A 72,089-nucleotide genomic window follows, 5' to 3' on the forward strand; every position below is an offset into this window, starting at 1 on the left:
TTTTCATGCATTTACTGATTATTTTCAGCTATAAGACCATGAAACTGAAAAGCATTTGAAATGAACTCTGAAAAGGTTCCAAGTTGGCATGGTATCATCATTTCACCCACATAGCATGTGCGAGAAAGTAGAGAGGGTTACGGCAAAAACTGGATGCACTTCATGTACAAAACGGACAATCTCTTTCGAAGTATCAGGGTTTCATACGAAAACTCGTGTGTTACATCTAGCTCTCCAGAGCATCTAATTAAACCATACATTGGAATTATGTAAAATATTTCAATTCAACAACAACTGATCCAACTGCATAATGATACCAAGCATCGGTATGAATGGCATATTTTCTATTTTTTTTAATCTTCGACCGCATTGCATCCATCTTGATCTTGAGATCATCGACGACATCCGCAACATGCAACTCCAATATCATCTTCTCCTCCTCAATTTTTCTTATTTTTTCCTTGAAGTAATTGTTTTCTTCTTCAACTAAATTTAACCTCTCGACAATAGGGTCGGTTGGAATTTCCGGTTCAACAACCTCCTAGATAAAGAAAATATATGTCACATTGGTCGGCATAATGAACCAAATAGTTATGAAAAGATAATATATACCACATCTGAATCATAGACAGGACGAGGGCCGACGGGGGTGGATACCAAAACCATCGCACTATATAATAACAAGGAATAATAAAAGTAAGAAAATTAGACAAGTATCTATCTGAAGTAAGAATTTTTTTTCTTTCAGAAAGAAGATAAGAACAAGAGGCTCACCACGGTGGTGCCGGCGACGAGATCGGCGCGGGTGATCGACAGCGGTGAAGACGGGGACGGGACGTGACGGACCGCTAAACCTAGACAAATCTCGGGGAAAATGGAGCTCGGAGGTCGAGTTTCGAGAGGAGAAAGATTAACCAGTGTGGCTCGGGTATTTCATCGAACACATCGTGTGCATAGGAGGTGAACTAGAGCACCCAAATGCCCTCCCCTCGTCGGCTTGAAAAAACAGAGCACTGTGGAGTGCTCTGCCGCCGCGATGGGTATATATAGGGAAATTATTTGTCCTGGTTCGTGGCATGAACCGGGACTAAAGCCCCCCCCCCCCATCTAAACCGGTTCAAGGCATGAACCGGTACTAATGGATGTGGGCCAGGAGCAAGGTCCATTGGTCACGGTTCGTGCTTAGAACCGGGACAAATGGGTCCAGACGAACCGGGACCAATGCCCACGAGGCCCCGGCCAGCCCCCTGGGCTCATGAACCGGGTCTAATACTCCCCATGGGTCCCGGTTCTTGATGAACCGGGACTAATGGGCTGGTCAGGCCCGAACGATAGCCCTATTTTCTACTAGTGAGTGGATCTCGTAGTGCGAAACCAAACTCTTCCTCTAGGTTAGATTGTCCAGAGTTTTTATCACCCGCAAAAAAGAATATTGTCCAGAGTTTGATGGGGATAATCCCATGGGATGGTGGATCCGTTGTAAGGCCTATTTTCGTGTTTGTGACATGATTCCGACTGTGGTGTTGTGGTTTTAATGTCAGTTTGTCTAATTCACATCTAGATGTTTTCTAAGGATGTCACATCTAAGCTCCCACAAGTACGCAGCAATACGAAAAAAAACTGGGACAAAAAAGATAAACCACAAATATAATGGACATCAGGTTAGAAGTGTGTCCTATACATCGTAACAGGCCAAGAAGCTCCTCCTCCTCCAAGAAACAAAGCTAGGGTTTCTGCCTCTCGCCGGCGCCGCCGCAGGTCCGCCTCGTCTCCGGTGGCCCTAGGGCCATGGGGGCCCGGTGGATCCTGCCATGGGCCGGCGGGAGGGCTCCGTTTTCAGTCGTTCTTTCCTGTCTTGTTAGGGTTTGTGTCATGCTCAGGAAGGCGAGACGGCGGCGGCTCCCTGAAGATGGAATAAAGGTCTCCCCGCCTAGCCCCCGTTTCGGCGGTGCATCTAGCATCGTTGGTGGGCGTGTGGAGGTGTGTCTTCGGCGGATCTATCTTTGATGGATTTGCTCGGATCTCGTCGTTGTTCGTCTACGTTCGTGTGTCTTCGGGTTGAATCCTTCGAACCTACGTTATTCTTCATCCGCGACGGTTGCTGTCCTGGTGCGCTGGTCCTATGGGGCCTTAGCACGACGACTTCCCGACTGTCTACTACAACAAGTTGTGCCCGACTCCGGCGATGGAGGGGTGATGACGGCGGCGCGCCTTCGGCTCGTTTCAGTGCTTGTAGTCGCCGCTAGGTGGTCTACGGATCTGGATGTAATTTTTATTTCTAGTGTCCGTTGTACTGCCATGATTGAAGATGAATAGATTGAAAGTTTTTTCGCAAAAAAAATAGATGTGTCTCATACAGACCCTTTTATTTTACTAGAGCCACGGGGTTGTGGCTAGAGTGGTCTCAGGCACATGTTAAATTTCCTAAGTGGGAGTATTATGCATCGTCAATTTTAGAAAATTTAGGTAGATCTCCATGTCAGCAATGCATTCGCAAATTCTCTCGGCTCAAACGAAATGGCACCATGGTAGAGTATATAGAGATTTCAATATTGATGAGTCCAAATTATGTGAAGTTTTTACTTTTTATTTTGTGCCTTTTTTTCTGCGAAGAGCTTTTTATTTTTATAAAAAAAATAAAAAATAAAACCTTTTTATTTTGTGCCTACATAGTAGGATTTGTGGAATTCTATAGCGCCTGCGCACCTCCTTTTGTCGGTTTTCCCCAGGATAAATCTTTTGGAGCAAATAAAGCATCACGGAAGAAATCCAAGGAAATTATGGTGGAATCGCGGCAATCAATATGATTATCACCTGCCATAAAAATAACAAATAGATTGGATTCATTAGGAGCCTGCACGGTGCCACCAGAGCACAAGACAGCCACCCATACAAGCGCGTGCGTCGTATGACCTGCGAGCATGGCCTCCAAGTCAACTACTCACCCTCATGGAGGTGGATCGGAGATCAGACACCCATAACCTCCAGAAACCCATCCAGAACAGAGAACCCTAGCCTCCAGAAGGCATCCGGAGGGGGAATCGAACCAAGGACTCCACCGCCGCAACGCTGCATCAAGAGGGCTTTACCACCATCACCATCTCATCCTAGCCATTTGTAATACAATAGTTGGAGTGGGTTCAATTGTACACTACTCTGGTGAACTCATCATGATCACCATAATCTCTCTTGTATTGTTCATGCCCTTGATGCGCAAGTTGTTTTTCTAGTTCTTGGGGATACGAAGAAACCCTTTTAGGATTTAAGACCTCTTCATATGTTTATGTTAATAGTATTCTTGATGTTGGGTAGCGGCTGGTTGCAGAGGTAGGTTAGTGATAGGGTCTATCTCCCTTCGTCCCTGATCGTTGCAGCAGGGGTAAACGGAGACCGCTTTTAAGCTCCGTCCGCAGGGGAAGATCCCTTAATTATCACTCAGTAACCAAAGTAGGGATGAATGGTAATGGTGTATGTGACATGGGGCTGCCGCGCGTATGCACATCTTTGTTCTTGGCTCCGCCCACAAATAAAAATACATGAAGAGGGTTAGGAATCAGAGGTAGCATTATACTTATGCATCAGTCATATGTAGACACATACTAGTGGGGAATCCGGACTTCCTGAGAAAGCTTTAGTCCTATCGATTTCAACAAGCTCACTTACGTCCTATGTTATTTTATTCTACTTTTGCGAGGTTATTTCTTCATTCACCATAATCACCGAATATTTTTATTCCCTTCCACTTTGCTTTGGACTACCGCTAACTTGCAGGCACTGTTATTTTAATCCTTCAAGAGACAAAGACTGATCACTATGCTCCCTGTGGGATGGATACTCTTACTTCGAAAAATATACAACTAAACCCTGTGCACTTGCAAGCCATCAAGTTTTTTCGGCGATGTCGCCGAGGAGCTGAGCGCTATTGGTCTTCGTTTTAAGTTTGGTTTATTTGATTGTACTGAGTTGTTTGCAGGTCTAGGGCAACCATGACCGAGTTTGGGCACTTCTACCAACTTACCGCAATGCAACTGACCGGACCACGTATAAAAGAAATATTCAAATCACTGGGACCAAATCCTAGTGGTGTACCTTATGAGGTGAATCTGAGTGTACTAGAATTATTGCACGGTAAGCAATTTAAAGGTGAAGAAAATTAAGATCCTTACCAACACTTGTAACTTTTCAATAAAATATGTTGGGTTTTAAAATTGAATGCTTTCAGCCCTGATGATATTAAACTTAAGTTATTCTCACATATTGTGACCGCTTTGGAGAAAGCATGGCTACTCTCTCACCCCGCAGGTACCTTTGACACTTGGGAGAAATTATCCAAGGTGTTGTTAGCACAATATCACTGTGAGATGAAGGCCTATAACGCTAGGTGCTAGATTACAAATTTTTACCCAGAGACCGGAGAGGGCTTGACAAAAGCATATATACCAGAGGTACCGTATCCTACTTACTTATTGTCCACATCATAGACTCCCTGATTGTCTTGTGTTAAATTTCTTTTTTGGAGGACATAGAAAAGATAGCAAAAATGAATTAGATCTAGCTTCGGGTGGTGCTTTCACTTCTAATTTGGTGACTGAGACTTAGGAATTATTAAATAATAAACATGTCAATCATGAAGCTTGGGGGAGTGATGAGGAAGAAGGGGAGTTGAGATAGGTTTTGATTGCATAAAAACTTATCTTAAGTCAGGGAGAGTTAATAAAATTAGTGAAGAACTTTATCTTGACCCTAGTATTGTGCTTCGACTTGTTAAATGGTATGCTGATCATATGGAATTTCCTAAGAAAAAATGGGAGTGTTACACTGATGAGGGCCTTGAGAAAGAGGTTGCTAATACCTTGGAGGTGAAATCATTAGAAACTCCTATTGAGGATGATTATGAGCAAGTCCAGGAATTGCCCTTCCCAAGGAGAAAACACAACTAGAGTATGAGAATAAAAAGCTACAACAGTAAAGAAGACAAGGACTATGCAACGTTCAGGTAAAACCACGAATTGGGAAACAGAATGAGGTTAAGCAGCCGGTAAACAATATTGCCATAATGGAGAAAGATGTAACATCTTTTTTATGGGTTGTGTAAAAGCAGCCGACACAGGTAAACTGGTTGTTCCTTGTTCTTTTGGTAGCATTTCTTACTATGGGCTTTGCAATATAGGTTCTTCTATCAGCACCTCAGAGAGACTGAGCGACACATCATCTTGAGATTGACGAAGTCATCATAGGCGCCTTCATAGTCGATGAAAACGTCTTCTTCCACTGAACGAACACCACCAAAAGCCTGAAATAAATCCGGAAAATGGGAACACAGCTGTAAAGTCAAGGACTTGAACCCTGATGAGCTAGTTCCATCACAAAGAACCTAACCATCCAAGTAGGCTCAGTTCCAGCCAACGCATGCGGCTGCTAGGTCATGGGTACGATGCACCCTATATATGCGAAATAATTTAGTAATTTAAAAAACTGTCAAAAATATTGAATATTTTTGGAATCAAATATGATCAAGTATTGTACTCGTTTAAGAAGTTTGGACAAGAAATGATTCCCAGTGACTTTATGGCAAAAACACAAAATTTTGATGACAATAAGCATGAATAGTACTTATATATTGCGTTTTTTGCCGAATATTTGACCCAGGATGCAATGAAAGCCATTCTCTGATGAATCTTTGTTTACAAGTACAATACTTGATCATGTTTGATTCCGACAAAGATTTGGAATTTTGTAGACATTTTCATGAATTATTAAATTATTTTTGCATATAAGGTGCGCCGATATCCGAGAGCACCGGTGTATTTTCCTAGGTCATGGTCCCTATACTAGATTGGAATGGAAGAAAATTGGATTCTCCACCGTTGAAGCATGCGGAAACCATATCCCAAACCAAGCAACAAAAACCGCGGGCGGCAGCAGCAGCACATTCCAAGTGGGTGGTGGCGGCAGCGCAACTTGGTTGGCGCCGTCCACTTGTGTGTACCTTTTACCCTCCAGGGATCACACTGGAAGCAACCGTCCGGCCGGGCGGATTGTGGACGGCGATGTACCTTGTCCGGTATAAATAGGAGCTTCCATTGCAATGCTTCTCCACATGAGCGCATTGATAGTAGTACAGAGTGAGTGATCAGTAGGAGATGGACATGGAGATCCCGGTGATCGACCTCCAGGGGCTCACCGGCGACGCCCCCCAGCGGTCGCAAGCCATGGCGCGGCTCCACGAAGCCTGCAAGGACTGGGGCTTCTTCTGGGTACGTAAGCGGCCACACGTACGTGTTCATTGCGACCACAAGTTAATTAATTATTAACAGTGGCGTACCACGGCGCAGGTGGACAGCCATGGCGTCGACGCCGCGCTCATGGAGGAGGTGAAGCGCTTCGTGTATGCCCACTACGACGAGCATCTCAAGCATAGGTTCTACGCCTCCGACCTCGCCAAGGACTTGCAGCTGCCGGCGGAGGAATCCAAAATTGTCTCCGGTGAGGTGGACTGGGAGACCGCCTACTTCATCCGGCACCGTCCCGCCAACAACGTCGCCGACTTCCCGGAGATCCCGCCGGCCACACGGTCAGTCTTCTTCCCGTCCGGCCAATCTCCTTGGTTTCGTCTGAATCCATCCATCTTCTGCATGCTTTCTTGCTCACGTTCCTGTCATGGTGCTCAGGGAGATGCTCGACGTGTACATCAGCCAGATGGTGTCGCTCGCGGAGCGGCTGGCCGAGTGCATGAGCCTCAACCTGGGCCTGGACGGCGGCCTCGTCAGGGACACCTTCGCGCCGCCGTTCGTCGGCACCAAGGTCGCCATGTACCCGGCCTGCCCGCGGCCGGACCTAGTGTGGGGCCTCCGCGCCCACACCGACGCCGGTGGCATCATCCTGCTCCTGCAGGACGACGTCGTCGGCGGGCTGGAGTTCTTCCGGGGCGACCGGGAGTGGGTTCCCGTGGGCCCCACCAAGGGCAGCAGGATCTTCGTCAACATCGGGGACCAGCTGGAGGTGATGAGCGGCGGCGCCTACAGGAGCGTGCTGCACCGCGTCGCCGCCGTCGCCGAGGGGCGGCGGCTGTCGGTGGCGACGTTCTACAACCCCGGGGCCGACGCCGTTGTGGCGCCGGCGACCGCGGCGAGGGAGCCGGCGGCGCAGCTGTACCCCGGGCCGTACAGGTTCGGCGACTACCTGGACTACTACCAGGGCACCAAGTTTGCTGACAAGGCGGCGAGGTTTCAGGCTGTCAAGGAACTGTTCGGTTCACGGATTGTGCACGATTGACTAGCTGTGCTCGTTGGGGTTTCATTGTAGTAGTACTCCTTGGACTATTTCCTGGTGTTCGTTAACTGCTCCCTACTTTTCTAAATATAAGTCTTTCTAGATATTTTAATATGGACAACATACGGATATATATAGATATGACTTAGAGTATAGATTACGCATTTTGCTCCGTATGTAGTTCATATTGAAAACTACAAAAAAAGTTTATATTTAGAAATGGAGGGAGTAGTTGGGTGTGGCTAGGTCTCAAGTCTCAGTCAAGTAACATGGTATAAAAGAGCATCTACAGCCGGGTGCCCCAAACCCGCCTCATATGTCTAAGCGGGCGGCCCGGTCACTGACCAGTCACGATTTTTCGACCAATACGACCCCCTCAAACGGGTCTCAAATGCCCGGGCTGACCGGCACCCCTCATATCTAGCCCAAATATGGGGCGGATATGGGGGCGCCGGGCGCGCTGGGGCACGCTCTTCACGTAGGACTGACGAAGGGGTCCCACGTGGACTTGTCCGAAAACCCGGCGGTCCGACGGACACCTCCTTCATCGCCGTTGTGTGAACGCCGCGTCGCGCCGCTACAGATTGCCATCCGAGACCAAATCCGCCTATTTAACCCGTCCAGCGTCCCACAACCCTGGCCCACCCACCTTCCCCTCTCCGCGCCGACAGTCCAAGCCCATCCACCTCCTCCCTCTCCCGCTCCGGCACTCTATCCACGCTTCGGCGCTCCGCCATGGTCCGAAGCAAGATCACTTACTACGCAATGCTCACGCCGGAGTGACGGTACGAGATCCAGTAGGAGATCCGGGCGAGACAAGCCGCGCGTGCCGCTTGCATTGCTGTCGGGCTGCCTCCGGACTCGCCGGAGCTGGAGGAGGAGGAGGAGGAGCCGGGGGAAGAGGAGGAAGAGAAGATGGATCCGATGGAGGTGGAGCAGGCGGAACAACCGAAGTAGGAGCTGTCGGGTTTCAACATCTAACAGGCGGAGGCAGAGTTCACCGTCGCGCAATCGGAGGAGATGGCGGAGCAGCAGACCATCCTGGTGTCCATCCAGAATGAGGCCTATGTGGAGGCCAATCGGGCGTTCCTCCGGCAGATGCAGGCGACGTTCGACACGCTCTTCACCGAACTCGATGCAAAGATAGAGGCGGAGAAGACCAGAGCCGAGCAGTCGTAAGCGCCAGAGGAGCTGGAGCTGCAGCTGCCGCCCATGCCGCCCGAGCCGAGCACGGAGATCGTCGACATCTCCGACGATGAGTAGCTAGGTGATTCATGTGCTACATAGGTTATTTCGTTTGCATGTCCTTGTATGAATTTTAGAATCTAGTACGAGATGTCCGGATGCAACTATTAAAATTTGAGGCGTGTGCGGTCACTGCCCGCGGACGCCTCCGGACACGTCTGCGGGCGTTTGAGGGATCGGATTTGCCAATTCTAGTTGTAGATGCTATAAGAATAAAAAAAATAAAAAAATTTGTATGAATCTTTACATAAAATCAAAGAGATATAGCATCGACTGAGACATAATGTCTTAGTCGAATGAGATTTAACAAAATTGTACTTTTATTGGTGCTGTGATGCATCCTGTTTGTTCAAACCCAACGGTATGCCAGGAAAGCGCGCGGTGCACGTGCACCACCACCGGAAACAAGGGGACCGGCTACTGATCAGGTGACTGAATCCTCATTTTGGGTCAGTCACCTTTTTTTTATTGCGTCTTGCGGGCTCGTCCAGGTGAACATGCATGCATGCGGGTAACTTCTCTTGTTTATTTTTGTAATGGCGTGCATACAGTTGATGATCATGTTCACTAACGTGAGCTTTGCTGGATGACTTTTATAGTTGCTTTGTTAGATCAATAGATATTAGATAGGACTATGCATGCATGTCACGTACACATGCCAGAATACAGAGTTTAAGCCTACGGTAGTTCTAGGTCGTTATAAAATGAATTATATTTTAGTTGCTAATACAACCTTCGTCCCAAATTACTTGTCTTACATTTGCCTAGATATGGACGTACCTAACACTAAAACATGTTTAAGATACATCCGTATCTAAACAAATTTAAGACAAGTAATTTTAAGACGAAGGGAGTACAACATTAACTAGTGTTACACCAATGCAACATAAACTAAAAGAAATGAATAAGCAAAAGAGTAAATACAAATACAAAATATGGAGTGCATGCATGTTGTTTGTTGCTTCTCTTCACCATGTACCCATTCATAGATTTAGGAGGATGAAAGGACCCACATTTTGACATAGCGTGCATGCTATTTTCTGGGCATGTCATACATATGTGGGTTACACGTACATGCCATTCACAGCTAAACTTTGCTCGATAAATGGATAGGAAACATGCATGCGACACTCACTAAATAAAAACTAAAACCTAAGCTAAGACAAAACTAAAAACAAAACATATTTTTGTTCTAAGAAAGAATGAAGTAAGGGCATTAGTACTACCTTAAATAAGAAAGAAAATATAAAAACACATAAAACAAACAATGATACAAAATCACAAACAATTGGCATAGAAATTGTATTGTTTCATAATATGCAAAAATAAGCACATAGTAGTGGATTTTTAGACAACGGTATGAATTACACACACATTGCATAAAGCTAGTGAATATATATCCAAGTTATGAGGGCTATTATTTGATAGGCACCCAATTTTTCTGGGTGTTCAGTCAAATCTTCTCCACCACTCTGCGTCACCCGATCAAAGATCCAAAGGCCGAGCCACCTTGTTCTTTCTCTACCCTTCTTCTTCCCCCCACCCGATCAAAGAATGAATTAGTGGCATTGATATTGCCCTTTAATACAAAATAAATACAAATAAACAATAAACAATAACCAACAAAATGAAGATTTTAGAAGAAGAATGGATTAATGGTGAAATAAAATTTAAAAAATCAAATGGTGAACTTTTTTTGCACATAATATACAAAAAATTGCTCGTTTATAATATGCAAAAATAATAATATAGGCAATTTTCACATGAAGAAGTTTCCTAAGTAGGAATGAATTAGTGGCACTGATATTACCCTTCAAGAAGAAAGAAAATGAAATAAAAGCAAAATAATCAAAATAATGAAGTTTTCCAAGGAAGAATTAATTAGTGGCATTGGTATAACATTAATTGAGAGCAAAACAGGGTCATGTTCATATGAAACTTATATAACACTTTAACGGTAAGCAACATTATTTGAGGCATAACGGTAAGTCCTATAACCCGTCGGTTACCAAAAATTCCAAATGATAAAACCCTTGGTGGATGTGCAATCAGGCCTTTGTGTCATTCAAGGGGCGTGCAAGCCTGGTAGACATGCTCTGGTTCTTGTGTAGTAGGTACTAGATGAACACGCGTGCTCCGCTCAGGGCCGGCCCTGAGGGGGACAAGGGGGCGGCCGCCCCGGTCCTTCCAAATCCAGGGGCCTCCAAAATCCTGTTGCATAGGCAGGTAGCCCATAGGCCAGTAGCTTTAACCTCTTCAGGAGCACGTCGTATATAGCCCACAATTACATGACATCTTCCTGTTCTCCTTTCCAATCCCCGATTCAGGTTAACCCTGGCCAACTGGCCGCGATCGCGATGCGCCGACGCCGAGTCGCCGATGAAGTCTGCAGCTCCGTTCTCCGGCGATCGGGACTCCAAGTCCTTGTAGCACACGCACAAACGCACGTTCGCCGACTGCCTGCCAATGGACATTGCTTCAACGTCGAGCGCCTGATCAATTTGATATCAGTGGATCCATAGAGGGTGAAAAGGGCAGCCATCCAGAACTGCACAGGGGCACCACACATGCCGGCCGGCTGGTCTCACCCGCACGAATAAGCATGATAGTGATGGTGTCAGGAAGAAAGGTTAGTTTACTTTTTATATGTAATTTTGATTGCTCCTTAGCTCTATTTTTACATTAGATTAATTTGTGACTATAAAACTACGGTGAGATGAATGGTAGAAGTTACACACATCAATAATTAATTAGGAAATTTCCAATTATCCATTTGTACTTGGAAGGCATGAATAGTAAAAGAGCTAATTCATAAAAATAATCAAGCCAATTGGTTAGATGCAATGTGAAAATCATGCTTATAGTCTAGCCCCCTCCATGTTGATTTTCTAACTCTGTCTTTGGACGTAATGTTGTCCACCATCACTTGTGGCATGTGTTACGTTGCCACGCCTGCTTGCTCTAGCCACCTCCTTCGTTGTTGGTCCGCCGCCGTTCCGACCATCACTCTACTATCCCTCTTTTCCGGCCGGGTGCCTTCCCCCGACTCCCTGCTACCTGCGATGACATGGGCCTCGCCCATGTGCTGCGGTCGGCCACATCACTCCCGTCAACGCCTCGCATTCTTCCTTAGGAAAATCGACCGATGTTGCTGCCATTTTCAGGAAATCGCCATTTGTCAGACCCGCAATTTTATTGTCATCATGTCTATATTAAAGGGCCCCGAGTTTGAGTTCCTCCCTGGGCCCCCGAAATCTCAGGACCGGCCCTGGCTCCGCTGTGTGAGGGACATGTACGTTTGATACCCTCTCTATTCTTTCCGTGCGATCTGGTCATATAATATGGAGTTTTATTTGAGGTTGGTTATTCCCGTGTGATATGTGGTTATAGTTATTCCATCTATGTAGTGCTTGTGGAGTAACGGTAAGTCCTATAACCAGCCGGTTACCAAAAAAATTCCAAATGATAAACCCTTGGTGGACGTGCAATCAGGCCTTTCTGTCACTCAAGGGGTGCGCAAGCCTGGTAGACATGCTTTGGTTCTTGTGTGGTACGTACGATGGAGGCATGCATAAAAATAAAGCATATTATTAGTAAGACTAGGCACAATGGTGAGTAAAACATACACTAGGAACATACACATATCCCTAGACTATATTACTACTTTCACAGTGGGTACTAGTAACATAAGTGTGGTAACATGCAAAGCTTCATTTTTTAGGTTATAGGCTCATACTATTGCATTGAGACATGTGATATTACAGTAATTAGATAAGTTACTATAACTACCTCTCTCCTCATTAACTCACTGCCACATAAGCAAATTTGCTGAGTTGGACTCGATGTTACTGCTGAAATTACTCCCACTGTGGCTAGTCTAACTAGCTATGTTATCACATGCCTTTCTTTCCTCATTTATTGCTTGTCACATCATCTATTTTATCTAGATATGTGTGATGTCATTACTTATGTTACTCCCACTGTGGGTAGTCTTAGATGGTTAGGAGCATATTGGTATCCATAGCTTGTCGGAAATTGAACCTTAGGTTTGACACCTTGGTGAAGAGAAATATTCATTTAGTGGGAGAAAATGTTTTTGTTGATAGTGAGACGTCTATAATGACGTCTGTCAATCTCAAGACTTGTGGATTTACTCTTTCGACTGTTAGATGTTTATAGGAATACCATGGAAAAAGCTACCGCAGCTTTGTATGCGCATCTCTAAAAAAATGCTTTGTATAAAGCAAGCAGGTTCTAGTCGTTGGTAATTTCAAGGATGTCAACATAGGCATTGCTTCTGAGATCGCGGGAAGTGAGTGTTATCCTAAATTCTGCAGCAAATAGAAGGGTACAATGGACGTGTTGCGTTTATATAGAGGCAAGAGATACTCCCTTCATTCCACAATTAGTGCATCCGCGCTTCTCGAGATTCAATTTTGATCATAAAATTAACCAACGAGACCGATTACGGCAGGAGCAAAAATCATATCACTGAATTCATATCGAAAATACAAATTCAGTTCAGTGGTATAATTTTTGTTCCCGCTACAGTCGATCTCATTGGTTAAATCTACAATCAAACTTGAATCTTGAAAAGCACAGACGCACGTCATAGAATGGAGGGAGCATATCGCGATGGACCGTTCCGCAGGTACGTCCGGTCGGGTCGGTGAGTGCGTAGGCGTGGGGGCTCGGTTCGGTGCGTGGCCGAGCGGACCGCCGCTCGAGAATGAAGTGTTAAATTTCCCTTTTTCATTTTATATGTCGTACGGATCACTCACGTCTCTTCTCCTGCCAAGATTGACTGACTGATTGTTTTATTATTTTTCTTGAGACAAGACTACTGAGTGTCGTATTCCTTACTTTTCATCTTCTCCTGCCGCCCAGACACCTGCCTGCCTGGTTTCCCTTGCCGGCGCCGCGCCTCATTCGTCAGGCCGGCGAGCGGAGCGGCGGCTGTTTTCCCACGCCGGCACGGCGGGCGCGGGCCACCCCTTCCAGCGAGCTGAGAGGGCTCCAACTGTGGCTCCAACCGTTCCCTTTGACCCGAAGTAATACGGCCGGCCCCGCGCTCTCGTTTGCCGCTGGTCCGGTGCATGCGGTAATCAAGTCTGGTTCAGCACACACCGTCGGAGGAAAGAGACGTGTGCACACGCCACGCCAGCTCCTGAGTCCTGACGACCGAGGAAAGGAAGGGACAACTCGATGTCTCGCTCACACATCACAAGGAGCACCAAGTACTAGAACGACCAAGGAAAGCTGGATGAGATCCATACATGATGCCCAAGGGTCAACAAATGCATTTGTAAACAATGCACAACTTTCGCCTCACGGAGGAGCACAATGTTCAACCACAACACAAATGCACGCAATATTTAACATAGCACCAAGCACCTCTTTGGCCGCTCTTCTGCAGAACTTGTCGTGCATCACCATTTTATCCTTACATCTTTCATCATCTCAATCTATTGCCCCTTAACTCTCCATGGTGACTTCCATGTCGTTGTTTTGTTGTCTCGCTTTACTACGTACGACGTGCAATGTGGAACACCATCACAAATGGTGAGACATAAGGCAACTCACCTGAGTATAAAAAGAGGGGGGCATATGGACATAAAAACATTCTTTCCACCACATATTCATTCACGAACTGACTATGAATAATGCTCTCTTCGTCTCAGGCCTCCACACAGGCTCTACTTCCATCTCCACCAAAGATGTCCCCAATTTACATCACTAGGACTTATTTTTCGATGGGCCTAAAATATACATACAACAATCATGACAAGATTGCAGCATTGTCATCCCATCTCCTCTTCCACGAGCTCTTCCACTTCACTTGTTTGGGCATTGCGTCACCGGTCTGCTACGTCATCGCCCTGCTCCAAAACCAATTTGATTATATAGTAAACACCTAAATGAGCACGAAGAAAGAATTAGGTATAGAAAAAATATGTAAGTTATTACTCGGTAACTAACAAAATGGCTTCAAAATATGTTGAGTCGTAATTCAAGTCACAATCTGTTTTAACATTGTCAAAGGGATTTGATGACCTTGAAGAAAATTTCACAAGCACCCTCAATTTCCTTGACCATAAACCATGCTTACTCAATAGCTCCAGAACTTATGGAATATAAGGACTATAAATGCTCTACCCTTGAAACGTGTAATTAGCTATGCATCTTATTTTTTCAAAGCATAAAACAATAACCTTTTTGGTTGCTTCCAGGGAAGAGGCATACAACATGATATAAGCATTCAATGGCAAGTGACTGAACAGAAGGATATACAAATGGTTTGATTAGAATGATTTCAGATGAACCAACAAATCAAGAAAAATATGAAGGTGTTGCCAAAAATGACCTAGACAAAGATAACGAGATTTCCGAAGACTTGTAAGTATCTCGACAAATATTAACTAGCTAGTAATATATAAAAAATGAAGAAACCAGGATTTCAAAAACTTCAAGCAAAATGATGCACACCAATAAATAACTACAGCTAGATCGTAAAATGTTGGCTGCAAATGTAGATTTCTTTATGGGACTTCATATGACAATAAGAAAATAAGCTGGGATGAATCAACTCAAATAATTTGATACAATCATCTGCATTATCGTTCAAAGTAGAGAAAGAAAATACAAAGCTTTAAGCAAAAATTGTTAGCCAACATTCATTGCACATATTTCAGTTTTATAAAGCAGAAAGTTCAGTTTGCATACAGCAAGAGGCTAACATTCGAGAAACGACTGTGCGCATGTTCATTTATTGCCCAATTTAGCTAAACATTTAAGCTTGCTGCTATACATTATGTTGATACTTTGCTTAGCAAGTTTTTACAATTGTAAGTCAAATCCCAGTAGAAATTAAGACTATCTTTTCATCAAGATGTACGTCTAAGTACTTGCAAACATGGTCAATTTCATTCCTACTGATCTGTCATCTCTTTTTCCAAGTGGCATTATACTTCTCCTCCCCTCCCTGCAGTGTATATATTGCTTAGAAGAGAATAAGAAGACCACGATCTTCTGTAGCTCTACAAATAAGATCAATTTACTTGTAACCGAACTACAACTTGTTGAGCCCTATATTTTAACTATGCATCATCATCAAATCTTTGTTTGGATGCTTTATAGAAAACCTGCTAGAAATAACCAAATTAATCATTAGTTTACTAAATCAGAAACTTCCATACGTGCAAAATAAGCACTTCTTTGACCATGGTAAGATAAGGACACAAATCGGTCGAGTGCATATATGTGAGCCTGATGGTGTTGGTTGTACGACATACATCAGGTGGAGCTTCGACAACCGACTTCCCGGCGATGTTGGCCGAAATCAATATTATCCGATAGCGAGGACTTCATCTCTGCTCCCTTCATCACAATTCCTTCCTTCAGTGTCACCATTTTGAAATCATTTTTTCAACAATATGAAAGATGCTTTTCGTGCCATTTTTTGGCAATCAATCTGTTGACGAGGTGCATGCACGAGAAGAGAAGGTTTTGAGACGGTCAACGAGGTGGGAGAAAAGGGCGTCGTGGTCGGGTTGTGCGCGCTTCATTGGTAGATTTTGTGTGTTGTTTTTTGTATTTTGTGTAAACTCGTACGGTCTAGCCTTTTCTATGAAGGTAAATTAAGTGGATATTGGTTGATGAGGGCATCCCAATATCTCAGGTTGTTCCCATGAAGGAGGAGGTGAAGCCCAACTTCAGGACTCCTCCAAGTTAGAGGTGTGCCAAAGGGGGTGACCGAACCATGTACTTGGTCGGTTCTAGTTTTATCTATTTTTATTTCCAGGTCATGTTATGGGCCACTTAGGATTTTTATTTTGTGTGTTTCGGTGTGGGCATGTCCAACCGACTAGTTTTCTAGATGCCTATATAAGGAGGCCGGTGGCTAGGTTTAGAGGGGGGAAAGTTTTTAGATTGAGTTTTGAACATTGTGTCCACGTGGTGAATCATCCCTCCCGAAACGGCGCTGTTGTTTATCAAATAAAGTGATGATTGCATGAAGGTTCTTATGTGATCAAGGATTATCGTGCCAAGGTTAGAGGCGTGTTGTTCATCTTCACCTTGTTTGCTGGATTCGTTTCCTCATCTTCAGGTTGCGTGCATTGAACACGTGATTAGAAGGTTTGCTATCTAATTGTCTTGCGGTGAAAGATCAGGCAAAAACTATAGGATCATCATGTTGATCCTTATCATTGGTTCCCATGGCCAAACAGTGAGATGTGTGTTGAGGATGAAGCCGTGCTGCTAGGAGAGTTTGGGAGACATCGCCGTGTCAAGGGCTGTGAAGTCAGGACGCACCTTGCCTCGTCCTCCTACGTTCCTACTGCATCCCATGGTCCCTGCAGCTTGTCTCTCCCGTCAACCCTTTTTCTTGCAGGGAATTCTGAGCTTTATTCAAATAAACACATTCACTGGGCAATCAGCCAGAAAGCTACTGACGAGGAAGCTGGGAGTTTCGGTAAACCAACTTTCAGTCACAGTCATCGTACAAGCGCGTTTTGCACACAGGTGAGCTGAGACATTAGCTGTTACATGCTGAAATACAAAAGAAGTAAAACTAGCAGATTGCTCATCGATTTCTTCAAGAATAGGAGCCACAACTGAGCGACTGTTGTGACGAGTGTTCCAGAGGTTAACCACCTCGATACTATCAGTCTCCAGCACCACGTGCGTAAACCCTCTGAGTTTCCCGACAACCCTTTTCACCACCAAGAAAATCACAAATAACCAGTATTCCATACATGTATACGTATATCATCCCGTTCCTTTTAGTCATCGGAATAGAAAGACCGAAGAGAGACCAAAAGCAATTTACTTCTACTAGAGATCATCATTTTCTATTTGAAGAATTTGTTCTTAGCAACATTTGAAGTGAGTGTAATCGAATCGTCTGCAATCTACTTCTGTGTGCAACTTACAAATGTTACTATCAACTTATTTTTCTGATTATAGTATACTCCCTCTATCTCATAATATAAGACGTTATTACATTCAGTATGCGTACATAAGATATGCGATCCCTTCAGAAAGAAACAGTTTTTCTTTTTTTTTAAAAAAATGGAGAAAAAAAAACCCTGATAAGTGTCACACGTGTGGCACGAACACACGCAACTACGAAAGGTTTTTACGATAAATTTAGTGACTCGACGATGACAATATTTTCTACATCAATTTCCATTTTTTCTGCGTTAATTTTTTCTTTCGAAGGGCTTCGCGCCACGCATGTGGCACTTATCATTTTAGGAAGAAAAGAACAGTTTGGTACCGCTAGAGATTGCTCGGCGCATGGCCGGCTCGGTAGACGCGACATACTCCGGTGCACGTACGTACGAATCACCTGGAAATGCTCGACGGTAGGTACGAGTTGTTGTATATTGTATAGTATGTACTCTCTGCTGATGCGTCGGATCGAGGCAGGAGCATGTGATGGGCGCAAAGCACGACGGGCGTCTCACCGATGAAGCAGCAGCGCAGAGCACGTCGTAGCGCTCTGCTCTGCTCGGGTCGGTGCGTGCGCGTGGGGGCTCGGGTCGCCGTCTGGAGGCGAGCCAAGGAGGGAGGAGCGGGACGCCGCTTCCACTTGAGAATATAGCACGTACTGATCGCTGACGACCGTGCTCCTACCAGGACTGGCCCGTGAGGTGAGCGGATACCGAGCATTGCTTCCACACCGGCGGTCCGGTGGGAGGGTGACCACCGCCGCACCGCCTACTCCCTTGACCCCAATCAATACGGCCGGCACCACGCACGCACGCCGTGCGCTCGTCTGTGCGACAAAGGTGTCGCAGCTGCCGTCCATAACGCACACATCGACGGACGACGCAAAGGAAGAAATCGGTGGTATCACGCTCACACATATCCGAAGGAGCACCAAGAGAGACACCAATACGAGATACATTTATCATGTCATCACAGTCCGTCCATCTATACAACAAAACGAAACGAAAATCAAGCAAGTTCTTGCAAAAAATTCGACCAAACAAGCAGCCGAATTGGTCAAAAGTTCACCAAAACCTCTCTCTTCTTAGAGAGACTCTGTTTGTTTGTCAATCCAAACCCAGTTTCTTTCTACACCAAACCCAGTTTCTTCACTGTTTCTTCTTCACATCCAGTCAGCAGAGCCACCTACACACTCCTACCGGTCAATCAATCAACCCAATCAGTAAGTCAAAATGGACGGTGGCCGGACTAATTAGACGTCGGCGCACCGGCGCGGCGCGAAGCCGAGCCGGTTGCGCTCGAGGTCGTAGAGCACGTGGAAGTTCTGCTGCTGGTAGTTGCCGATGATGGACATGCCGGAGCGCGGCGTGCCCAGGACGGCCAGGCACATCACGCCCTCCGGCTCCAGCCGGATGAAGTAGTTCTCCGCCGGGAACTCCCACGCCGCGCCGTCCGCGAACACCAGCGACAGCTCCGGCACCTCCACCCTCTCCGCCCCGGACACATTGTAGCACGGGCTCAGCACCGGGAACCCGGCGATGAGCGGGTAGGACGGGCTCATGCGGTCCACGAACGCCTGCCGGATCGCCCGGTACGCCGGCTCCGGGAAGTAGCTCAGCGTCGTGCCGGAGTCGATGATGGTGCCGCCGGCGGCCAGCGCGTCGGACGGGATGTCCACCGCCTCCCCGCCCACGAGGACGGACCTGAGCTGGAGGTAGTAGAAGGTGTCCGCCGCGTCGGCCGCGGCCGGCGCGAAGGCCGTGTAGTTGAGCCGCGGGTGCGCGAGCAGCGCGTCGTCGTGGCCGAAGATGATCTTGCTCCCGGCCGCGCTGCCGTGGTCGACGAGGCAGTACGAGAAGGCGTGCCCCCCGTAGACGCCGCGCAGCTGCGACGCGAACGACAGCGGGCCGCGGCCCAGCCCCAGCAGCCCCGCGGCGCCGTGGAAGAGGCCGCGGTTGCGGTGGCCGCACCCGAACGCCACGCCGTCCACGCGCCGGGTGGTCCCGGCGGCGCCCGTGAGGTTGACGGTGAAGGCCTCGAGCGCCAGGTCCCCCGTGGTGTTGGACTGGTCGCCGTACCAGTAGTAGTACGGGCAGGGGTCGCTTCGCGGCTTGCGGCACGTCCTCCCTGGCGGCGCCGCCGGAGACTCTGGCGGCGGGGAGACAAGGCCGCAGCGCGCGTCGCCGCAGGTGACGTTGCGGTAGGAGGCGGAGGCGGCGGGGTCGAAGACGGGGCCGGTCTGGTGGAAGCAGTCGAGGCAGGGAGCGCACTGCAGCCAGTTGAGGTCGCTGCCGGTGTCCATGATCATGCGGAACCGGCGCGGCGGCGTGCCCACGTACACGTCCACCAGGTACTCCCCGGAGCCGACCGCCACGCCCGACCCCACCGTGGCCACCACCCTCTCCGACAGCGCCCGCCGCGGCCGCGAGCCCTTCCTGGCCAGCGCGGCCCTCCTGCCGTGCATCGTGCCGATGCGGGCCGCGTCCTTCTCGGCCGAGTCGAGGAAGAAGGAGGCTTTCCCCGCGGTGTCCTCGGCGGCGGAGCGGTGGGTCATGTGGAGCTTGAGGGAGGGTGGCTGGCGCGCGAGCTCCGCCTCCTCGGCCACCAGCCTGCCGTCGCAGCCGGCGTCGGCGACGGCCGTGTTGTACGGCGGGAACTCGATGCCATACAGTGGTCCGGCCGAGGCCGTCGAGTTGCTGCCAGCGTGAACGGACGAGAGCGCGAGGAGCAAGACCACCAGCAGGAGAGCGTGCACGGCAAGCTGCTTCGCCATGGCTGAGAAAGATAGAGAGAGAGAGAGAGAGAGAGGGAGGGAGGGAGGACGCGTCGGCGATTTGGGGGGAGGTGACGGTGAGCTGAGCAGAGGTCCTCCTACTACGGCAGCCGAGGCGGACGGGACAGGTGAGGGGGTGGGGGTTGGAATGGTTGTCGGGTGCCGACGTGCCGTGGAGAAAGAAACAACGCGGAGAGCTTCTGCTGCTTTGACCAGCGAGAGCGCGGGCGATCGACGACCTTTTCGCCACTACAGCAACAAAGTGAGGAAAATTATACGTACTACTACAGTACACAGTTTATTTTTACTCAACAAAGGGAGCACAGTAGTATATTTCAGAATATTTTGAAAGCATTTGACCTGGGTGTTGACGACCCATTTGCGTCACCGGGACGTGGTGTAACGCGATGACGTGCGGCTTCACTAGCCGGACAGCACCAACCCCGTGGCGACGTGTGTCCGTCATGGTAGGAAAGACTTGCACGCATGACTTGTGACCTGGCAAGTATTCCTCAAGTACTGTATAATTTCCTGGAAGCACCAAGCATGGATGGATCGAGTCAAACTGTAGTTTTTAAAGGAAAAGACAGCTCGAAACGAACCTAGGAGTCGTCGCGGTCGCACGTCTTTGTCTATCACCGTCGACCGGCCGGAGGAATATATTCCTGTTGGGACCGACACGGCATGCGGTCTACGCACGCAATTTCCCTCTCAAAATTCAGATTCAGCGGCATGCATGCGCGCCGTTTTACACGGAATTTGCTGCGTGCGCCCCCGTCAGGTTCAAGGATTTCGGATGCCGGAGACCCGACCGGGAGGAGGAGGAGCAGGGCACGTCCCTCTCGGCTCGGGGCGCCTGCGCGGCTCACACGCCAAGTCAGGACGGCTGCACCGGACCAACGAGCAGTCGCTTGAGACATTTTTTTTTTCATTCCTTCCTAAATTGAATCCCCTTCCGTCGTCCGATCCGCATCCAACGGGCCGCGGCTCTTCTTCCTTTGGCTGCGGCGTCGTCCCCGTCGACTTCGAGCGGCGGTCAGCAGCACAATGCCTTCCTTCCGCCCGCTAGCCGCCACGCGCTCCGTCGGCGACGTCCAGGTGAGCCCTCGTCGACGACGCCGCGGCCTCGCGCCGTCCCCGTCGGCGCCTTTGCCCTCGCCGTCCATGCGGGAACAAACTGAGACACGCCCAAAGGACTCCGACGGCTGTGCATAAGCAAACGCAACGAAAACAATGCAACACATGCATTGCCCGGTTTGCTTCGTCTGGCATTTCAATCTGTTATAGTAGCTCTCTTTTGCGTTGAATAACTATATTTTTATTACTCAATCTTCCCTTTTTCTACTAAAAAAGCTGACTGACTTCGTGGTTAGTGTAGCTTGCAGGCTAAGAAAGCTTTCCACGTGCGAGCAAGCAAGCGTTGACGAGGATGCAACCGCACCACTATACTGGACTGCTATTTCGTAGACCGACATTTTGCAAGTCAGGATAAAGTATGTTTGGCCACAAGTCAAGTACTACCATCAATTGGAAACCCTAGGGGTTTGTCCTTTAAGCCGGTGGGCGAGAACACCTTTGTGGCTGAATTTGAGAATCGCCGTGATCGTGATCGCGTGTAGTGCTGGCGGATTTTGATGCATGCATGAGGCCGTCAGAGCTTAAGTTTGATAAGTTACAGTTATGGGCTAGAGTCCCAAATTTACCCTTCAACATGCAGAATGATAGGTGGGGGAAAGAAGTTGCTAAACAAATTGATCCTAATGCAACATCTGTCCACTTTGATCCAGTGGGAGGGTTCCTGAGAGCTAGTGTGACGATCAATGTCAATAAACCCTTGAGGCGATGGATTCTAATTGACTCAGCAAAGAGGGAATCCAGGGACTGGTATGATATTCAGTATGAACACGTCCCGAATTTCTGTTTCTCGTGTGGTCGTCTGGGCCATGCAGATTTATTTTGCCCCACTCCGGGCACTCGTGATGAAAAGGGTAACCTGTCGTTTAATACAAACTTACGAGCGCCGGAGGACAGGAAGGGTGCTAGTTCGGGGGATTGCTCGTCCAAGGGAACGCAAAACTCTGCAGCTGGTAAAAAAGATGCATCATCGTCGAACAGCAAGCCTAGGGGAGAGGATGAGGTCAACTCCCCAAAGAAGAGGCCTATATATAAGAGGAAGGGAGGACCGCAGGATGCAAAAGTTTATCGTAGGGTTGATCCTCTGGCCCTACCAAGTTCTGGCAATGTGACTATTCCAGACGGAATTGCAACTGATATGGTGGTGTTTTCAGCTCAGAAAGTGGATGGCAATGGTAACACAGCTAGGGATGGAGGTACTGAAGTAAGAGAGCCAAAAAAGAAAAAACCTACCCCCCCCCATCGTCTGAAAATTCGGCAGCGGCTGCTAGTCAGCCCTGCCAGGAGCCATGAAATGCCTGAGCTGGAACTGTCGGGGGCTTGGGAACCCCGAGGCAGTTCGAGAGCTTCGTAAACTAACGAAGCAAGAAGGGCCCGCTTTGCTCTTTGTTTCGGAGACGAAGATCAGGGCTAGTCGAGTTGAGATTCTGCAGCAAAGCCTTGGCTTTGCGGGATGCTTTGCAGTGGATAGTGCGGGACTTAGTGGTGGAATTGGTTTGCTTTGGTCAAGTGAGGTGAAGGTTGAGCTAAAGAATTACAGTTCTGGACACATTGACGTTATGGTTCAGAAAGCTGATATGTCTACTCCTGGATGGAGGTTCACGGGCTTCTATGGTGCACCAAGGAGAGAAGACATGCACCATAGTTGGCGCTGCTTGAGGATGCTGAATGATATACCGCACCAGGCATGGTTATGTCTTGGTGACTTCAATGAGACACTCTTTGGTACAGAACATTTCAGTAGGGCCGCGCGACCGGAAGTGCAAATGATAGCCTTTCGGGAAGCATTGGAAGATTGTTCCTGTTGGAAATATGCCCTAGAGGCAATAATAAAAGCATTATTATTATATTTCCTTGTTCATGATAATTGTCTTTATTCATGCTATAATTGTGTTATCCGGAAATCGTAATACATGTGTGAATAACAGACACCAACGTGTCCCTAGTGAGCCTCTAGTTGACTAGCTCGTTGATCAACAGATAGTCATGATTTCCTGACTATGGACACTGGATGTCATTGATAACGAGATCACATCATTAGGAGAATGATGTGATGGACAAGACCCAATCCTAAACATAGCACAAGATCGTATAGTTCGTTTGCTAGAGTTTTCTAATGTCAAGTATCTTTTCCTTAGACCATGAGATCGTGTAACTCCCGGATACTGTAGGAGTGCTTTGGGTATGCCAAACGTCACAACGTAACTGGGTGACTATAAAGGTAGACTACGGGTATCTCCGAAAGTGTCTGTTGGGTGACATGGATCAAGACTGGGATTTGTCACTCCGTATGACGGAGAGGTATCACTGGGCCCACTCGGTAATGCATCATCATAATGAGCTCAGAGTGACCAAGTGTCTGGTCACGGGATCATGCATTACGGTACGAGTAAAGTGACTTGCCGGTAACGAGATTGAACGAGGTATTGGGATACCGACGATCGAATCTCGGGCAAGTAACATATCGATAGACAAAGGGAATAGCGTACGGGGTTGATAGAATCCTCGACATCGTGGTTCATCCGATGAGATCATCGTGGAGCATGTGGGAGCCAACATGGGTATCCAGATCCCGCTGTTGGTTATTGACCGGAGAGTCGTCTCGGTCATGTCTGCTTGTCTCCCGAACCCGTAGGGTCTACACACTTAAGGTTCGGTTACGCTAGGGTTGTAGGGATATGTACATGCAGTAACCCGAATGTTGTTCGGAGTCCCGGATGAGATCCCGGACGTCACGAGGAGTTCCGGAATGGTCCGGAGGTAAAGATTTATATATGGGAAGTCCTGTTTCGGGCATCGGGACAAGTTTCGGGGTTATCGGTATTGTACCGGGACCACCGGAAGGGTCCCGGGGGTCCACCGGGTGGGTCCACCTGTCCCGGGGGGCCACATGGGCTGTAAGGGGGTGCGCCTTGGCCTAATGGGCCAAGGGCACCAGCCCCACATAGGCCCATGCGCCTAGGGTTCAAGGGGGCAAGAGTCCTAGGAGGGTAAGGCACCTCCTAGGTGCCTTGGGGGGGAGGGAAACCCCCCTTGGCCGCCGCACCCCCTAGGAGATTGGATCTCCTAGGGCCGGCCACCCCCCTTGGCACCCCTATATATAGTGGGGGAGAGGAGGGACTTCATACCTGAACGCCTTGGCCTTTGGTTGCCTCCTTCTCCCTCCCCAACACCTCCTCCACCTCCATAGTGCTTAGCGAAGCTCTGCCGGAGTACTGCAGCTCCATCAACACCACGCCGTCGTGCTGCTGCTGGTGCCATCTCCCTCAACCTCTCCTCCCTCCCTTGCTGGATCAAGAAGGAGGAGACGTGGCTGTTCCGTACGTGTGTTGAACGCGGAGGTGCCGTCCGTTCGGCGCTGGTCATCGGTGATTTGGATCACGTCGAGTACGACTACATCATCACCGTTCTTTTGAACGCTTCCGCTCGCGATCTACAAAGGTATGTAGATGCATCTAATCACTCGTTGCTAGATGAACTCCTAGATGATCTTGGTGAAACGAGTAGGAAATTTTTTGTTTTCTGCAACGTTCCCAAAAGTGGCATCATGAGCTAGGTCTATGCGTAGTTCTTCTTGCGCGAGTAGAACACAATTTGTTGTGGGCGTAGATTTGTCAACTTTCTTGCCGTTACTAGTCCTTTCTTGCTTCAGCGGTATTGTGGGATGAAGCGGCCCGGACCAACCTTACACGTACGCTTACGTGAGACCGGTTCCACCGACTAACATGCACTAGTTGCATAAGGTGGCTGGCGGGTGTCTGTCTCTCCTACTTTAGTTGGAGCGGAATCGATGAACAGGGTCCTTATGAAGGGTAAATAGAAGTTGACAAATCACGTTGTGGCTTTAACGTAGGTAAGAAAACGTTCTTGCTAGAACCCTAATTCAGCCACGTAAAACTTGCAACAACAATTAGAGGACGTCTAACTTGTTTTTGCAGCAAGTGGTTTGTGATATGATATGGCCAAAGTTGTGATGAATGATGAATGATCTATATGTGATGTATGAGATGTTCATGCTATTGTAATAGGAATCACGACTTGCATGTCGATGAGTATGACAACCGGCAGGAGCCATAGGAGTTGTCTTTATTCTTTTATATGACCTGCGTGTCATCAAGAAACGCCATGTAATTACTTTACTTTATTGCTAAACGCGTTAGCCATAGTAGTAGAAGTAATGGTTGGCGAGCAACTTCATGGAGACACGATGATGGAGATCATGATGATGGAGATCATGGTGTCAAGCCGGTGACAAGATGATCATGGAGCCCCAAGATGGAGATCAAAGGAGCTATGTGATATTGGCCATATCATGTCACGTTTATTATTTGATTGCATGTGATGTTTATCATGTTTTGCATCTTGTTTACTTAGAACGACGGTAGTAAATAAGATGACCCCTCACAATAAATTCAAGAAGTGTTCCCCCTAACTGTGCACCGTTGCGACAGTTCGCTGTTTCAAAACACCACGTGATGATCGGGTGTTTTATTCAGACGTTCACATACAACGGGTGTAAGACAGATTTACACATGCAAACACTTAGGTTGACTTGACGAGCCTAGCATGTACAGACATGGCCTCGGAACACAGAAGACCGAAAGGTCGAGCATGAGTCGTATAGAAGATACGATCAACATGAAGATGTTCACCGATGTTGACTAGTCCGTCTCACGTGATGATCGGACACGGTCTAGTTTAACTCGGATCATGTAATACTTAGATGACTAGAGGGATGTCTAATCTAAGTGGGAGTTCACTAATAATTTGATTAGTTGAACTTAATTATCATGAACTTAGTCTAAAATCTTTGCAATATGTCTTGTAGATCAAATGGCCAACGTAGTCCTCAACTTCAACGCGTTCCTAGAGAAAACTAAGCTGAAAGACGATGGCAGCAACTATACGGACTGGGTCCGGAACCTGAGGATCATCCTCATAGCTGCCAAGAAAGATTATGTCCTACAAGCACCGCTTGGTGACGCACCCGTTCTCCCTGCGGAACAAGACGTTATGAACGCTTGGCAGGCACGTTTCGATGACTACTCCCTCGTTCAGTGCGGCATGCTTTACAGCCTAGAGCCGGGGCTCCAAAAGCGTTTTGAGAGACATGGAGCATATGAGATGTTCGAAGAGCTGAAAATGGTTTTCCAAGCTCATGCCCGGGTCGAGAGATATGAAGTCTCCGACAAATTCTTCAGCTGTAAGATGGAGGAAAACAGTTCTGTCAGTGAGCACATACTCACTATGTCTGGGTTGCATAACCGCTTGACTCAGCTGGGAGTTAATCTCCCGGATGATGCAGTCATTGACAGAATCCTCCAGTCGCTTCCACCAAGCTACAAGAGCTTTGTGATGAACTTCAATATGCAGGGGATGGAAAAGACCATTCCTGAAGTATTTGCTATGCTGAAATCAGCGGAGGTAGAAGTCAGGAAGGAACATCAAGTGTTGATGGTCAATAAAACCACTAAGTTCAAGAAAGGCAAGGGTAAAAAGAACTTCAAGAAGGACGGCAAGGAGGTTGCCGCGCCCGGCAAGCAAGCTGCTGGGAAGAAGCCAAAGAATGGACCCAAGCCCGAGACTGAGTGCTTTTATTGCAAGGGAAGCGGTCACTGGAAGCGGAACTGCCCTAAGTACTTAGCGGATAAGAAGGCCGGCAAAACCAAAGGTATATGTGATATACATGTAATTGATGTGTACCTTACTAGTGCCCGTAGTGGCTCCTGGGTATTTGATACCGGTGCAGTTGCTCACATTTGTAACTCAAAGCAGGGGCTGCGGAATAAACGGAAACTGGCAAAGGACGAGGTGACGATGCGCGTCGGGAATGGTTCCAAGGTCAATGTGATCGCCGTCGGCACGCTACCTCTGCATCTCCCTTCGGGATTAGTTTTAAACCTTAATAATTGTTATTTAGTGCCAGCTTTGAGCATGAACATTGTATCGGGATCTCGTTTAATTCGAGATGGCTACTCTTTTAAATCTGAGAATAATGGTTGTTCCATTTTTATGAGAGATATGTTTTATGGTCATGCTCCTATGGTGAATGGTTTATTCTTTATGAATCTCGAACGTGATGCTACACATATTCATAATGTGAGTACCAAAAGAAGTAAAGTTGATAATGATAGTCCCACATACTTGTGGCACTGCCGCCTAGGTCACATAGGTGTCAAACGCATGAAGAAGCTCCATGCTGATGGACTTTTAGAGTCTCTTGATTATGAATCATTTGACACGTGCGAACCATGCCTTATGGGTAAAATGACCAAGACTCCGTTCTCAGGAACAATGGAGCAAGCAACCGACTTATTGGAAATCATACATACTGATGTGTGCGGTCCAATGAGTGTTGAGGCTCGCGGTGGCTATCGTTATGTTCTCACCCTCACTGATGATTTAAGTAGGTATGGGTATATCTACTTAATGAAACACAAGTCTGAAACCTTTGAAAAGTTCAAGGAATTTCAGAGTGAGGTTGAAAATCAACGTGACAGGAAAATCAAGTTTCTGCGATCAGATCGTGGAGGAGAATACTTGAGTCACGAGTTTGGGGCACACTTAAGAAAATGTGGAATAGTTTCACAACTCACGCCGCCTGGAACACCTCAGCGTAATGGTGTGTCCGAACGTCGTAATCGCACTCTGTTAGATATGGTGCGATCTATGATGTCTCTTACCGATTTACCGCTTTCTTTTTGGGGCTATGCTTTAGAGACTGCCGCATTCACTTTAAATAGGGCTCCGTCGAAATCCGTTGAGACGACACCGTATGAATTATGGTTTGGGAAGAAACCTAAGCTGTCGTTTCTAAAAGTTTGGGGATGCGATGCTTATGTCAAGAAACTTCAACCTGAAAAGCTCGAACCCAAATCGGAGAAATGCGTCTTCATAGGATACCCAAAAGAAACTATTGGGTACACCTTCTACCTCAGATCCGAAGGCAAGATCTTTGTTGCCAAGAATGGGTCTTTTCTGGAGAAAGAGTTTCTCTCGAAAGAAGTAAGTGGGAGGAAAGTAGAGCTTGATGAAGTATTACCTCTTGAACCGGAAAATGGCGCAACTCAAGAAAATGTTCCTGAGGTGCCTGCACCGACTAGAGAGGAAGTTAATGATAATGATCAAGATACTTCTGATCAAGCTCCTACTGAAATTCGAAGGTCCACAAGGACACGTTCCGCACCAGAGTGGTACGGCAACCCTGTCTTGGAAATCATGCTGTTAGACAATGGTGAACCTTCGAACTATGAAGAAGCGATGGCGGGCCCGGATTCCGACAAATGGCTAGAAGCCATGAAATCCGAGATAGGATCCATGTATGAAAACAAAGTATGGACTTTGACTGACTTGCCCGTTGAACGGCGAGCCATAGAAAATAAATGGATCTTTAAGAAGAAGACAGACGCGGATGGTAATGTGACCATCTATAAAGCTCGGCTTGTCGCTAAGGGTTATCGACAAGTTCAAGGGGTTGACTACGATGAGACTTTCTCACCGGTAGCGAAGCTGAAGTCCGTCCGAATCATGTTAGCAATTGCCGCATTCTATGATTACGAAATATGGCAAATGGACGTCAAAACGGCATTCCTTAATGGTTTCCTTAAGGAAGAATTGTATATGATGCAGCCGGAAGGTTTTGTCGATCCTAAGAATGCTGACAAAGTGTGCAAGCTCCAACGCTCGATTTATGGGCTGGTGCAAGCATCTCGGAGTTGGAACATTCGCTTTGATGAGATGATCAAAGCGTTTGGGTTTACACAGACTTATGGAGAAGCCTGCGTTTACAAGAAAGTGAGTGGGAGCTCTGTAGCATTTCTCATATTATATGTAGATGACATACTGTTGATGGGAAATGATATAGAACTCTTGGACAGCATCAAGGCCTACTTGAATAAAAGTTTTTCAATGAAGGACCTTGGAGAAGCTGCTTATATATTAGGCATCAAAATCTATAGAGATAGATCGAGACGCCTCATAGGTCTTTCACAAAGCACATACCTTGATAAGATATTGAAGAAGTTCAATATGGATCAATCCAAGAAAGGGTTCTTGCCTGTGTTACAAGGTGTGAAATTGAGCTCAGCTCAATGTCCGACCACGGCAGAAGATATAGAAGAGATGAGCGTCATCCCCTATGCCTCAGCCATAGGTTCTATTATGTATGCCATGCTGTGTACCAGACCTGATGTAAACCTTGCCGTAAGTTTGGTAGGAAGGTACCAAAGTAATCCCGGCAAGGAACACTGGACAGCAGTCAAGAATATCCTGAAGTACCTGAAAAGGACTAAGGAAATGTTTCTCGTTTATGGAGGTGACGAAGAGCTCATCGTAAAGGGTTACGTCGATGCTAGCTTCGACACAGATCTGGATGACTCTAAGTCACAAACCGGATACGTGTATATTTTGAATGGTGGGGCAGTAAGCTGGTGCAGTTGCAAGCAAAGCGTCGTGGCGGGATCTACATGTGAAGCGGAGTACATGGCAGCCTCGGAGGCAGCACATGAAGCAATATGGGTGAAGGAGTTCATCACCGACCTAGGAGTCATACCCAATGCGTCGGGGCCGATCAAGCTCTTCTGTGACAACACTGGAGCTATTGCACTTGCCAAGGAGCCCAGGTTTCACAAGAAGACAAGGCACATCAAGCGTCGCTTCAACTCCATTCGTGAAAATGTTCAAGATGGAGACATAGAGATTTGTAAAGTACATACGGACCTGAATGTAGCAGATCCGTTGACTAAACCTCTCCCTAGAGCAAAACATGATCAACACCAGAATTCCATGGGTGTTCGATTCATCACAATGTAACTAGATTATTGACTCTAGTGCAAGTGGGAGACTGTTGGAAATATGCCCTAGAGGCAATAATAAAAGCATTATTATTATATTTCCTTGTTCATGATAATTGTCTTTATTCATGCTATAATTGTGTTATCCGGAAATCGTAATACATGTGTGAATAACAGACACCAACGTGTCCCTAGTGAGCCTCTAGTTGACTAGCTCGTTGATCAACAGATAGTCATGATTTCCTGACTATGGACACTGGATGTCATTGATAACGAGATCACATCATTAGGAGAATGATGTGATGGACAAGACCCAATCCTAAACATAGCACAAGATCGTATAGTTCGTTTGCTAGAGTTTTCTAATGTCAAGTATCTTTTCCTTAGACCATGAGATCGTGTAACTCCCGGATACTGTAGGAGTGCTTTGGATATGCCAAACGTCACAACGTAACTGGGTGACTATAAAGGTAGACTACGGGTATCTCCGAAAGTGTCTGTTGGGTGACATGGATCAAGACTGGGATTTGTCACTCCGTATGACGGAGAGGTATCACTGGGCCCACTCGGTAATGCATCATCATAATGAGCTCAGAGTGACCAAGTGTCTGGTCACGGGATCATGCATTACGGTACGAGTAAAGTGACTTGCCGGTAACGAGATTGAACGAGGTATTGGGATACCGACGATCGAATCTCGGGCAAGTAACATATCGATAGACAAAGGGAATAGCGTACGGGGTTGATAGAATCCTCGACATCGTGGTTCATCCGATGAGATCATCGTGGAGCATGTGGGAGCCAACATGGGTATCCAGATCCCGCTGTTGGTTATTGACCGGAGAGTCGTCTCGGTCATGTCTGCTTGTCTCCCGAACCCGTAGGGTCTACACACTTAAGGTTCGGTTACGCTAGGGTTGTAGGGATATGTACATGCAGTAACCCGAATGTTGTTCGGAGTCCTGGATGAGATCCCGGACGCCACGAGGAGTTCCGGAATGGTCCGGAGGTAAAGATTTATATATGGGAAGTCCTGTTTCGGGCATCGGGACAAGTTTCGGGGTTATCGGTATTGTACCGGGACCACCGGAAGGGTCCCGGGGGTCCACCGGGTGGGTCCACCTGTCCCGGGGGGCCACATGGGCTGTAAGGGGGTGCGCCTTGGCCTAATGGGCCAAGGGCACCAGCCCCACATAGGCCCATGCGCCTAGGGTTCAAGGGGGCAAGAGTCCTAGGAGGGTAAGGCACCTCCTAGGTGCCTTGGGGGGGAGGGAAACCCCCCTTGGCCGCCGCACCCCCTAGGAGATTGGATCTCCTAGGGCCGGCCACCCCCCCTTGGCACCCCTATATATAGTGGGGGAGAGGAGGGACTTCATACCTGAACGCCTTGGCCTTTGGTTGCCTCCTTCTCCCTCCCCAACACCTCCTCCACCTCCATAGTGCTTAGCGAAGCTCTGCCGGAGTACTGCAGCTCCATCAACACCACGCCGTCGTGCTGCTGCTGGTGCCATCTCCCTCAACCTCTCCTCCCTCCCTTGCTGGATCAAGAAGGAGGAGACGTGGCTGTTCCGTACGTGTGTTGAACGCGGAGGTGCCGTCCGTTCGGCGCTGGTCATCAGTGATTTGGATCACGTCGAGTACGACTACATCATCACCGTTCTTTTGAACGCTTCCGCTCGCGATCTACAAAGGTATGTAGATGCATCTAATCACTCGTTGCTAGATGAACTCCTAGATGATCTTGGTGAAACGAGTAGGAAAATTTTTGTTTTCTGCAACGTTCCCAACAGTTCCCTGCAGGATCTTGGATTCTCAGGGGTACCATACACATGAGATAACAAGCAAGGGAGGTGATGAACGTGAAAGCCCGTCTCGATCGTGGTGTAGCGAATGAGGAGTTCCTACAACGTTTCGACCCTGTGCGTGTCCGTCACATCAGTGCTCTGGAATCGGATCACTGCTTCGTGCTGGTAGAGACACAACCAGTGCAAGCACGCCAGGGCCCAAAACTGTTTCGTTATGAAGATGTGTGGCAGTCCCACGCTGACTATGACCACTTTATCGCGGAGGCATGGAGGAGGAATCATGTTGGCCAGGGGCTTGAAGGTATCCAGGACACCTTACAGAAACTCCAAAGTGAGCTTGGAGAGTGGGGTGCCCGGGAGTTTGGGTGTCTAGCCAAAAAAGTGAAGAAGCTTCAGTCCGGACTTGAAAACCTGAGAAAGCAATCTATTGGGAGAGGACCCAATGAGGAAGAGAAGGCCACGGTGTTGCAGCTACGTGAGGCTTTGAGGCAAGAGGAAATATGGATGAAGCAGCGTTCGCGGGTGCCGTGGCTCCGGAAGGGTGACCGTAATACTGCCTATTATCATGCTCAAGCGGCGCAGCAGAAACGTATGAGTAGAATCTCCAATCTGCGACGGGCGGACGGCTCAGTGTGTGCGTCCGAGCAGGAAGACATGGTGGAAGTGCAGTCGTTTTATCAGAACTTGTGCTCCTCACAAGGATATCACGATATGAACGAGCTGATGCAGTTTGTCCCTGAGCGTGTTACGGGTGACATGAACCTGCAGCTGGATAAACCATATGAACCGGAGGAGGTCCGTATAGCCCTTTTTCAAATGTCATCATCGAAGGCTCCGGGTGTAGATGGGTTTACAGCAGGCTTCTTTCAACGACACTGGAATATCATACATCATGATCTAGTTCCAGCAATCTTGGGTTTTCTTAATGGTGGTGAGCTTCCTTTGGGGTTTAATGATACATCGATCACACTTATACCAAAGGTACGCAACCCTCAGAGTATAGCTCAATTCCGACCCATATCATTATGTCCGGTGCCTTACAAGATTGGGGCAAAGATGACTACTAATCGTTTAAAAGATTTTATGGATATAGTGGTTGGCAAAGAACAAAGTGCGTTTGTCCCCGGGAGATTGATCACTGATAATGTGGTGGTTGCTTTTGAGAGCGTCCACACAATGAGACAGAGGAAGAAGGGGGAAAACTATGCTTGTGCTGTTAAGTTAGACATGATGAATGCCTACGACCGAGTCGAGTGGCATTATCTCGAGGCAATCATGACTAAGCTTGGGTTTAGCAGGAGTTTTGTTTCTCTCATAATGAAGTGTGTTACTTCGGTGCGGTTCACTATCAGAGTTAATGGACAACTTCTGCCATACTTTACTCCTTCTTGTGGCTTGAGACAAGGGGATCCAGTATCTCCCTTTCTCTTCTTATTATGTGCAGAAAGGCTTACATCTTTGCTGAATTCTTATGGCTATCCACGTATTGACAGAGGCATACGAGTGTCAATAAGGGCACCGTGGGTGAGCCACCTGCTTTTTGCCGATGACAGCCTCATCTTCATCAGTGCAACAGAGGAGAGTGTGATCCGACTAAATGAAATCTTGGTTACTTATGCTGCTTGCTCAGGCCAGTCGGTTAACCGTGATAAAAGTGCAGTCTTCTTTTCGCCAAACACACCAGTGGGCAGGTGGCATGATCTGAAGCTTCTATTAGGAATACAAGTGGAGGCTTTCAGCGATCGCTACCTTGGGTTACCAACAGCAGTTGGGAGAATTTCCAGTGACACGTTAGATCATATTGGGGGGCGTTCAAGGAGCAAAATGAATGGCTGGGCCGAGCGTCTTCTTGCTTGCGCTGGAAGAGAATCACTTATCAAGTCAGTAATCCAAGCCATTCCAATGTTTAGTATGAGTTGCTTCCTTCTCTCTAAAAAGGTATGCAAAAGTTTGACATCTAGTATGGCAAAAGTTTGGTGGAGTGGATCCCTTGATCGTCGTGCGATGCACTGGTTGGCATGGGATAAACTTGCATCTTCAAAAGCCCAAGGGGGCATGGGCTTCCGGGATATGAATTTGTTCAACTTGGCGTTGCTGGGGAAACATGGATGGAGATTCATTACCAATCCAGATTCGTTATGCGCCAGGGTCATAAAGGGCAGGTACTTCCCTGATGGGGATTTCTTGGAGGCCACAGTGCCGAAGACGGCCTCTTCTATTTGGCGCGCTATTGTCGCAGGCAGGAAGGCGCTTGATGTTGGTCTAATCAAGAGGGTTGGCGACAGGACTACTATCTCAGTTTGGCATGATAAGTGGATCCCAGGTTTACATACTTTGTCTCCTATGATTGTACCAGGAGGGACGACGCTGGGCACTGTGGACCAGCTAATTGATACCGACAACTGGTCATGGCGTCGGGAATTAATACGTGATGTCTTTGATGTGCCTGACGCGGATGCAATCCTGAATATCCCACTACGCAGAGGTGGCGGGGATGATTTTCTTGCTTGGGCCCATGAAAGAAGCGGCATCTATTCTGTCAAGTCGGCATACCGTACTCTTGTGAATCAAAAAGAGCGTCTAGCTCTCGAGGAAGGGACGGTTACCGGATCCTCACAGACTGAAGAACAAATGTGGAAGTCGCTATGGAAGCTCAAGGTTTTGCCCAAGGTGCGTGTATTCTGGTGGAGGGTTGTCCGTGGCATTCTCCCTGATGAATCCACCTTGAGGTATCGCCATATCAAACTCATCAGTCAATGCAATGTTTGTCATGCAATGGATGAAGATTTAATGCACGCACTAGTGCATTGCTCTCATGCCTCATGCCAAGTTGTTCTGGGAACAAGCCTTCGTTTTGTTCGATATACGCAGGCCACGCTTACACCCGGATACATGGGCCCGTGATATTATTTGTGACGGGCGGTTTTCTGATTTGGAAAGGTCTCAGATGATCCTAGTTATGTGGCCTATTTGGCACTCTAGAAATAGAGTTACTCATGATGATGATCCACTTGATCCTTTTTCATCTGTCAAGAGGATACGGGAGGACTTGCCCCTACTCGATATTCCTCTTCCACATGATGCGGTGCTGCCAGGTTTTGGGTGGATACCTCCTGAGGAGGGGCTTATCAAGATCAATACCGATGCGGCTGTGAATTTGGACTTCAACAAGGTGGGAGCTGGAGGTGTAGCACGTTCCAGCAAGGCCTTGTTGGGAGCTTGGAGTAAACCCTATCTAGGGTTATCGGATCCGTTCATTGGAGAAACCATGGCTTTGCGAGATGGAGTCATCTTTGCGAACCTACATGGTTTCTCACATGTGATCATGGAAACAGACTGCCTGGAGATAGTTAATCTCTGGAACACTAGTCATAACAGCCTTTCTGTTGTGGCTCCTTTACTTTTAGAAATTGGAGAGCTAGCTTCATCTTTTTCTTCTTTTGTTGTTCAACATGTAAACAGGGCAGCCAATGTACCGGCCCACCTTTGTGCTAAACATGCAAGCACATTGTTGGTCACCGAAAGTTGGACTGGCTCGAGACCTTCCTTCCTACTCACCAGCCTTTTGGCGGATGATGCTAGGAGTGCCTTTGTTGAATAAAGAGAGAATTCCTTATTTGGCCCTTTCTTAAATTTTGTTTCCCTTTTTGGCCCAAAATTCTCCTTTCTTCCCTTTTTGACACTCAAACTTCATTTTGTTCCCTATGTGACACTTCCGTCAGTTTTGGCCACTAACGGTGTTAAGTCTGAACTAAAGAGACTGTTTTACCCCTAGTGTAGTTTGTGATCAGATTATTTACATACAAACACATGAATGATGTGATATGTTTTGTGGTGTTGAATAAACTAGATGATTCCCTGTGCGTTGCTGCGAAAATTTTTATGACGGTAAAAATTAAATTCACATATTATTCTTATGTATAGCAATCAGGTTTGTAGATAATCTTGTCTGATATGCATGCATCTCTTAGCTAGATAGCGTCCATTAGATACGTACCTAGGTTAATCTATATCTATACTACTATTAAAAGAGCAAACATAAACTCTTCTAAAGTCACACAACAAACTGTACACAGAATAACGAGGACCCTTTGATCAAATCAACTTAATCACATCCTACCGTTTATATTACTCGAATTGTCTGCCACCTAGATCAACGACTCAGATCGGATGTTCTGCCGAGCAGACGCCGCTGTCTGCCAACCGTCCTAGCACTCTGCATCCCTCGATCTCCGCGGCCCCGCCCACGACACCCTAATCTACGCAATAACTGCACGATGGCTATCCCGCTAATTTCTCTGCTCCAGATCCCCATCGTCTTCCCAATAGCTCTGCCCCCGCGGTCCCCTCCACCCTGCCGTACCGCCGCCGAGCTCCCGCGCCGCCTTCACGCGTGCCCGCTTTGCCGCCGTCATGCTACAAGCCCTCCTATAATGGATCCGCAGGGAGAGCGCACACCTGTCGCTGTAGAGGAAGAACCAGTGCACTCGCTGCCGCCGCCATGTGAGAGGCTCCTGCTTCCGGAAGCGAGGAGCTGGTCGAGGTCCAACTCCTCAAGGAGAGGCGCACTCCACATGCTCGCCGGGCTGCCCTCACCCACCCCATGGCTACCTGCTCCCCGCTGCGCCCACCCACCCCATGCACTACTAGCTTGCTGTGACCCTCCGCCATGGGCATCAGCGCCTGCCGTGGTAGCTGCGGCAAGCATTTTCTGACCACTTAAGTGTTTGTTATAATGCCTGCAAGAAGTCAAGCAAAAAAGTATTTCAAGTTTGTACCGATGTTTATGATAGTTGGAGATTAGGGGTAAAATATATTTTCTTACTGGCTAATGATTGTATCAATTTGTTATGTGGGAATTTTGTTATAGCAAAAGCTGAATAGGTGTTCGTCGGCTATCCGTCGTCTTCATCTGCCCGTCTGCATCATGGTACGTTTGCTACAGCTTAGTAATTAGAATCAGTCCTGTTCATGTCTGTGTTGCGTCAACTGCCATTTTCCAATAGAATTTATTTTGTGAGCAATCGATTTGGCCACATCCTAACGGAACATAAAACTCTGATGAATCGATCTGGCCGCATCATTTTAGGCTTATTGATTGATCTGGTTAATTTGTTTGCAATTTGCTATGCAAATCAATCTAGCTGGTTTTTAGAGTTAATCACAATAACTGAAATATTAACCTCAAGAGGTCTCTTCACTAACTTTAGAGTTGATTTTTAGATCCAAATAGATTTAGTTCCTGCAGTAATTTGCGAATGTCGTACGTCTGAAGTGCTTTCAGCGATACCAACATGCACATACAAGTGCTTCGAAGCATGCATGTTGATTGATTTCTGGGAGACTAGCATGCACGAAGAAGCGAGCCTAGATAAGCTTTCGGCTGTAGCTCACGAATATATTCCAACAAATTTCTTCTCCGTTGAACTATTTTGTCCTACCGCAGATGCCTAATCATCAAAACTATGAGCCAGTAGGCCATCATTTACAAGTTCAATGATTCAGTGATGTTGAAGCTAATCATTTGACTTCGCTGCCTTCTCACCATATAGGTATTGTACCAATTTTAAATTTTAAGTTAGTGGGGTTGATAATTTGGTACTGCAGACAGTCACATAATGACTAAGTATTGCTAATTTTCCCAACGAATCAAAGTTAGGTTCATATGTTCTCCGAGAAGCTTAGTATATGGCCTTTGGGCACAGGTACATTTTAAAACATGGCATGGTGATGAAAATGTCTTCTTAGAAAATGAATTTGTAATGAGAAATTATGTTCTATTTTTTTCTAGCTATATACAATTACTGAAGATGGGCTAAGAGTTGTGCCTTTTTAATTACTCCGAATTTACATAGCAAAGAATCTGTAATGAGAAGTTATGTTTCATGCATGCAAATAACGTATGCATCTTCTGGAATCCAAGGGTCAGAACATTCATCTGGACCCGTCAGGTATGATCTGCTTCTAGCGACATTTCTTTTGTAATTTATGCATCATTGGAGCATAATGATGTTTGTAATACTTCTTTTCTTGTTTGCAGACATATCCGAGATGCTGATGAAATCAGTCACCAATTTTTGAAAATCGACAATGTTTATATGGACACCAAAGCTTGATGTTGTATTTTCCCGTTACTCTACCTTCTACCATAGACCACTGAACTTTTGCCTCCAGTGCAATGAATTATACATACCGCACATGCTTCTGATTTGTAATGCCCTTTTTGCTACATATACAATACTATTGAAGCTTTTGACTGCTCATACTTTACTTGAGAGTGTAATTATGCAACCCTAACTATATGAAGAAAGTAATTATGACCGACTCTACTTGCAGAAGGTTGGAGTCTATTACATCGAAAGAAGAAATACTATATGAAGTTCCAAAGTTACTTTTTTATTTGTGAAAGTCTGATGCATCTCAGACTCTGTTGCTTTGCTGCAGGATGATGAAGAGGAAAAGGGAAAGGGGAAGGAGCTCATGGAAACAAAGAGGGGTGGAATAAGGAATAAACAAGGATGGGATGGGAGGCCTCCAAGCCAACGGCAAAGTAAGGCATCACGTTGAATTTGTAACTCCAGTAAATAATTGACCTTCCTTTTTAGGTTTAGCTTGACTGAAACCAGTAAATCTAATTTACTCCATATTGTCGCAGCTTCATTAACGGTCCATATCACATCTTGAAACCAGCATTAGTTGAGACTACAAGATTTAAAACATCTTACTATTGATAAAAAAATGGAAACTCAGGTAAAAGGTAATCAGATTTTTTTTAGGAGTCATTTCCTGTCTGCTTCAGAAAATAAGTTCTTCAGGGCATAGAACAAATCTTTACATCACCATTGTTATTTTTATTTACTTCCAGTTATAACACTTCAGCCCATGCTTGTTGAATTTGTGATGCTTGTAATGCTCTTTGTGGAAAATAACCGACACACACTTTGTTTGCTTAACTAATGGTGAAAGTTTAAAAATGATAGTAATATCAGCGTTCGACTTTGTACATCTGAAATTTTTGTCAACTGAAACGTGCTGCAAGTGGTTGCCTCATTGTTAAATGCATGCTGATGTATCCTTTTTTTACGTGTCTCTTCTCTATAGAAACATAAGGTCAGCTTCAATGTGAAGTTTTCTGCTCACGGTGCACATAATTCCTGTTTATATGAGAAACATTTGCATGTATATTTTAGCCTAAAGTTTAAACTCACTTTTCTCTTTGGGGTGAGTTGAGCTTAAACCTTGTGTTGGTAAGAGAGAAGGAGCATATTGAAGTTAGTTTGTGGCACTCCTGGAGTGCCTCTCCCCAAGTACTCCCTCCGTTCGGAATTACTTTGTCTCGGAAATGAATGTATCTAGACGTATTTTAGTTCTACATACATCCATTTTCGAGACAAGTAATTCCGAACGGAGGGAGTATCAGTCTGAGACTGATTGCTCTCTTGTTGTGGTCTAACAAAACTTGAAATATATGGAAAGTTATGTTGTGCTACCTATAAGTTATAGCTCGACTTTTTCATAGAAAAATATTTTGCTGAAGAGACAACAATGTGTAGTTTCAGGTCGTGTCTTCCTTTGTTTTAGAGTTGTTTAAACTTAGTGGCTTCGTTGCTCTTGTTTGCCTTCATTATGTTGATGTACTATTCTCTTCTTAATATATTTATATACACGCAGCTCTCATGTATGTTCTCGGAAAAGGTAACGAGTTTTTCCTACATTCAAGCATTGCAATTTAAAGTAAGGTTTCAGCCATTATTTGTTAGCAGAAATCCAGTGATCTATATGCAAACAATCTCTCTGTTATTAGTAATCTTGTGGGACATTGTATATTTCTTAGCTATTTGTATGTTTCACTTGGCAGCAAGTATCATTATACCGCTTGAGAAGACTAAAGCATGGGAGATTGTGGTTTCCAAATCAGAGAATTGTGGTCTTGAAGTTGTTGGTAAAAGGTAATTCATATAGGCCAAGACGTTCTCACTATGCCGCAATGGGAACATTTACGAAGAGATTAACCATCTGAAGACTTGGTTACCTGGTTTTATTTTAAAGGAAGCCGTGTGTGAGGGAAAGAGAGCAATAAATTTGTGCATGAACTAACAGTGTTAGTAAGAATTTAGGTGAACACACTGATCTTGTTAGTTATCTATTTGTAACTAACATCATACACTCTTTTAATGATGATCAATAGATTATTGTTTCCATCAAAAGATAAAATATTCTAGGAATGACACGTTGTTTATAACTTTCCGGTTCACTGAAGCGTCAGCGAGGTTGGAGGAGACGAGGGCATATTATTCCGGGTGGTGTCGAAGGATGCGGGGAGCAAACCACCGCACCCAAGAGAGTAGAAAAAGGCCGGCTGTCCCTCAAACACATTCCACATATGGGGAAGAAATGAGGCTGTTCAGGCAGTCTGCTACGTCGGGTGCAGCTCACCTCAGACCAAGTTTTTTCTTTCTTTATTCTCTCTCTCTCCATCCCAACCAGTAATATGCATGCGATTGATAATTTGGGGGACCTGGCTGCATGAATAGACAAACGAGGTTCAAAGTGGACACATCCAGACATTGTTCAGATGTGCCAGCTGACATACATTGGGTAGGTCATATTTTCCCAGTTCAATTGTAGATGCTTTTATCTTTTTAGTAGAATAGGTTAGGATAGATCAAACCATATTTCTTAACGATACGTGCGTTGCACGTGCACGCTTACTAGTTAGAGCAAAAAACTAATCATGTTTGCCTGTTGCGTTCTTGCGCATACCAGCGATGGCATGCACACACGCGTAACGGCACTTGCATGCACGCACGCGCAGCGTTCTCGCTGGTGAGGCTGCCCGAAGACGTCGAGCTGGAGATCCTGGCGCGCGCCCCCGGCTTTGCCGACCTCTTGCGGTGCGCCGCCGCTGGCCAAAGGACGGCTGCCACTGCAACTCCCTCTTCGGAAGCGGCGCCACGGTGCGGAAGGTCCGCGGGTTCCGAGCATCGTCGACGCGCCGGGTAGGTCTTCAGCCCCGGCCGTCACCTGCTCAGCTCCTTCATCCCGGGCGCCGACGGCGTCTTGCCACTCGGGTGCAACGCGGCGTCTTCGTCGTGGTCTCCAGCAACGTGCTCGTACATACTAGTAGTACTACTAGTAGACGTTCAAGCAAAGGATCAATTAGGGATTAAGGAAGCCAGCTCTGTATTACGGTGAGTGCATCGTCTAGAGCTTGGTTCATCGTTAGTATCGGCGCGCACGAGCACATGGCAAGCTCCAGTGACACAGAAGCGGTGCTACTGGTAGCGACATCACAAATAGCACTCTCCATGCGCCACCCCTCCCCCCTTCTCTTTGTGGTGACATACCACCATCAGGGGTAAAATTGTAATTGCATGTGGTAGTTAACAGAGTTGGATGGAAAAATGGATGAAAATGTCACATAGGGTATAAAATGAAGTTTGGGTGTCAAAAAGGGAAGAAAAATATTTTTAAGGCCAAAAAGGAAGTAAATTTTAAGAAAGGGCCAAATAAGAAATTCTCTCTTGAATAAAAGCTCTCGGATTGGGTTGCAAAAAAAAAAAAGTACTACCATCAATTAGCATGTGTGGTTAGAAGCTAGGCAAATCTTGTGGAACAAGATAGGTCGCGACGTAATAGTAAATACAGTATATAAGCATGTCTACCGTAAACGATTTCTCGTGTGGATTCGGTTTTCTTCTTTTGTTTTGAGGTTCGTAATGGATTTTTTTGGAAACCAATCCATTGACAGTGCTTGGCAGAAATACTCTCTTCGTCTGGAAATGCTTGTATTAAAAATGATTGCATCTAGAGTTATTTCAGTTATAGATAGATCCAATATTATTCATTTTTAGGACAAGTATTTCCGGACGGAGAGAGTAAAACTCACCGGTCCTCCTGGGCACCAACTGGTTCCACCGTGCCTTATGGGCCTGTTGAGTTGAGTGTCTGCTCTTACCGCGTGCGCTATCTCCGTCGGTCTTGTTCCTGGGCCTGTAATAAGCACAGTGCACGCTCCGTAAGAGCGGTTTTGTTGATATGTTTCTGCGCTTACTTGGATTTCATATCAATGGAACCGGAGGGGAATCGCTATTTCTCAAAAAAAAACTCCTTTGCAGTCTCAGAAATATGCATATAGACACGTAAATAGATCTTATCGATTAATAGAAAAAATGCGAAACTTTCACTTTTTTTTTGTTACTCCCGGTGTATTTTGTCTTCCATATGTGCATCTTTTAAGATTGTCCGATCATGCATAGTGATGACACGCCAGCAAACCAGTCCAAGTGTCGACTCCCTGCGAAAGATGGAACAACACCCTCCTTCTGTCGTTGGCTATGGACAAGCCGGATGGGCAAGCAATAATACTAGAGTTAGGAACTTTGATTTGGTCAATGGGGAATAGATAGGCATTTGGGGATATGGGGAAACGGTGGGAAAATGTCCCCTGTTTCATTGCTTGAACAAAAACACCCCAAATATCACTTCATTCTTTCCTTTATTCCAAAAATGTTACGGTCCTCGAGTCATCATGTGACTATCACGTGCAATTTGCACGCGAAAATGGGTTCCCACACTTGAAAACTTACCTCGTCACCACGATCCTTTCCGGTGTGAACTAGTTGTGTTTTCGACTCATCAATAGGTCCTATTTGAGTGACTAGCTAGAGGTGTTGATCACCTTGTAATTTCCCCATAGGCGATATGTAGTGTAGAAAAGATCATTTTGTACAAATATTTTTTAGGAAATTGTATAAATAAATAAAATTATATCAATGTTTTTGTCCCCGGCCATCAGGATGGGACGCCACTAGTAACTAGCAAGCCCATGTTTGAAGTTTTGCACTCCGTCCGGACGGGTGCATCGGGGACGTTTGCTATTGGGCGTCTTCAGTGCCCATTAACGTTCATTTCTTTAACTGGCGCTGAAGGCGCTCTTATCTGGGCAAGGCATCTAAGAGTGCAATGGGGAGATACCTCTTCCTGGATTTGGGAAGCTTCAGAAGCTTTCCAGACATTTCTTCTTTCCTTTTTTCCGATTTTGGTTTTTCCTGGAAGGTCTTGTTTGGTTTCTTTCTTTCTCTTCTATTTATTCTCTTTTTTTTATTTTTTTATTTTGCATTTTTTCTTTATTTTTCCTTTTTATTTTTTAGAATGCATAGAGTTTTGCAAAAAAAAACTATGAACGTCTTTCTGAAAATTTAATGTACTTTTTTCAAGTTGAGGAATTTATTTTCCAAATTTATGTGTTCTTTAAAAAATCGATGAACAAGTTTTCAATTTCGATGAACTTTTTTCCAAATTTGTCATTTTTTCTAAAATCAATAAACTTTTTTTAAACCTCTTTTCTGAAAATTGTGATTTTTTTTCAATTCGTGATTTTTTTTCAAATGTAAGTACTTTTTTCAATTCGCGAACTTGTTTTTGATTCTTCTGCTTTTTTTCGGATTTCCTGATTTTTCTAAAAAGAAACAACGGTTTGACCCGTCAGTTGAGCAACTGTCAAATGATGTGTCAGCGGTTGTTCTTTTTTTATTTTGGGAAAATCAGCAATCATTCGTGCATACAAATGGAGCAACATTCGTTTGGTTTTTCTTCGAGCGAGCGGGCAATCATTTGGAACTTTTTGAGCGAGCGAGCGTGCTGGTGGGCCGGCCCATGCGATCGAGTGCCCGAGTGCCAGCTCGTTAACTAGCGCGAAGAGCGTCTATTAGGAGCTCCTTGCATTGGTTGCGCGCCTGCTTTCAAGTCGGTAATTTGACTAATCAAATATGTTTCATGTGTGGCAATAACGTACTTTTCGTGACATACAACACATATTTGATTTGTTACATTGTTGACATAGAATCACCGCATCCGGATGCGTTAACCAAAGAAAAAAAACATTTAAGACAAATCACCAAATAATAAGTCCCAAGATAATCCTGGCTCTCCAAGCTTACGTCGGCGCTCAGCCATCAAATTCAGAAGTTAACAAGCTTGGCATATTGCGTGTCACAATGCATCGCATCGCTTGTCCCCCTCCTTTTTTTTGAGGCATATTTAGAGAAATTTTGGAGGCATGTATAGTTCCCGTCTTTTTTCGCTCACGCGCCGTGATGCATACACCAAATTGCGGAAATGGGCTCGGCCAGACAGCCACAGCAGTCTGGAAATGATTGTTTGGGCCCCCAGTGCTCTCTCTTCACAAGCAAGGGCCGTGCCCCACATCACACCCCTGATCCAGCCCGCATCGCGCGCGGCGGGTGGCGTGCCGTGCCGGGTCTCGGTCGCTTTCGCCGTTCGCGCGGCGCCAGCTGCCAACCAACCAGTGGCCGCGGTCGTGTTCGTTCGTAGCGTGTGCACGTCCCCATAATAAATCCCTTCCGTGCGCGCCTTGACCCATCTTTCTCGACCGTCGGCATGACCAACACATCCGGTCACGCCGCATCCTCTTCCTTTTTTTCTTCTCTGTTCACCACGCGCTTTCGGGACAATCGATCTGATCGGTGATGCGGCAGCTATACGAGATCCGAACGCGATTGGTATCGTATCGTATATCGTATCACTGGAGGTTGTGGCGATTCCCTGCTAGTAGGAGCACAGAATCTTCATCGGCAAATAAACAGTTGTGGACTGCCTTATGGAAACTGCATGTCGTGCCGAAAGTACGAGTCTTTTGGTGGAGGGTTCTTCGCGGCATCCTACCGGACTCGATAACTTTGAAGTACAGACATATAAAACCTATTGGTATATGCGGTATATGCCAAGCAATGGAGGAGAGTTTGATGCATGCACTGATCGAATGCATACATGCAAAACAGTTTTGGATGGCAGCCCAACAGAGGTTTGATCTTCACCTCCCGCGACTGCATCCACAAACTTGGGCTCGCGACATCTTGCTGGATCTAATGTTCTCACAGGATGCAAGATGCAAGATGATCACTATTATGCATACCATTTGGTCTTCGCGTAACAGATGGACTCACGACCGGGATGGCTTCGATCCGGTCCAGGCCATCAAGTGGGTACATGAAACCCTATCCATCCTTGACATCCCGAAGGGCCGCAAGTCACATGGAGTGCAGGGTTGGAAGCCGCCTGAGGCGGGCTGGATCACCATAAACACCGACGGCTCTGTTTTTACGGATTCCTCAACAGGAGGCGCTGATGGAGTGGCCCGATCTCACTTAGAGTTCCTTGGAGCATGGAGCAAGCCGCTGCCAGGTGTGTCCGACCCCTTTGTTGCCGAGCTTTTAGCTCTTCGTGAAGGGGTGATCTTTGCACATCTACGAGGTTACTCACATGTGATAATGGAGGTTGATTGCATGGAGCTTGTCAACCTATGAAATTCGCGCCGCAACTCTCAATCGATTGCAGCGCCTATCTTGAATGAACTGGAGGATATTGTACCTAGTTTCTCTTCGTTTTTGGTTCGTCATATTGGCAGGGAGCAAAACTTTCCGGCTCACCTATGTGCTCAACGTGCCTGTACGCTTGAGGGTACTGATAGCTGGATTGATCATAGCCCAGACTTCTTGATCAGTAGCCTTCGGGCTGATTGTAACCGAACCATTTTTGCTTGAATAAATCCCCCTTCCAAAAAAAAGGAGCACATGTCAGGGGAACCGCCTTCGCTACACGATGCAAATGGATTCCCACCTTCTCTTTTGTCTGCTTTTTTACAACCCGTGCCGCGTCGTGCAAACTGGTCCTTGGGGATTTTTCTAAAGAAAATCCTTTTGCAACATGCAATCTGTTTCGAAAGAAAAATTCCATTCCATCAAACCACTTTTGTTTAGTTGATTCCATCAAACCTCTTGCTACATCTCGAAATGCATATAGCTTTCCCACCCTATACTCCCTCCATCAAAATATACAAGGTATAATACTATTTTCGAGGTTAGCTTTGACTACATGTTAGAGTAATACTTCCTCCATTTTTATTTAGTCCGCGTATTAGCTGACATGCATGTTACACAAATCATGACATCAAATTCGTGAGAGAAAAGAGTTCTAATGATATTATTTTTATATCATACATCTTGCATATATATTTTTTTACCAATGGTCAAACTCGTAACCTCCCAGACTTTCCTCCTTCACAAGAAAACACCCCAAACTTTCGTCGTCCTTTCATCGGCACCGGGGCCGGTCCGGCTCATCTCCAACGGCCTTTGGGCCATGAATGTGCGGAGGACCTCGGCCCCCACCTGCGGGAGGGACCCTGTTCTCGTTTCTATTAGGTTCGGCGTCTTGGTTGGGGCTGTGTAGGGGCGGCGATGTGCATCAGAAGAAATATATGCCTCCCGCGTTCTATCCCTGTCCGATGGTGCGTCTAGCTTCATCGGAGGGCGTGTGAAGGTGTGTCTCCGTCGAATCTCGGGATTCGGTCAGTGCCGGTCTTCGGTGGATCTTTTTGTGCTCGGTCTGCGTTCGTCTTTGTTTGGGTGTTTACATGTTTCGATCCTTCCGATCTATGACTTTCTTCATCGGCGATGATTGCTGCTCTGGTGCGCTGGTCCTATGGGTTCTTAGCACGACGACTTCCCGATAGTCTACCACAACAAGGTTTGCTCAGCGTCGGCGAGGGAGGGGCGATGAAGACTACGTTGTCGTGGTTCTAAGCCTGACAGTGGAAAGGGGGGTAGGTATGGAGAGGCAAGATCTTAGCTATGGTGAAGGTGTACACACGAGATTTACGAGTTCAGGCCCTTCTCTGATGAAGTAATAGCCCTACGTCTCGGTGCCCGGAGGCGGTCGATTGGATTATGTGTGTTGTATTACCGAGAGTGCGAACCCTTGTGCCAGAGGAGGGGGGTGGCTTATATAGAGTGCGCCTGGACCCCAGCCTGCCTCCATTACAAGGGAACTAATGTACATAAAGTAAGGGGCATTACTGGTAACGCCAGCATTAAGTACTCTTAATGTCCATGAAGACTAAGGAGTGAATATCTGGCCGTGGCGTGTCCTACCGACTCCTGGTATTTGACGTAGTCGAGTGGTTCCCATATGGTCGAGTGAAGGCAGAGAATTCTGGTCGAGTGATTGTATCGTCGAGTGGATTCTTGGTCTTCTCATTTTCTGGGGTATTGACCTTGGGTAGGGTGTGTAGGTCAGGCCTATGACCCTACCCCAGGTCTGTATCCTCATCATTAGCCCCCGAATGGATTAAGGTGTGAGTAAAAGGTAGGTTGAAATTGAACCTGTTCCGAGCTTCGGGACTTCGAGAGTGCTTTCTATAAGTCTGAACGCCTGCGTTGATATTTGGCGTCGACTCAGTTCCCTTGATCCATTCAGCGAACAGTCGAATGAATTGTTGATCTCGTGTGCCGAGTGTTATGTTGGAGCACAGGATCTTTGGGCACGATTGTCTGCAGCGTATCCCGGATTTTGCGGGATACGAAATTTCGGGGGAGCGCGCCAAACGAGGGAGGCCGAAGCGGACGAAGCGGATAAGCAGTGATTCCTCGATTCCCGCACCGCCTTTTTCGCCACGTATGCTGCGCGCGACTGTTGCAGGATTTGACGGGATCGCCCGGCTCCACTCGTCAGTCACTCGGAAATGACCTCTTGTAAGGTGACCGGACCGAGGCGTCTGCAATGTGCGCATTTTCTCTTCTTCCTCCTTTCTCTGCTTCTCCGCCGCACCTTCCTCTTCCGCTCCGACGCCGTTGCCCCGTTGCTATGGTGAAGGACAAGACGGCGGCGCTAGAGCGCGCAAAGAAGACGAAGGATGCGGCGAAGGGCAAGAAGCAGCAGCGCGGGTCGTCGTCGCGCGCAGGGCTGCCGCCGGGCTGGATCCAAGGAGATTGGATCCGGTCTTCGATTCAGCAGGCGGACCTGGACGAGCTGATGGAGTCGGAGTTGATCGCCAAGGGAGCGGCGAGGCTGTCGGAGGGGGAGATGAGTCCTCAACCTCGACCGGGTGAGTGCATTCTGCTCGCCACCCACGTCGACCATGGCTTTTCGCGTCCCCCGCATCCTTTCTTTTGAGGGTTTCTGAACTTCTTCGGTGCTCAACTCCACCATTTCTCTCCCAACACCATTACGCATTTAGCTGCTTTCGTGTCGATGTGCGAGAACTTCTTGGGGTGTCGACCGCACTGGGTCTTTTCAAACACATCTTCACTATTCGTTCCCAGTCGGTAAAAAAGGCCAAGTCGAGTGACTCAAAAACCCATGTCATCCAGATGTGTGGGGGTTTAGGCATCCAAAAGAGAAAAGGGAGCGCCTTTCCTGCCATGACCCTTCCTGACTCTATTAGAGGCTGGCAGTCGACCTGGTTTTAATGCCAAGATGTCGCGACCTCTGGTCAGTCGACCGGTCTCCCCCACTTCTCATTTGACCGAGTCCAGACTCCTGCTCCACTGAAAGTGACTGCTGGTGAGATCATGGAGACGAGGATGTTGGTGGACAGGGTGGTTCAGCTTATCAACGATGGAGTCATGGATCTGGATCTGTTGGAGGTGTTCCTTAGTCGATGCATCCAGCCTCTCCAGGCTCGCGATCATCCAATGTGGCTGTATTCCGGGCCGGACGACACCGCTCGGACCCATCCGGAAGAAGTGCCGCCCGCAACAGTAGCCTCGTGGCTGAGGAGCATCCACTACAAGAAATATGTCAACTAGTGACCTTCTGTCAGTGACCCTGGAAGAATTGGTCATAGATCTATGACCATTTCAGACCAATTGGTCAAAAGATGTTCGGGGGGCTCCAAACCCTAAACCATTGCGACCATTTTGGTCAGAAAGGTCGTAGTTTCCTTATACGAAATGGTCACAAAGCAAACAGTGCTAGTCCGCTGCCTTATTTCTAGTTGTTAATGACCAATATAGATGGTCATAGCCTTCTAGATTGTGGTGGGTTGTGATGACTAGGCGACATCTCATTAGTTTTGCCTATGTGTCATGTCCATGTGGCAGTTTTTGCCCTAGGTTGTGAAGCAACCTATATTTCTGTTATTCCAAAAATTCCCAAAAAATTCTCATAAATGTTTTGGATCATATCTTCATCAAATATGTCAAAAACATTCCTTGCCTAGTTCAAAAATAATTCGAAAATATTCATTTTCCTATTCTGTTCAGAGCAGCACTTTGTGAAGGAAGTACCACTTTGCATGTCCAAATGGTATCCATTTTCTACAGTGCTTTCCTATGCCCAAATAACCATCCTCCACCAAATGCCAGCTCAATCCATTCATTATTTTGAGCCCAGCTTCAACATTCGTATTTATGTCCAGTGTGGTACTTTGTAAAGCAAGTACCACCTAGGCTCCTCCTTTTGAGGTGAAAATTTGTGAAGACGGTCTTCTTAGTAACTGATCATCCTCAGCCAAAACTCACGCCCATTATCCATGTGCATTTCCCGTACCGCAAATCAAACACTTGGCTGCTTATTCATGTTTGAGCATCGATCGGTCTCCTCGTGAGAATCTTATGTTGTGATTTTCTTCCTAGCACCTACCTGGGGAGTGCCCAACCCACTAGACATGCCTAGGCCGCCCAGAACACATGGCAACGCCACGGTCACGCGGTGACCAAGCGGCGGGCATGCGAGCTTACGCGCTCTACAGTTGGGGCCCTCGGCCACCGTCCAAACCTCGATGTCTCGCCATCAAACCATGTATTTCTGAATAAATAGATACTTATTTACCTAGAAATGATTTTTTGAAAAAATAAAGAGCAAACTATGAGGCAGCTGCATTTCAAATTTGACCCGCTTCCAGCTGAATCGACGGGAATTTGTCTTTTTCACCAGAGGTGGATCAAAAATTTTGACACCCAACCATTTTTTCAATTGTGCATTAAATATGGCCTAGTATTTTATAAAATTGATTAGGTCCAATTTTGCAACAAATATATGGTAGGTCCTTCACAAAAAAAAACTCATTTCAGGCACTCAGAAAATGGAAAATGGTTTTTTCGTCCAAAGGAAATGAAAACTTCCTTAGGCAACATTGTTTGCCATTCCAATATGAACCCTTGTGCACAATATGAGATCATTTGAACAAACTATGCCATGAATGTGGCCATAAGATTGATCATTTGGCTTGAAAGCCATGAATCTTCACACTTGATAGCTCATTTCTGAGAACACTTTTTAAAAATAATTACTGTATTACAAGTTTATTATTTTTCCTGGAAACTTGGTCAGATATAATGACACAATGCGAAGGTTTTCCAATTTTTTGATTTTTTTTGAATTTTTTATGCCCGTTTCAAAATGCGGTCAAAACGGCGGGCTTGACCGTTCCTAGCTAGTGGTTGAATCTTGGAATTTTTTTGGTGTTTCTATGATTAAATAGATACTTATGTACCTAGAAATGATTTTTGGAAAAAATAAAGAGCAAACTATGAGGCAGCTACAGTTCAAATTAGACCCGTTTCCAACTGAATCAACGGCAATTTGTCTTTTTCACCAGAGGTGGATCAAAACTTTTTTCACCCAACCATTTTGTCAATTGTGCATTATATATGTCCTAGTATTTTATAAAATTGATTTGGTCCATTTTTGCAACAATTATTTGGTAGGTCCTTCACAAAAAAATCTCCTTTTGGGCACTCGGAAAATGAAAAATGAATTTTTCGTGTAGAGAAAATAAAAACTTCCTTAGGCAACATTGTTTGGAATTCCAATATGCCCCCTTGTGCACAATATGAGATCATTTGAACAAACTATGCCATGAATGTGGCCATAAGATTGATCATTTGGCTGGAAAGCCATGAATCTTCACGCATGATAGCTCATTTCTGAGAACACTTTTTAAAAATAATTTCCGTATTACAAGTTTATTATTTTTCCTGGAAACTTGGTCACATATAATGAAACAATGTGAAGGTTTTCCAATTTTTTGATTTTTTTTTGAATTTTTTATGCCCGTTTCAAAATGCAGTCAAAACGGCGGGCTTGACCGTTCCTAGCTAGTGGTTGAATCTTGAATTTTTTTGACATTTCTATTATTAAATATATACTTATGTACCTAGAAATGTATTTTTGGAAAAAATAAAGAGCAAACTATAAGGCAGGTGTAGTTCAAATTTGACCCGCTTCCAGCTGAATCGGCGGGAATTTGTCTTTTTCACCAGAGGTGGATCAAAACTTTTTAGACCCAACCATTTGGTCAATTGTGCATTAAATATGGCCTAGTATTTTAGAAAAATGATTTGGTCCAATTTTGCAAGAATTATTTGGTAGGTCCTTCACAAAAAACCTCATTTGGGGCACTCGAAAAATGGAAAATGGCTCTTTTGTGCAATGAAAGTGAATACTCCCTTAGGCAACATTGTTTGGAATTCCAAAATGCACCCTTGTGCACAATATGAGATCATTTGAACAAACTATGCCATGAATGTGGCCATAAGATTGAACATTTGGCTTAAAAGTCATGAATCTTCACGCATGACAGCTCATTTTTGAGAACAATTTTTAAAAATAATTTCTGTATTACAAGTTTATTATTTTTCTTGGAAACTTGGTCACATATAATGACACAATGCGAAGGTTTTCTAATTTTTTGTTTTTTTTTGTATTTTTTATGCCCGTTTCAAAATGCGGTCAAAACGGCGGGCTTGACCGTTCCTAGCTAGTGGTTAAATCTTGGAAAACTTTTGATGTTTTTCTGATTAAATAGGTACTTATTTACCTAGAAATGATTTTTGGGAAAAATAAATAGCAAACTATGAGGCAGGTGCAGTTCAAATTTGACCCGCTTCCTCGTGGATCGGTGAAAATTTGTCTTTTTCACCAGAGATGGACCAAAGCTTTTGACACCCAACCATTTTGTCAATTGTGCATTAAATATATCCTGGTATTTTAGAAAATTGATTTGGTCCAATTTTACAATAAATATATTGTAGGTCCTTCACAAAAAAACCTCATTTCGGGCACTCGAAATATGGAAAATGAATTTTTCGTGCAAAGAAAAGGAAAACTCCCTTTGGCAACATTGTTTGGAATTCCAAGATGCCCCCTTGTGCACAATATGAGATCATTTGAACAAACCATGCCATGAATGTGGCCATAAGATTGATCATTTGGCTTGAAAGCCATGAATCTTCACGCATGATAGCTCGTTTCTGAGAACACTTTTTTAAAATAATTGTTGTATTACAAGTTTATTATTTTTCCTGGAAACTTGGTCACATATAATGACACAATGCGAAGGTTTTCCAATTTTTTGATTTTTTTGAATTTTTTATGCCTGTTTCAAAATGCGGTCAAAACGGCGGGCTTGACCGTTCCTAGCTAGTGGTTGAATCTTGGAAAACTTTTGATGTTTCTCTTATTAAATAGGTACTTATTTACGTAGAAATGATTTTTGGAAAAAATAAATAGCAAACTATGAGGCAGCTGCAGTTCAAATTGGACCCGCTTCCTGCTGGATCGGCAAAAATTTGTCTTTTTCACCAGAGATGGACCAAAGCTTTTGACACCCAACCATTTGGTCATTTATGCATTAAATATGGCCTGGTATTTTAAAAAATTGATTTGGTCCAATTTTGCAATAAATATGTTGTAGACCCTTCACAAAAAAACTCATTTTGAGCGCTTGAAAAATTAAAAATAAATTTTTAGTCAACTACGACCAATTTTTTAGTCAACTTTGACCTATTTAGAAGGTCATAACATCGTTCGTGTGCACTGCATTTTGATTGGTCCGTTGGCGCTTCACGCAGATCATGCACGGAACACCGTCGGATGATCGCGGATCCAACGGTAGTCCTCACCCCAAGCCCACATAAGCCGAATCCCTAGCTCTCAGGATGCTCGTGGACTTTTTCCATCCATCCCCCGCCTCCTTTCTTTCTCCCCTCCCTCTCTTCTCCTTCCTCTCTCCCCTCCCCTGCGCCGCACGCCCCACTGCCGCTCGCACGCGCCCTCACCTCCTTCGAGACCGCCGGAGACCCCCACCCTCTCCTCTACCCCACCACCGCCGGTGCCCCCAAGCCTCTACCACCACCGCCGCCGGCGCGCCGGAGACCGCGCGCGCCTTCTCCTTCTTTCCCAAGCGCCCGAAACCCTAGCCCGCGGCGCAACCATGGCGACCGAGCTCTGGATCCGCGGGCTGGAGGTGCAGCACCGGATCCTCCCTCCCCTCCCCTGCACCGTCCGCCTCCTCCTTCCCTTCCCCTATGCCGCCTCCACCGCGCTCGACGACTTCCTCCACCGCGCCAGAGGCACCGCGCCCCGGCCCCACCGCTCCCCGGTACGGGGGTGCGCTGCTCCGTGTGGCACTGGAGCTGGCGCCGCTGGCGGCCGCGCTGCGCGGTGCTGCAGGTCGCGCTCTGCCACGACCTCTCGGCGCGCGTCCGCCAGATCAGGAAGCGGCTCGACGAGATCTCCGCCAACCGCGCCGCCTACCACATCGAGCACGCGCCCTCGCCCGCCTGGGCCGCCTCCTCCGCCACCACCCTCGCCGCCTGGTACGCATGCACCCACGCTCCCAAAATTACTTGTGTTCTTCCACTCTGGTTCTTTCTTTTAGATAAAATCAACACCCAAAAGCAGAGACAAAATTAAGAACGAGAAAGAAGTGCTTGGTCAGGATCTATGACTAGCCTAGTATGCGATGCTTTGCATACTTTCGTCCCTGTAACCGCAAGATGGAGCAACTATGCTCCTGGATTCGTGGTTAATCGCGAGTTTGCGACCCAGATCCTGTTACTATTTTCGTAATTAAGTAGCAATCGATTCTTGCCATTTGTTAGGATTGATAAGAATATTTCTGTTGAATGATGTCGCTAGATTCTTGGACACAAGGTTGTGGCTGGCTAACCATGACCTTTCCTCTTGTGCTTAGTTTGTGCCTCAACAACTGTTTCTGCCATTTGCAGTCATTGTGGCTGTGCCACTCCCCCACCAGCCTCCACCATGCAAAACGAGGTGGGTGACATGGCGGACCTCTACGTCCCCAGGAAGTGGTATGCACACCCTCTTTAGTCTGATGGTGTGTGTTTTGCACTAGTGGATGTGTGCTAATCATTTTCTTCTGCTTCTTGCAGCTCGGCCACCAATAGGATCATCACGGCCAAGGACCACGCCTCTGTCCAGATCATCATTGGTCACGTTGATGAGAATGACCTCTATGATGGCCGCTTCACCACATTTGCTTTCTCTGGGTTCGTCCGTGCTCAGGTAATCATCTTTCTTGTTTATTGATTGAACTATATGTGTGGTCACAAGTTTACTCTCATCAAATTTCTATTTTCGATGATCATGTTACTCTAAGATCAGTCGTATATTAAAAGGAAATGGAACAATTGTTTGTTCTGAGATTTCTTCCTTGATTATTGTGCTGTATTTTATCTTCGTTTTTAGTGTGTTCTGCTTGCAGGTCATTGTTGTGAAGGCCCCATAGGAAGGCGTGGGGGATTTGGCACAAGGCCGGTGATCGAGTCTATGCTCTCTCCTCCATGGAAAGACCTATGTTCAGCTTGCTTGAATGAACAGTGTGTGTGGAACAGATTCTTGTCTGAATTCTCTTCTTGTGGGATGAACTTGCTTGTAGTATCTTGGAGTATCAACTTGGAGCATCTGGTTAGAGTAGCATCTTGCAACACATTCGATTACTCCAGTACTGATAGTTACAGTAGCATCTTGCAAAATGGAGTAGTTAGAGTAGCATCTTCGATTAACTAAATTGATGATTACTGCTGTTAAATTGGGACTTGCAAGCAGTAGTTCCCTCTTCTTATCTCTTCTGTCTTGCAGTAGTTGTTGTAGTAGTAGTTTCTTGTAGTAGTTTAGTGTATGATTTGTCTTTGGTGGAGTATTTCTTGAACTGTGTTGTATTTCCTGTGACTAAATAGTGAATCTAGTTACAACAAAGCATGCCAGTACTTGTCTTTGGTGGAGTAGTTTGACAGTGAGGATCAGTGATGTTCCCAATTAATTTGGTGTAGTTTTGATAGTTAGAGTAGCATGTTGGAGTAGGGTAGTCCACATTTGTCTACATTAGACCAGATTATTCCGATTAGTCCACATTTCATATTATTCTTGGAGCACTGTACTATAGCAGTAGTACTGTACTGTAGCAGCAACATGAGTAAACTGAATACTCCTTCATATGCTTGGTTCCTTCTTATTCTTCCTCAGATTGTGAAAATGGATTCATTCCTTCTTATGCACTGCACTGTACTGTAGTATAGGTCATCTTCGAATTAATACTCCAAAATTTATCAGTATTGGAGGATTGGTTGTTTCCAAATCAATACTCCTGGGCATCATTCATGGCTGTCTAGTAGTCGACATACTTCTGGTTCCATTTAGTGTATGCAGGTAGCAGCAGCTTAAGTGTAATGGAGTTGTTTTGTTACTCTATGCCTACTTCATTAGAGTTGGCATCATCTCCTTGTCGTTTATAGCATAAATGCCTTCACTATTCTTGCTCTGAACCTCTGATCCTGATGCTGATTGTATTTGTCTTGATGGAATTACATGCAACATGGTGACTCTAGTGCAGGCAACATTGGCCATCCTCTTCGAGGCTATGTTTAGGTGATAACTCGGGTAGCCATGACACTACTCTGGCTGATTAGTACCCAGTGGCATGTTTGTAATATTTATATGCATTTTACTTGTAGAAATAATTCTCATGGTATATTTATATGTCCTGCAGCGCATGCTCTTTTTCGGTCTGTACAGAATCTTGATATGGTGTTTTGGCAGCTGTGATATTAGATTGCACTTCTTTATGTGATTTACTCATGTTGGTACTACTTGTTAAGTGATTGCTCTGTAACTTGTCTTTTTCGGAACAGTTTGCTTGGTCTTTCATATCTGACTATGTAATGTAGAAGCTCTACTTTATCCTAATAGTTGCATGTAGCATTGTGCTACTATCTGTGTGATGCTAAACAATATGCTCTTAATCTGTTGATATATTCTCAAGTGTTGTTCACCATTTACATTGTTTTTACATTTGCTATATTCACAAATAGTAGTAGTGTCTGGTCTAGATAAGCAAACAAGGTATGATCTATGCAGTTGTTCATCTGAATTGTTTGTTTCTAGGCGGTGTAGGACGAGCTGCAGCAGGACAACCTGGAGCGGAAGAACTTCGAGGGTAAGATCAAGGAGAACCAGGAGACGATAACCGGTTACCTCATCCTCGTCGGCATGCTTGGCTTCTTTGGCAGTCCCCTCTTTGGCTCCGACCAACTTACTTCTGTCGCTGGCTAGCAGCATTTCCAGGTAGAGTTGCGTCCTGCTCTCTTGCCCTCCGTTTAGTTTGCATGGTGGCATCCTGAGCTCGCACTGTAAAATATGCTTTGCCTTCTTCCGTGGCTGGCACTCTAAATTTTGCTGTCTTGTTGATAATGCCATATGTCCTAAGAAATCATATTACATTTCTGTTTGTATGGCAATATAAAAAATATTGATGTTGTCGTAATTTTCATTGTGTGTGCTTTTCATTTCTTTATTTTGATTGTTTCCCTTGTATTCTATATGCTTCTAATGGTCGATCCTTTCAATGACAGGTGTTGTGTTCTGGAAGATGAAAGAGGAAGAAAATTTATTTTTGTTGAACTAAATTTTTTGTATTCTGTTTTGTTGTACGTATGATTTGATAGTTTTGTATAGGAACATGTGATACTATTTTGTAGGGCTTTATGGCCTGTGATGTAAACATATTTAGTGATGAATTATGAAATTATTTGCAAAATTTATTGAAAAGGAGAATCATTTGTATGAATATGGGCTACATATATGTGAATGGGCTGAAAAGTATACTGGACCAACTCCAAGATTGAATTATTATTTGACTGTATAAAAAGGCTGAATGTAAACAAGAAAATGGGCTGCACAAAATAGTACCTATATTATTGAAAGGCCAAACGTGCATAGAAGTTGATGGGCTGAATAGTAGGGCTTGGCCCATGAAGCTAACAAAAATTGACAGAAAAAATACACTAAATTGGCTGAATTAATGGGCTCGGCCCATATAAACACCCAATTGGACCGGGCCGATTCTAATTTTTGACCTTTTGAATTGGTCGTAATTTTGCCACGTCGGATCTGACGTGGCCTGGGCAGACAACTAGTGACCAAAACAAAAGGTCATGGGTTCAATTCAACGACCTTCTGTTTTGGTCGTAAACGTCTACGACCTTCTCACAGAGAAGGTCGCTATAGTCAGTTTACGACCGCCAGCTTTTGACCTTTTGTTTTTGGTCACAAAAAGGTCACAAATGAAAAACCATGACCTTTTAGTGACCAATAGTGGTGGTCACAAGTTGACATATTTCTTGTAGTGATCACAGGCAATCAGGACAACCCCAGAGGGTCTAGGCGGGTCGTTCCCTTCAACAACGCAAATCCACTCGACAAGGTTCTCTTTTTCGTTTCGACTGTTTCTCATTCATGCTCCAAATGCACTTGATATTGACCGACTCTCGTTCGACCAATTTGCTCTGTAGGTGTTCACTGAGATGCATTCGATGCCCAACGGTGAACAGGCCTTGGAAGAGGCCCAGGAGGGGGAGGACAGCGCGGAGGATAGTGTCGAGTGGGATTCTCAGAGAAGTGACGAGGAGGAGGAGAGCGAGGAATTGGACGAGGAGGAGGAAGTTGACTCGCCGCCACGCTCCGAATGTCGATCCAAACAGCAGCATGATTCGGTTGGCGGGCGTGGGAAAGGCGTGGGTCCGAGTGTCGGTACTCAGAAGTGCACTCGGACGTCGACTCCGGAGCCGACGAAGAAGGTGGCCAAGCAGCCTAAAGTTGCTCCCCCCATGACCCGGAAGACCTTGTCGTGAATCAAGATGGACGTCCCCATTGCCTCAGGGTGAGTATCTTGTTTAAGTTTTTGTAAGTCGATTGAAAGTTTTCTTGATCTGACCGACCAACTCTTGAGTCCTTTCAGCCCTACCTCTGCTGCCACCGACATGGATGTTGACAAGGCGCCGGGGGACGAAGAAGCCACCTCACAAGCTGGTAAGTTCATTAACTCAGTTCTGCTTAACCGAGTGGGCGGTCGATTGACTGAAAATTTGATACTTCTCTTCTTATGTAGCTCCACAAGACGTCGTTGTGCTTCCTGACGACAAAGAAGAAGAAGCGCCTCTACAGGAGAGGAGGAAGAAGAGTGGAGGTTCGAGCAGGAGGAGGCTTGAAGTCCAAATCCCTCAGTCGACACCGGTGCAGTCGACACTGGCGCCTAAGGCGATGGTTCGGGCTAACGTCACGTTTGCTAACCCGTTGATGACTGATCGTCCGTCGGGGACGACTGCACAAACGCCCGCTGCACCGGTGCAACTCCACTCATCTGATCCAGCAACTGCTTCGACCCCTCTAGAGCCATCCCTGTTTGCTGCATATCAAACTCCGGAAGACTCGCCGAGTGCCGCTAGGGAAGCTCTTCGACAGGCGAATCTTGTCATGGAGCAGGTGAAAGTGATGCATGAAGCTAGTCAGATAGCCTACAATGCTAGCACTGCCCTTCAGACCAATGTCCAGGTCAGTAGAATTCCGACCGAATCTTTGAGCGTTACTTTGTATCTAATCACCCAGTGGGTGTTCCTTCGATTAGAACCCAGGAGATCTTCAATTTTGCACTTTCCGAATCAGTGGGTGCACGTCGAGTGCATCCACTGGGTGTAGTCCCCGAGACCATGGTCGGCTGCTAGCAGTCGACTGGGGTCTGATAATATATCTCTTTTTTTGAACTCATGTTGGGTATTGATCTGATCCAGTGGGGGCACGCTAAGTGCACCCACTGGGTGTAGTCCCCGAGACTATTGTTGAATATTTGATTCGACAATAGTCTTAGAGTAAATCTTTTCCTTCATAGTCTCTTATTTCTGTCGACTGAAATGCTTGTCTTTCCGACTGGAGAGGTCTTGTGATCTTGGAGCTCGGCTCACCGAGTTGAAGAAGAAGCATATCAGCGTTGAACTTGACCTCGAATTGGCGAAGAAGAATCTGAAGATTGCCCAACAAGAAACGGCCATCATGGGAGGTAACCATTCGACTGTTTGGTCTGCCTGGTGGACTTTCCGCTGCCTTTCTTTCAGTCTCTTTGAACCGAGTGACTTCACATAAGCAGATGTGCGTAGTGAAAATCGCCAACTCCAATCTCGTCTGAAGAGTGTTGTTTCTCTAGAGAGGATGACGGAAGCTTTGGAGCAGAAGGATCTGGATCTGGCGGCTGCTCAGAAGGTGGCACGCGAGAAGAGGAAGCTCGCAGAACAGAAGCTGGCTTCAGTCGGCAAGTTGGAGGATGAGAATGCGAAATTGAAGACGGCTGTCTCGGACGCCAATCGTGAAGTCGAACAACTGAGGAAGGACAAGGAGAATCTGACCGCTGAAGTTGATGGTCTCAAGACCAAGACGGGCAAGCTAGAGTGTCACTTGGAACAACTTGCGGCGAAACTCGTCTCGAAGCTTGAAGGTATGACTGTTCCGTTAGATAACTATTGTCGACTGAAATTTATGATACTGTCGACTCATTGTTTGTTGTGATGGACCAGAACTCTGTCAGGATTTTGAAGCCGAGACTGGAGGGGTCGAGACAGGTCTCGACCCCATCAACTGTCCCATGAAAGACGAGGTCATGATGAACTTGCTTCGATTGGAATCACGCTTGGACGGTGCAGTCGACTAGCTAGCTCGGCTGAAGGCGGCGATGGCTCGAGTGGACACCGAACTCTGGCCTCAGGCGGAAATGTCTCAAGACCTCGAGTCTTTAATGACTCGGCTGAATCAGATTCTAGGTCGAGTGCAAGAGTGGTAGAAATCTGCTGCCCGCTGTGGTGCTGATTTCGCCTTGTCTTTGGTCCGAGTGCACTGCAAGGAAGCTAAGGAAGACAAGCTGGTAGCTCTCAAAGTGGCAAACACTAAGAAGCATTCCTTCCAGGACTTCATGGACACTTTCCTCGAGGCAGCCACTCACATCGCCGACAGCATCGATCTGGACAGCTTCTGCGACCCGGCCAGTCCTTCTCCTGCCGAGTGATTAAAAAACACTATGCCACCGCTTTTATTTGCCTCGGAATGCCGAGTGAATTTGTAAGCGTTAAAACTCCTTTGGGCCTGATGCCTGAGCACTTTATTCTGTGGTTAAGGACCTCCGAATTTATCATCTCACATATTACGTCTGCCTTCGACCGAAATCCGCTTTTCTCTCAAACTGCTGTTTGTTTGCTTAATGCAGCTCCTCGGAGAGGAGGGCCAATCGCCTGATCAATGATTTTGTGTTCCATTCGACCGGATGGGTGATCTTTGGGTAGCATTGATCAGCTCATCAGCAAGGCACTCAGCAATGGTCTCGATGTTCCAGTCGACCGATCGGGTGATCCTTGAGTAGCATTGATCAGCTCATCAGCAAGGCACTTAGCAATGGTCTTGACGTTCCAGTCGACCGATCGGGTGATCCTTGAGTAGCATTGATCAGCTCATCAGCAAGGCACTCAGCAATAGTCTTGACATTCCTGCCAATCGATTGGGTGATCCTCGAGTAGCATTGATCAGCTCATCAGCAAGGCACTTCGAATGACCTTGACATTCCTGTCAACCACCTGGTAAGGTTTTTCAAACTTAGGCGAGTACGGTATTGCAGCTAAGCCTCCGAGTGAGAGGATTGCTCTCCACTCGGTAGAATTTTTTGCGAACTTAGGCGAGTACGGGACTGGAGCTAAGCCCCCGAGTGGGAGGTTTGCTCACCACTCGGTAGGATTTCTACAAACTTAGCCGAGTGCGAGACTGCAGCTAAGCCTCCGAGTGGAAGGTTTGCTCACCACCCGGTAGGATTTTTTTGAACTTAGGCGAGAGCTGAGCTGCAGCTAAGCCCCCGAGTGGGAGGTTTGCTCACCACTCAGTAGGGTTTTTCCAAACTTAGGCGAGTACGGGACTACATCTAAGCCCCCAAGTGGGAGGTTTGCTCACCACTCGATAGGATTTTTCCAAACTTAGGCGAGCGTTGGGCTGCAGCTAAGCCCCCGAGTGGGAGGTTTGCTCACCACTCGGTAGGATTTTTCCAAACTTAGGCGAGTGAGAGACTGCAGCTAAGCCTCCGAGTGGGAGGTTTGCTCACCACTCGGTAGGATTTTTTCAAACTTAGGCGAGCGCTGGGCTGCAGCTAAGCCCCCGAGTGGGAGGTTTGCTCACCACTCGGTAGGATTTTACAAACTTAGGTGAGCACTGGGCTGCAGCTAAGCCCCCGAGTGGGAGGTTTGCTCACCACTCGGTAGGATTTTACAAACTTAGGCGAGTACTGGTCTGCAGCTAAGCCCCCGAGTGGGAGGCGGACTCACCACTCGGTGGGATTTTACAAACTTAGGCGAGCACTGGGCCGCGGCTAAGCCCCCGAGTGGGAGGCGAACTCACCACTCGGTAGGATTTTACGAACTTAGGCGAGCACTGGGCTGCAGCTAAGCCCCCGAGTGGGAGGCGGACTCACCACTCGGTAGGATTTTACAAACTTAGGCAAGCACTGGGCTGCAGCTAAGCCCCCGAGTGGGAGGCAGACTCACCACTCGGTAGGATTTTACAAACTTAGGCGAGCACTTGGCTGCAGCTAAGCCCCCGAGTGCGAGGCAGACTCACCACTCGGTCGGATTTTACAAACTTAGGCGAGCACTGGGCTGTAGCTAAGCCCCCGAGCGGGAGGCGGACTTGCCACTCAGTAGGATTTTATAACTTTATCTTAGGCGAAACGGGTTCACTGCTAAGGCAATGCATACAAAAGAAATAAACAACAATCATTCGGAAGACTGTAAAATGATGTCTTTTGATAAACAAACTAAGAGGTACTTCTTATTACATCTCATTAGTCTAAATACTTAAGAGTAAAAAGGATGGAGCAGTTCCGCGTTCTAGGCGCGCGGTTCATCTTTGTTGTGCTCGACGTTGAAGAGATGATATGCTCTGTTGTGGAGCACCTTGGTGATGACGAAAGGGCCTTCCCATGCGGGGGCGAGCTTGTGTGGCTTCTGCTGATCCACTCAGAGGACCAAGTCCCCTTCCTGGAATGCCCGACCCCTTACGTTCCTGGCATGGAATCGACGCAAGTCTTGCTAATAAATGGTCGACCGGATCAAGGCCATCTTTCTTTCTTCCTCCAGGAGGTCGACTGCATCTTATCAAGCTTGCTCTGCTTCCTCCTCTGAGAAGAGTTCGACTCGGGGAGTGTCGTGGAGCAAATCGCTCGGCAAAACGGCTTCGGCTCCGTAGACTAAGAAGAATGGAGTCCTTCTAGTTGACCGATTGGGAGTTGTCCTCAGCCCCCACAACACTGACGGGAGCTCATCAACCCAAGCTCCAGCCACGTGCTTGAGGTCACGCATTAACCGAGGCTTCAATCCTTTGAGAATCAATCCATTCGCCCGCTCAGCCTGTCCATTCGACTGAGGGTGGGCAACCGAAGCGTAATCGACCCTCGTGCCTTGGGAAGCGCAAAAAGGTTTTGAACTCGTCGGAGTCGAAGTTCGACCCGTTATCCGTGATGATGCTGTGTGGTAAACCATATCTGAATATCAACTCTCTAATGAAACTCACAGCAATGCTTGCTTCAAGGTTTTTGATGGGCTTGGCTTCGATCCACTTAGTAAACTTGACGAATGCTACCAGCACATGGATAAATCCGCTCCTGCCGGTCCTCAGAGGTCCAACCATGTCCAATCCCCAAACGGCATAAGGCCAGATGAGTGGAATAGTCTTTAGAGCTGATGCGGGTTTGTGTGACATATTGGAGTAAAACTGACACCCTTCACACTTATCCACTATCTCCTTTGCCATCTCGTTAGCGTACGACCAATAAAATCTGGCTCGGTATGCTTTGTCCACGATGGTCCGAGAGGACGCATGGTGACCACAGGTCCCCGAGTGAATATCATTGAGAATCATTCGGCCTTCTTCTGGCGTGATGCACTTCTGGCAAACCCCAGTCGCACTTTCTCTGAACGACTGTCCTTTTATCACAGTAATGGCTTTAGACCGTCGGACGATCTGTCGAGCCTCTTCCTCATCCTCTGGGAGTTCCTTCCTAAGAATGTAAGCGATGTATGGCACTGTCCAGTCGGGAGTGATGACCAAAACCTCCATGACTAAGTCGACCACGGCTGGGATTTCAACTTCAGTCGGATCTGTGGCGCTCTTGGGCTGCGGTGACTCCTCGATGAAAGGATCTTCCTGAACTGAAGGTGAATGAATATGTTCCAGAAACACGTTTCGGGGAATGGCCTCTCTCTTTGAACCTATCTTGGCTAACTCATCTGCAGCTTGATTTTTCAGTCGGGGAATGTGGTGGAGCTCCAACCCTTCAAACCTCTTCTCCAGCTTTCTCACCGCGTTGCAGTAACCAGTCATGGCTGGGCTCCTGACATCCCATTCATTCATCACTTGGTTGACCACCAAATCTGAGTCACCATAGACCATAAGGCACGGACGCCGAGTGATATGGCCATATGCAACCCGTATAGGAGTGCTTCGTATTCGGCTTCGTTATTGGAGGAATCAAAATGAATCTGGAGAACATAACTGAGCCTATCTCCGCGGAGGGATACCAAAACTACTCCAGCGCCTGAACCATTCAGCATCTTGGAGCCAGCAAAGAACATAGTCCAATGCTCCGAGTGAACTTGAGTCGGCAATTGCTGCTCAATCCACTCGGCAAGGAAATCTGCAATTGCTTGGGACTTGATGGCCTTCTTTGCCTCGAACTTGATATCTAATGGAAGGAGTTCAATCGCCCATTTTGCTAGTCGACTGGTGGTGTCTCTGTTATTCTGAATTTCGGATAGTGGCGCGTCGCTGACGATTGTAATGGAGTGGTCAGAGAAATAGTGCGCGACTTTCTTCATGGTCATGTATATTCCATAGACAAGCTTCTGATAATGTGGGTATCATTGCTTGGATGGACTCAAAACTTCAGAGAGATAATAGACCGAGCGTTGAACCTTGTAAGCTATTCCTTCTTCTTCTCACTCGACTGTGAGTACTGTGCTGACAACTTGTCCAGTGGCTGCAATATAAAGCAGTAAAGGCTCTTTGCTGATTGGTGCATCGAGCACCGGCTGGGTGGAAACCAGGATTTTGAGCTCTGCAAACGCTGCGTCAGCTTCATCAGTCCACTCGAACTTATCAGACTTCTTCATCAGTCGGTAAAGAGGCAAGGCCTTTTCACCGAGATGAGAAATGAATCGGCTCAGGGCGGCTAGACAACTAGTCAGCTTCTGAACGTCGTGCACTCGCACGGGGCGTTTCATTCGGAGGATGGTATCAACTTTTTCTGGATTGGCTTCGATCCCTCGTTCGGAAACGAGAAAACCGAGTAACTTTCCTCCTGGAACTCTGAACGTGCATTTTGACGGATTAAGCTTGATATCATACCTCCTCAGGTTGGCAAAGGTTTCTGCAAGGTCAGTCAATAGGTCGGAACCTTTGCGAGACTTGACCACAATGTCGTCCATGTATGCTTCCACATTCTGACTGATTTGAGTGAGCAGGCACTTCTGAATCATTCTCATGAATGTGGCTCCAACATTTTTCAAACCGAAAGGCATGGTAACATAGCAAAATCACCCGAATGGGGTGATGAAGGCTGTTTTTATCGGGACCATACAGTCGGATCTGATGGTATCCGGAATACGCATCTAGGAAAGACAAGCGCTCGGAACCCACAGTCGAGTCGACAATCTGATCGATGCGAGGGAGAGGGAAGTGATCTTTCGGGCAGGCCCGATTGATATGCTTGAAATCGATGCACATAAGAAGTGAATCATCCTTCTCGGGAACCATGACTACATTGGCTAACCACTCGGAGTGGTAGATTTCACGGATGAACTCTGCTGCCAACAGTCAAGCCACTTCTTCGCCAATTACTTTCCCCTTCTGCACGGCGGACCGCCGAAGATGCTCTTTGACGTGTTTTACTTTGGGTTCGACACGCAAACGGTGCTCAGCCATTCCCCTGGGTACACCTGGCATGCCAGAGGGTTTCCATGCGAAGATGTCCCAGTTCTCACGAAGGAACTGGATGAGCGCTTCTTCCTATTTGCTGTCGAGCGTCGTTGAAATATGAGTCGGTGCAGCGCTGGGATCGGTCGGGTGAATATGAATAGGCTTCGTTTCACCAGTCGACTGAAATGCAGAGTCTGTAGTGGGCTTCTTGGCTCGGAGAAAATCACTCGGATCTGCACTCTTTTGATACTCTTGCAATTCGACTGCTGCCATCTGAGCATCGACGATTTTGGAACCTTTCTGAAAGCATTCCTCCGCCTTCTGCCAATTGCCAGTTACTGTGATCACACCTTTGGGGCCAGGCATCTTCAGCTTGAGGTACACATAACATGGTCGAGCCATAAAACGTGCATAGGCTGGCCTACCCAAAATGGCATGATAGGCGCTCTGGAAATCCACGACTTCAAATGTCAACTTCTCCTTACGGTAATGCTTGGAATCATCGAAAACCACGCCAAGGGCGATCTGGCCGAGCGATTCGGCTTTCTTCCCAGGGATAACACCGTGGAAACTCATGTTGCTCTCACTAAGTTTGGCGATCGGAATGCCCATCCCCTTCAAGGTTTTAGCGTAAAGGATGTTCAGGTCACTGCCACCATCCATCAGTACTTTGGTCAGTCAAGTGCCCCCAACCACAGGGTCAACCACTAGTGCTTGCCTCCCAGGGGTGGCCACACGAGCGGGATGATCCGACTGGTCGAGTGTGATGGCCGTCTGAGACCATCTCAGATAGGTGGTCTTCTCCGCAGGGGCGACCATGTTCACTTCTGTGTTGATGACCTTCAATCGACTCTTGCTTTCAACATCAGCAAAAATCATCAGAGTGGAATTGACTTTGGGATAACCATCGTCTTCCTCTGCATCTTCCTCCTTGTCCGACTCAGTTTCCTTCTCATTGGGCGGTTTCTCTCGGAACTGCTGGATTAGGAGTCGACACTGCCGAGTGGTATGCTTCGGGTAAATCAGATTACCTTCCTCATCTTTCTTCGTGTGGATGTGGCATGGAAAATCCAGCATATTGTTTCCTTCTTTATCCTTCACCTTCTTAGGGGGGCAGGGCCCCTTAGGTTTTTCCTTAAACTTTCCTTGATTCACTGCTGCGATCTCTCCAGGAACTGCTGGCTCGGCTTTACGCTTCTGCTTCCGACTGGAGTTACCTCCACCGGCGTCTTGGCCGACTGGTTTGCTCTTCCCGCTATGGAGTCGATCCTCTTCTTCCCCGTTAGCGTACCGGGTGGCTATCTCCATCATCCGAGCCAGAGTCATATCTCCAGTCCGACCGAATTTCAAGACCAACTCCTTGTACTTGACGCCTTCCTTGAAGGCACATACGGCTTGATGCTCTGAAACATTCTCGACGGTGTGATGCAAAGTAGACCATCTCTGGATGAACTCCCTAAAAGTCTCGTTCGGCTTCTGCACACAATGCTGCTGTTGGGGAACGTAGTAATTTCAAAAAAAATCCTACGTACACGCAAGATCATGGTGATGCATAGCAGCAAGAGGGGAGAGTGTGTCCACGTACCCTCATCGACCAAAAGCGGAAGCGTTATGACAACGCGGTTGATGTAGTCGTACGTCTTCACGATCCAATCGATCCAAGCACCGAACGTACGGCGCCTCCGAGTTCAGCACACGTTCAGCTCGATGACGATCCCCGGACTCCGATCCAGCAGGGTGTCGGGGATGAGTTCCGTCAGCACGACGGCGTGGTGATGATGATGATGTTCTACCGACGCAGGGCTTCGCCTAAGCACCGCAACGATACGACCGAGGTGGAATATGGTGGAGGGGGGCACCGCACATGGCTAAGGAACGATCACGAAGATCAACTTGTGTGTTATGGGGTGCCCCCCTGCCCCCGTATATAAATGAGGGAGGGGGGAGGTGTGGCTGGCCCCTAGGGGTGCGCCTGGAGGAGTCCTACTCCCACCGGGAGTAGGACTCCCCCCTCTTGCCTTGTAGGAGAAAGAAAGGGGAAGGGGAAAGAGGAAAGGGGGGCGCCGCCCCCCTTCCTTGTCCTATTCGGACTAGAGGGGGAGGGGGCGTGCGGCCTGCCCTGGCCGGCCCTCCTCTTCTCCCTTAGGGCCCATGTAGGCCCATTAACCCCGGGGGGGTTCCGGTAACCCCCCGGTACTCCGGAAAAATCCCGATTTCTCCCGGAACAATTCCGATATCCAAATATAGGCTTCCAATATATCAATCTTTATGTCTCGACCATTTCGAGACTCCTCGTCATGTCCGTGATCACATCCGGGACTCCAAACAACCTTGGGTACATCAAAACATACAAACTCATAATGAAACTGTCATCGTAACTTTAAGCGTGCAGACCCTACGGGTTCGAGAACTATGTAGACATGACCTAGAACTGTTTCCGGTCAATAACCAATAGCGGAACCTGGATGCTCATATTGGCTCCTACATATTCTACGAAGATCTTTATCAGTCAAACCGCATAACAACATACGTTGTTCCCTTTGTCATCGGTATGTTACTTGCCTGAGATTCGATCGTCGGTATCCAATACCTAGTTCAATATCGTTACCAGCAAGTCTGTTTACTCGTTACGTAATGCATCATTCCGTAACCAACTCATTGGCCACATTGCTTGCAAGGCTTATAGTGATGTGCATTACCGAGAGGGCCTAGAGATACCTCTGCGACAATCGGAGTGACAAAACCTAATCTCGAAATACGCCAACTCAACATCTATCTTTGGAGACACCTGTAGAGCTCCTTTATAATCACCCAGTTACGTTGTGACGTTTGGTAGCACACAAAGAGTTCCTCCGGTAAACGGGAGTTGCATAATCTCATAGTTGTAGGAACTTTGTATAAGTCATGAAGAAAGCAATAGCAACATACTAAACGATCAAGTGCTAGGCTAACGGAATGGGTCAAGTCAATCACATCATTCTCCTAATGATGTGATCTCTTTAATCAAATGACAACACATGTCTATGGTTAGGAAACATAACCATCTTTGATTAATGAGCTAGTCAAGTAGAGGCATACTAGTGACATTAAGTTTGTCTATGTATTCACACATGTATCATGTTTCCGATTAATACAATTCTAGCATGAATAATAAACATTTATCATGATATGAGGAAATAAATAATAACTTTATTATTGCCTCTAGGGCATATTTTCTTCAGTCTCCCACTTGCACTATAGTCAATAATCTAGATTGCACAGTAATGATTCTAACACCCATGGAGTCTTGGTGATGATCATGTTTTGCTCGTGGAAGAGGCTTAGTCAACGGGTCTGCTACATTCAGATCCGTATGTATCTTGCAAATCTCTATGTCTCCCACCTGGACTTGGTCCCAGATGGAATTGAAGCGTCTCTTGATGTGCTTGGTCCTCTTGTGAAATCTGGATTCCTTTGCCAAGGCAATTGCACCAGTATTGTCACGGAAGATCTTCATTGGTCCCGATGCACTAGGTATGACACCTAGATCGGAAATGAACTCCTTCATCCAGACTCCTTCATTTGCTGCTTCCGAAGCAGCTATGTACTCCGCTTTGCATGTAGATCCTGCCATGACGCTTTGTTTAGAACTGCACCAACTTACAGCTCCACCGTTTACTAAAAACACGTATCCAGTTTGCGATTTAGAATTGTCCGGATCAGTGTCAAAGCTTGCATCGACGTAACCATTTACGACTAGCTCTTTGTCACCTCCATAAACGAGAAACATACCCTTAGTCCTTTTTAGGTATTTCAGGATGTTCTTGACCGCTGTCCAGTGATCCACTCCTGGATTACTTTGGTACCTCCCTGCTAAACTTATTTCTAAGCATACATCAGGTCTGGTACACAGCATTGCATACATGATAGAGTCTATGGTTGAAGCATAGGGAACATCTTTCATTTTCTCTCTATCAACTTCACACCTTGCAATACAGGCAAGAACCCTTTCTTTGCCTGATCCATTTTGAACTTTTTCAAAACTTTATCAAGGTATGTGCTTTGTGAAAGTCCAATTAAACGTCTTGATCTATCTCTATAGATCTTGATGCCCAATATGTAAGCAGCTTCACCGAGGTCTTTCATTGAAAAACTTTTATTCAAGTATCCCTTTATGCTATCCAGAAATTCTATATCATTTCCAATTAACAATATGTCATCTACATATAATATCAGAAATGCTACAGAGCTCCCACTCACTTTCATGTAAATACAGGCTTCTCCAAAAGTCTGTATAAAACCATATGCTTTGATCAGACTATCAAAGCGTTTATTCCAACTCCAAGATGCTTGCACCAGTCCATAAATGGATCGCTGGAGCTTGCACACTTTGTTAGCACCTTTTGGATCGACAAAACCTTCCGTTTGCATCATATACAACTCTTCTTCCAGAAATCCATTCAGGAATGCAGTTTTTACATCCATTTGCCAACTTTCATAATCATAAAATGCGACAATTGCTAACATGATTCGGACAGACTTAAGCATCGCTACGGGTGAGAAAGTCTCATCGTAGTCAACCCCTTGAACTTGTCGAAAACTTTTTGCAACAAGTCGAGCTTTGTAGACAGTTATATTACCATCAGCGTCTGTCTTCTTCTTGAAGATCCATTTATTCTCAATAGCTTGCCGATCATCGGGCAAGTCAACCAAAGTCCATACTTTGTTCTCATACATGGATCCTATCTCAGATTTCATGGCTTCAAGCCATTTTGCGGAATCTGGGCTCATCATCGCTTCCTGATAGATCGCAGGTTCGCCATGGTCAAGTAACATGACTTTCAGATAAGGATTACCATACCACTCTGGTGCGGATCTTACTCTGGTAAACCTACGAGGTTCAGTAGAAACTTGATCTGAAGATTCATGATCAATATCATTAGCTTCATCACTAATTGGTGTAGTTGTCACAGGAACCGGTTCTTGTGATGAACTACTTTCCAATAAGGGAGCAGGTACAGTTACCTCATCAAGTTCTACTTTCCTCCCACTCACTTCTTTTGAGAGAAACTCCTTCTCTAGAAAGGATCCGAATTTAGCAACGTAAATCTTGCCCTCAGATCTGTGATAGAAGGTGTACCCAATTGTCTCTTTTGGGTATCCTATGAAGACACATTTCTCCGATTTGCGTTTGAGCTTATCTGGTTGAAGTTTCTTCACATAAGCATCGCAGCCCCAAACTTTAAGAAACGACAACTTTGGTTTCTTGCCAAACCACAGTTCATAAGGCGTCGTCTCAACGGATTTTGATGGTGCCCTATTTAACGTGAATGCGGCCGTCTCTAAAGCATAACCCCAAAACGATAGTGTTAAATCAGTAAGAGACATCATAGATCGTACCATATCCAGTAAAGTATGATTACGACGTTTGGACACACCATTTCGTTGTGGTGTTCCGGGTGGCGTGAGTTGCGAAACTATTCCGCATTGTCTCAAATGTAAACCAAACACTTAACTCAAATATTCTCCTCCACGATCAGATCGTAGAAATTTTATTTTCTTGTTACGATGATTTTCTACTTCACTATGAAATTCTTTGAACTTTTCAAATGTTTCAGACTTGTGTTTCATCAAGTAGATATACCCATATCTGCTCAAATCATCTGTGAAGGTGAGAAAATAACGATACCCGCCGCGAGCTTCGACATTCATTGGACCACATACATCGGTATGTATGATTTCTAACAAATCAGTTGCTCGCTCCATAGTTCCAGAGAACGGCGTTTTAGTCATCTTGCCCATGAGGCACGGTTCGCAAGTACCAAGTGATTCATAATCAAGTGATTCCAAAAGTCCATCAGTATGGAGTTTCTTCATGCGCTTTACACCGATATGACCTAAACGGTAGTGCCACAAATAAGTTGCACTATCATTATTAACTCTGCATCTTTTGGCTTCAACGTTATGAATATGTGTATCACTACTATCGAGATTTAATAAAAATAGACCACCCTGTAAGTGTGCATGACCATAAAAGATATTACTCATATAAATAGAACAACCATTATTCTCTGATTTAAATGAATAACCGTCTCGCATCAAACAAGATCCAGATATAATGTTCATGCTCAACGCTGGCACAAAATAGCAATTATTTAGGTCTAAAACTAATCCCGGTGGTAGATGTAGAGGTAGCGTGCCGACCGCGATCACATCTACTTTGGAACCATTTCCCACACGCATCGTCACCTCGTCCTTAGCCAATCTTCGCCTATTCCGTAGTCCCTGTTTCGAGTTGCAAATATTAGCAACAGAACCAGTATCAAATACCCAGGTGCTACTGCGAGCATTAGTAAGGTACACATCAATAACATGTATATCACATATACCTTTGTTCACTTTGCCATCCTTCTTATCCGCCAAATACTTGGGGCAGTTCCACTTCCAGTGTCCAGTCTGCTTGCAGTAGAAGCACTCAGTCTCAGGCTTAGGTCCAGACTTGGGTTTCTTCTCTTGAGCAGCAACTTGTTTGCTGTTCTTCTTGAAGTTCCCCTTGTTCTTCCATTTGCCCTTTTTCTTGAAACTGGTGGTCTTATTGACCATCAACACTTGATGCTCCTTCTTGATTTCTACCTCCGCAGCCTTTAGCATTGCGAAGAGCTCGGGTATAGTCTTGTCCATCCCTTGCATATTATAGTTCATCACGAAGCTCTTGTAGCTTGGTGGCAGTGATTGAAGAATTCTGTAAATGACACTATCATCAGGAAGATTAACTCCCAGTTGAATCAAGTGATTATTATACACAGACATTTTGAGTATGTGTTCACTGACAGAACTATTCTCCTCCATCTTACAGCTATAGAACTTATTGGAGACTTCATATCTCTCAATCCGGGCATTTGCTTGAAATATTAACTTCAACTCCTGGAACATCTCATATGCTCCATGATGTTCAAAACGTCGTTGAAGACCCGGTTCCAAACCGTAAAGCATGGCACACTGAACTATCGAGTAGTCACCAGCTTTGCTTTGCCAGACGTTCTTAACATCGTGAGTTGCATCTGCATCAGGCCTGGCACCCAACGGTGCCTCTAGGACGTAATTCTTGTGTGCAGCAATGAGGATAATCCTCAGGTTACGGATCCAGTTCGTGTAATTGCTACCATCATCTTTCAACTTAGCTTTCTCAAGGAACGCATTAAAATTCAACGGAACAACAGCACAAGCCATCTATCTACAACAAACATAGACAAG

At 46.4% G+C, this 72,089-nt stretch overlaps 2 protein-coding genes and 1 long non-coding RNA gene across 5 annotated transcripts; 2 read left to right on the forward strand and 1 right to left on the reverse strand.

Moving 5' to 3' along the window:
* Nucleotides 1-6,026: 6,026 nt before the first annotated feature.
* Nucleotides 6,027-7,563, forward strand: LOC123158434 (1-aminocyclopropane-1-carboxylate oxidase 1). Its single transcript, XM_044576426.1, has 3 exons — nucleotides 6,027-6,257; nucleotides 6,336-6,574; nucleotides 6,672-7,563. Exons 1-3 carry the CDS (start codon nucleotides 6,144-6,146, stop codon nucleotides 7,273-7,275), a joined length of 957 nt encoding a protein of 318 aa, XP_044432361.1. The 5' UTR covers nucleotides 6,027-6,143; the 3' UTR covers nucleotides 7,276-7,563.
* A 10,847-nt stretch (nucleotides 7,564-18,410) lies between these two features.
* LOC123162421 (aspartic proteinase nepenthesin-2) lies at nucleotides 18,411-20,377 on the reverse strand. Its single transcript, XM_044580202.1, has one exon. The coding sequence runs from the start codon at nucleotides 20,243-20,245 to the stop codon at nucleotides 18,725-18,727; it is 1,521 nt and encodes a 506-aa protein (XP_044436137.1). The 5' UTR covers nucleotides 20,246-20,377; the 3' UTR covers nucleotides 18,411-18,724.
* A 15,857-nt stretch (nucleotides 20,378-36,234) lies between these two features.
* LOC123155619 (uncharacterized) lies at nucleotides 36,235-40,673 on the forward strand. 3 transcript variants are annotated; one of them, XR_006477539.1, is made up of 5 exons: nucleotides 36,235-37,927; nucleotides 38,017-38,526; nucleotides 38,632-39,925; nucleotides 40,026-40,093; nucleotides 40,237-40,673. It is a non-coding gene; the product is annotated as an uncharacterized lncRNA (long non-coding RNA). The 3 variants fall into 3 exon arrangements; XR_006477538.1 differs by having other exon boundaries at nucleotides 38,632-40,093; XR_006477537.1 differs by lacking the exon at nucleotides 40,026-40,093.
* Nucleotides 40,674-72,089: the final 31,416 nt, after the last annotated feature.

The sequence above is a fragment of the Triticum aestivum genome, chromosome 7B (genome assembly GCF_018294505.1).
Source record: "Triticum aestivum cultivar Chinese Spring chromosome 7B, IWGSC CS RefSeq v2.1, whole genome shotgun sequence".
NCBI classification, from domain to species: domain Eukaryota; kingdom Viridiplantae; phylum Streptophyta; class Magnoliopsida; order Poales; family Poaceae; genus Triticum; species Triticum aestivum.

Bases quoted from the DNA above. Each gene is read 5' to 3' on its own strand.
- LOC123158434 (XM_044576426.1), top strand. From the start codon at position 6,144: ATGGACATGGAGATCCCGGTGATCGACCTCCAGGGGCTCACCGGCGAC. The intron at 6,258-6,335 runs GTACGTAAGCGG...ACCACGGCGCAG, and splicing joins AGGACTGGGGCTTCTTCTGG to GTGGACAGCCATGGCGTCGA. The intron at 6,575-6,671 runs GTCAGTCTTCTT...CATGGTGCTCAG, and splicing joins GAGATCCCGCCGGCCACACG to GGAGATGCTCGACGTGTACA.
- LOC123162421 (XM_044580202.1), bottom strand. From the start codon at position 20,245: ATGGCGAAGCAGCTTGCCGTGCACGCTCTCCTGCTGGTGGTCTTGCTC.